Here is a 72,089-nt window from a genome sequence, read left to right as displayed (position 1 = left end):
ATAAGGATACCCATACCCGGCATGCCAGACAGTATCATCTCAGGAGAATTACGTGAACCACCGCCCTTCCTAAAAGAAGGCATCACCGCTCAAAGCTATCCTATCGGTGCTCAGTATAAAAGTTCCATTACATTCAACTCATACATCATGGAATCTGGCTTCTAGTATGATGACATCATAACTCAATACATCATTTCACATCTCATCATTAGTATTAAGTATACATCACTCTCAATACTTTCATTAGAGTGTACATAGAGACTGGTCTCTTCATTATCTTTACACTCTCATAGGTGAGTACCTTTTGGTAACTTGTACTTAGGTTCATTTTAGATTGCTCTCATATTTCACATTAGCCTCTTATCATGTTGTCACCACATTCATCAACGTTAACATATTTGCTTTTCATAATTGCTCACCCCTTTACGTGAATATTCATTTCTTCTTTATCTTCTAGTATTGACTCAAACATAATGGAGGCTTGCTTCTAGGTTGAGATTTACTTAGTCTATTGATGACTCGTCATCCTTACTTTACATTGATGAAATGTGAATTTTCCTTACATATCATCCTTTGTTGTTAATGAGACTGGCTCACACCTTCTAACACCTTCATATGTAAGTATTCTTTTAACATAGTAGCTTCGGTGTAAGTGAGACTTGTCTCTCTTCCTTTAACACCCCATTCTGGTTACTTACTTACTTAAGAACCCTTTAATTACGTTATAACTCACGTTACTTGCTTTACTGTAGTAGATTCATATCATCATTTATGGACGATGAGCACTTCATTCAATGAGTTTCATGAGTTCACATGTCATTCTTTTAGAGCATGTTGGGAGTTGTCCCCATGAGTGGCATGACCTTTATTATGGGTTCATTGAATTTGTTTATAAGTTCTTATATTGTGATTTGATACTCCAACTACACAAGATTGGCATATGATTAGTATTGGCCTCAACCTTTGAATATTAAACTACACAACCATTTTTGTTGGCATGTGACAATTCTACATATGTTCATATTTAAATTTAATATGTATGAATCATTAGCAAATTTTTTTATTATTTAACATAATATTATAGCCATTTACATACATCACTTTTAGACAATGTATTGTTAGCCATGTTATTGGCATATGATTAGTTTTGGCATAAACAATTGGGCATAGATTTCATAACCATATTTGTTGGCATAAGCCAATTTTCATGTGCAACATGCTTAAGTTTTTATACATTATACATCATCCAATCTTTTACTTATTTAGATATAACATTATAGTCAATTCCCATATAAATTTTGAACAATGTTTCTGTTTGTTATTTTATTGACAAAAGGCAAATATTGACTCAAATTATGATTTTACAGAGATCCTTTTTAGCTAACCTTATAACATAACTTTAGGCATAACGTTTTTTTAAACATCTTGGACAGCATCATATTAGAATTTGATGAATATATCATTTTTGTAACGTCATATTAACAGCAAGTGTGCGCAACAGACAGTAACATCTTCATACATAACATTTTCGGACATATCCTTAACATAGTATAATTCTTTTAATTCACATAATAACACTTAGCAGCAAACGAGTCCATTTAATAGATTCATTCAATCATTACTCAATCAAATACACATTAATATCAGCAATCACCACATACCAACAACATGGTTTCTAACCTATTGAACATTGAAATCGTAACAAGGATACAAGGGAAAGAAGTTTGACAAGAATGACGGGAAGCATCCCTAGTTTTGAAGATCTTTGAATCATTCAAAAGAAAGTTCTCTTGGAGAAAGAATACATGAGAGAAAACTCATACCTTATGTAGAAATTAATCTACAAAGACCACTTTGAATGAAACTTGAAGAAACCTTGAAAAATCGTCTAAAAAACTTTCTGTTTTTTTCTTGAGTTTTGTTCACTGTTTTTCTCACCCTTGTTTTCTGGTTTTAGTCGTATATTTGTTTGAGTTTGAAAGTGGTTTTTAGGTTTAGAAACTGACTTTGACTTATTCAACTTAGGTTTTAATAGGTTAATTAAATAAATTAATTAACTAATTACTAAAAAAACCTACTTAGTTGACTAAACATAGGAGAATGTTAACTTGACCTAAAATCTGAAATTTTGGTGTTGACTAGGTTTAGGTCAACATTTTGACTTTATATTAATTAATTAAATCCTTAATTTAATTAATTTATGGACATAGGGTAAGTACTAAAGTACCACTAAGTCATTGGAACCATAATCAACCCTTTAGGACCATCCTAGGTTAAGTACTAGGATGTTTCTTGCATTATACTAGGTTAGCATAAGAATTTCGGTTTGACCCCTTTAATTGAATTAATTAAATGTATAATTTAATTATTTAAGTAACCTAGGGTATTTACTAAAGTAACCTTAAGTCATGATAACCATAACTAATCCTTTGGACCATCCTAGGTTAAATACTAGGTTGTCTTTTTCTTGTCTAGACAAAAACATGAAACTTCTTTGTGATTTCGGTTTTGACCCTTTAAATTAATTTATTAATCTGCTAAATTAATTACATAAGTAGCCTAGGGTTCTTACTAAAGTATCCCTAAGTTGATATGACCTTAACATACTCTTTGGACCATCATAGATTAGGTACTAGGTTGTCCCTTTCTTGTCTTAACAAAAATCTGAAAATTTACTTTGTAGTTTTGGTTTTAGCCCTTTTAAATTAATTAATTAATTTGCTAAATAAATCAATTATTTTGCCTAGGGGAATCACTAAAGTACCCCTTAGTTGATAGGACCATAACTAACATTTTTGACAATCCTAGGTTAGGTACTATGTTGTCTCTTTAACTAGTACTAGGTTATTGTCAACCCAGTTTTTTGTCCTAGGTTGTCGGGTGAACTAGTGGGTCCATTTATGTTAGTCCTATGTTAGTTAGCTATTTCGGATATTAGGTTAGAGTATAAATTGGTTAGGATGTTAGGCCCCTCATGGAGTGGTTCCTTTCATTTGGTGCTTTTTCACATGTCTTGGACATGTGCTTGCAAATGGGTTGGTTGTACTTTACTAACTAACTATTATTTATGATTCTTTGGAAATTTTTACTTATTATCTCAAGGATCCTTACTATGTCCTTGGACACTGTTTACTCTACACGATCATTTTAATTGATCATGTGACATGGTATCTAGGCTTCACACTTGGATGCCTCATACCTTTTTCTGAATTAAAGGAAAAAGCATTTTAGTTTAGGGTATTCAATGAAGGTACATTTATTGAACAACAATCTATGATTGGGGTATGAAAATCCAAATTATATATATCTTATTCATATATAGAAAACTGGCTAATATCCCTTAGCCAATTTTTCTATACTATGGCCAATATTTCTCAATAATGGGCGTTGGGGTTCCTATGTAACCCTAATAGGATATCCTAAGGGCATACTGGCTCTTCATTAGCCATATGTTTTTCCGGATTGATACATTATCCCCCCTTAGGAACATTCATCCCCGAATGACACTTATATAATTTAAACAAAGAGGGTAACTTCCGAAAACACGTTAACATGTTTGAAACTTTACTCTTTGTGAATATCTGAATCACACTTATCTGGATGATTCCTAACATTCAAGCTTATCTGAAACTTAATATTTCAGATCGAGGAACTTCCTTCTCAATCACACTTAACATAATGCACATCACAAATCATGCAATACAGAAAACATGCCTATGCTACAATAAAACAACAACATAAAATGCAACATAACTTTTTTTTAACTCACATGGTTCTATTAAAAGACACACGATTAGGGACTTACCGCAAAAAATCTACTAAAGCACTTAAAACTTAGAGTTTCTTACAGATAAACCAGAATTAGGAAGCGAATATCTAACCTCTTAAATAACATCTGGTTGTCCTTAAGGTTTGAACCTTATGACACCCAACTTAATTTCAGAGGGACTTGCCACTATGCCATAAACTTCTAAACATACCCCTTCGGCCATAACACTATATCCGATGGGAGTACTTACTAGAAACAGTTCATGTAAGATCTCACGAAGTAAGTCAAATTGATTAGCCCAGAAAGGAGTAAACATATACAAGGTATATCATGGATCTAATAATGCATAAACATGAAATGATAAGACAAGCAAGTTACCATTATCCACATCCGCAGAATTCTCTTGTTCCTATCTTCCTTTCAACGCATAGAATTGGTCTTTTGGTGGGTTCGGCTACAGAATTTTGCCGAGGTTGAGCATCTGCCTTGACCTGTTGGATTTGAACCACGCCCTTCTCATTTTAAATCAACTTATTTGGAAACTGAAGCCTTACTACCCTATTTCAATAGTCTATTATAGCATAACACTTAAGAAGCAAATCCATATCTAAGCCATGTTCTTGAGTTGGTATGCAACCAAATCCATGTCTAAGGCATGTTCTTGAGTTGGTATGCAGCCAACATATCCTTATCCTCCTCATTAATACTAATAGCAGTCTTTTAGACATTACCATGCATTCACCACGATGCGAACATCCACACTCACCACACGTCTTTCGTCCACGTTGGGCATTTCCATTATTTACCTTTCTTGGGAAGGCTAGATCATGATTCTGGCGTCTTAGAACACTCGGACATCCTAATTCTTGTGTGTATCCCTATACGTGCTCACAAAAGAAGGAAGTTAGATAATTAAAAAGACATAAAGTGTCAAAGCTCTAGATAGCACGATAAAGAGTAGAAGAAGGGATAATTTCCTATCATTGTGTAGTCAGTAATTCATGATTGTGGCGTGCTTCACACCGATAAGCTACAAACTACGTAAAGTGGTTTTGTTGAGCTTTAGTTCGTAGGTAATTTAAACTCATGGTCTGATAACAAGTTTGTCTCGACTCGGATTCTGGAATACGGATCGTAACCGGCGTCGTTGACCTCTCAAAGGTCGCAGACAAGCCTCATCTTGAATTCAACACATTCATCTAGTAAAATTTTGCGGAAAACTTAAAACTTTTAATATTTACGATGTATACATATACTTCATATAATTATTAATGTTATGCATTCTATACTAAGATCAACATAAGAGAACAACCATCTAACATAAAGAATCAATTCGAAATTGAAGATGAATATATCATAAATAGTTTGCAAAACACGACCTTATTACAAAGATTCGAAATGAAGGTGTGAAAGAAACTCTAGGGACAATATCCACTAGTTATGTCTAAAAATAAGGCTATACTAAATCTGTAGCATCCTAGAACTCATGAGGACCTACCAAATGGTTTGGAGAAATGTTGAAGTCCAAACCAGTGCAAGTGTCGTAAACCTGTCCTTTGACCTACACCTATGAAAATATTAAATAGTAGGGGGTTAGTACACCACTTGTACTAAGTATGTGTGTATGCACAAATACAAATCAAGCTATGCATGATCAATGAAAGATATTCCTAAGAAACATGCCATATCTGGAAAGTCTAGTCATTAAACTTTACTAATTCGTTAGTTGTGAATTTTTGTATGAATATGATGTATTTAATGTATTCAAAGCACACAACTCATTTTCTATTGTATTAAAAAACATTAGTATCATCAATATAATTTTAGAACAACTCGGGAGAAGATTTGAGATTTCTGATCCTCTTAGGCCGAGAGCTACTCGTTGTACACTTAGATTATTTTTCAGTCTTCTTCTTGTTGTTGTTGTGTAGTTCAATAATTCTTTTGGTCCTATTTTTACTTATGAGTGCAATGATTAATTGTAGTCCCATACCCACAATGTATCGATTTAAGTAATCCAAGGACTAAGGAATGATTTCCCTACCTTATAGTGAGTTATTCTTTACACTATATATTCATTACCTTTCATAAGCAATTCTCTATTGATCATGCCATTGATTTCATTACTTTCATATTCTATATATAATACATTCCATATACACGAGACTTTGGAATCGGTAATGTAGCAGAAGACATCTAAAGTGAGGGACTAACATATGGGACCTCAACCCAAGTGCCTTCTTTAGCAAACACAGATTCTGCTTAATTTGTTTATTCATACTTCACATTATTCATAACATTCCTTCGTAGGCTGATGTAAACACCAGCTATACCTAGGATGAAGTTGAAGACTCTCATCGGAATCATGACACTAAGAATGACCTAATGTCATTACTTGAATCTGATTTCACCTCTTGATTGTCTTGCACAAAAACCTTCGATATCGTTCATTTCATTATCTTTCATACCATGAGGAAATCCAACCTTAACCGACGTAGATTATGTGATCATCATGAAATCCAATGTCTACTCCACACTTAAATGAGGTGGAATCACCGGCCAAAGTGACCCAAAACATGCTAGCGTACATGGGAATAGAAACCCGCCAGACCCCTATATTGGTAGTATAGGTTCGAAGACTAGAAGATATAAGGATACCAATACCCGGCATGCCGGACAGTATCATCTAATGAGAATTACATGAACCTTCGCACTTCCTGAAAGAAGGCATCACCGCTCAAAGATATCCCATCAGTGCTCAGTATAAAGTTCCATTTCATTCAACTCATACATCATGGAAGCTGGCTTCGAGTATGAGGATATCATAACTCAATAGATCATTTCACATCTCATCATTAGTATTATGTATACATCACTCTCAATACTTTCATTAGAGTGTACATACAGACAGGTCTCTTCATTATCATTACACTCTCATAGGTGAGTACATTTTGGTAACATTTACTTAGGTTCATTTGAGATTGCTCTCATCTTTCACATTAGCCTCTTATCATGTTGTCACCACATTCATTAACGTTAGCATATTTGCTTTTCATAATTACTCACCCCTTTACGTGAATGTTCATTTCTTCTTTATATTCTAGTATTGACTCAAACATAATAGAGGCTTGCTTCTAGGTTGAGATTTACTTAGTCTATTGATGACTCATCATCCTTACTTTACATTGATGAAATGTGAATTTTCCTTACATATCATTGTTGTTAATGAGACTGGCTCACACCTTCTAACACCTTCATATGTGAGTATTCTTTTAACATAGTAGCTTCGGTGTAAGTGAGACTTGTCTCACTTCCTTTAACACCCCATTCTGGTCACTTACTAACTTTAGACCCCTTTAATTATGTTATAACTCACGTTACTTACTTACTTTACTGTAGTAGATTCATATAAACGTTTATGGACGATGAGCACTTCATTCAATGAGTTTCATGAGTACATATGTCATTCTTTTAGAGCATGTTGGGAGTTGTCCCAGTGAGTGGAATGACCTTGATTATGGTTTCATTGAATTAGTTTAGAAGTTCTTATATTGTCATTTAATACTCTAACTACACAAGATTGGCATATGATTAGTATTGGCCTTAACCTTTGAATATTAAACTACACAACCATTTTTGTTTGCATGTGACAATTCTACATTTGTTCATATTTAAATTTTACATGTATGAAACATTAGCAATTTTTTATATTATTTAACATAATATTATATCCGTTTACATACATCACTTTTAGACAATTTATTGTTAGCCATTTTATTGGCATACGATTAGTATTGGCATAAACAATTGGGCATAGATTTCATAACCATATTTGTTGGCATAAGCCAATTTTCATGTGCAACATGCTTAAGTTTTTATACATATAAAATCAGCAAATCTTTTACTTATTTAGATATAACATTATAGCCAATTCCCATTTGAATTTTTAACAATGCTTCTGTTTGTTATTTTATTGACCCAAAGCAAATATTCACTCAAATTATGATTTTTCGGAGATCCTTTTTAGCTAACCTTATAACATAACTTTAGGCATAACGTTTTTTTAAACATCTTGTACAGAATCATATTATATTTTTATGAATATATCATCTTTATAATGTCATATTAACAGCAAGTGTGCGCAACAGACAGTAACATCTTCATCCATAACATTTTCGGACATATGTTTAACATAGTATAATTCTTTTAATTAACATTATAACACTTAGCATCAAACGAGTCCAATTGATAGATTCATTCAATCATTATTCAATCAAATACACATTTATATCAGCAATCACCACATACCAACAACATGATTTCTAACCTATTCAACATTGAAATCGTAACAAGGATACAAGGGGAAAGGAGTTTGACAAGAATGACGGGAAGCATCCCTAGTTTTGAAGATCTTTGAATTATTCGAAAGAAAGTTCTCTTGGAGAAAGAATTCCATGAGATAAAAATCATACCTTAAGTATAACTCAATCTACAAATACCACCTTGAACGAAACTTTAACGAAACCATTAAAAGTCGTCTAAGAAATTTTCTGTTTTTTTCTTGCGTTTTGTTCACTGTTTTTCTCACCCTTGTTTTCTGGTGTTAGTCGTGTATTTGTTTGAGTTTGAAATTGGTTTTTAGGTTTAGGAACTGACTTTTACTTATTCAACTTAGGTTTTAATAGGTTAATTAAATAAATTAATTAACTAATTACTAAAAAACCCTCCTAAGTTGACTAAACATAGGAGAATGTTGACTTGACCTAAAATCTGAAATTTTGGTGTTGACTTTGGTTTAGGTCAACATTTTGACTTTATATTAAATAATTAAATCCTTAATTTAATTAATTTATTGACCTAGGATAAGTACTAAAGTACCCCTAAGTCATTGGAACCATAATCAACCCTTTAGGAGCATCCTAGGTTAAGTACTAGAATGTTTCTTGCATTATACTAGGTTAGCATAAGATTTATGGTTTTACCCCTTTAATTTAATTAATTAAATGTATAATTTAATTAATTGAGTAACCTAGGGTATTTACTAAAGTACCCTTAAGTCGTTATAACAATAACTAATCCTTTGGACCATCCTAGGTTAAATACTAGGTTTTCTTTTTCATGTCTAGACAAAAACATGAAACTTCTTTGTGATTTCGGTTTTGACCCTTTAAATTAATTTATCAACTGCTAAATTAATTAATTAAGTAACCTAGGGTGCTTGCTATAGTATCCCTGAGTTGATAAGACCTTAACTAACTCTTTGGACCATCATAGATTAGGTACTAGGTTGTCCCTTTCTTGTCTTAACCAAAATCTGAAAATTTCCTTTGTAGTTTTGGTTTTAGACCTTTTAAATTAATTAATTAATTTGCTAAATAAATTAGTTAGGGGAATTACTAAAGTACCCCTTAGTTGATAGGACCATAACTAACATTTTTGACCATCCTAGGTTAGGTACTATGTTGTCTCTTTAACTAGTACTAGGTTAGTGTCAACCCGGTTTTGGTCCTAGGTTATCGGGTGTAGTAGTTGGTCCATTTATGTTAGTCCTAGGTTAGTAAGCTATTTCGGGAATTAGGTTAGAGTATGAATTGGTTAGGATGTTAGGCCCCTCATGGAGTGGTCCCTTATGCACGATTTTTCCCTTTAACTACCCTAACGAAATTATGTTAGGGTGATCCCCTCCTTTGGTTCTTCTTCACATGTCTTGCACATCTGCTTACACATGGGTTGGTTGTACTTTCCTAACTAACTATTATTTATGGTTCCTTTGGGAATGTTTACTTATCGTCCCAAGGATCCTCACTATGTCCTTGGGGACTGCTTACTCTTTATGATCATTTTAATTGATCATGTGACATTGTATCTAGGCTTGACACTTAGATGCCTCATACCTTTTTGTGAGTTAAAGGAAAAAAGCATTTTAGTTTAGGGTCTTCATTGCATGTAGATTTATTGAACAAGAATCTTGGATTAGGGTATGACAACCCAAAAAGTATATTTCTCATTCGTTTATAGAAATTTGGCTAATATCCCTTAGCCAATTTTTCTATACTATGCCCAATATTTCTCAATATTGGGCATTGGGGTGCCTACGTACCCCTAATAGGCTATTCTAAGGTCATACTGACTCTTCATTAACCATATGAATTTCCGGAATGTCATATTACCCAAGTCCTTGGATTCGTCAGGAGAAGATACCTAAGATTCAAAGCGCCGAGAAAGAGTCACAAGAACTTTCTACACAATTTATTTTTCTGTAAATTCTTCACAGAGAAGTCTAATGTTATTAAAAATTAAGGAGATCCGGGAAGCATACTTATTGTTTCATCCTCCTGCAAATTCAAAGAGTCAAACTCTCTTTTCAGGTACAACACCTGCATTTCACATATTCTATCGGTGCCTTGATATTCTTCTTTCAACTTTTCCCAAGCCTCTTTTGGTATTTTGCAAGTCATGATTTTTTAAAACACAATTTTTACCACAGCATTCTGCATAAGCAACTTAGCTTTAAGTTTCTTTGCCTTCTCTTCGTTGTTGGATTTGATTTTACTCAAGGTAGGATTTGCTGGTAGAGAAGCAAGCGGTTTATCTTTTGGAACAATTTCCAATAGTTCATTGGCTTCCAGAAAATCTTGTATCTTCACAAGCAAAATTTGGTAATTTTCACCTAAGAAAGTGAATGGTGGATTTAAAGGTCGGTTGTTGGATGTCATTTGTGTTGTAAGTTAAAACTTTTTGTTCATATAATATCAACTAGAGACTCTAATTCCACTATTAGAAAGTAAACACTCAAGAACTGATTTGAAGAATAAAAATAGAATGAACATATGAAATTCATTTTGTATATTCTTCTGAATTTATACAAGGAAAATCCTAACTATTTCATATCTAGTAGCCACTTACAAAGTGGATGTTAAAACTAAATAAGAACATGTGCAACTAAAAACCATAAAAGGGGACCATAAACACCTTTGAGGGGAAATTAACTAAGTCTAGCTATAAAATAGGAAGAACTAAACTAAAATAAATAAAAAATGTTGTAAAAATAATAAGCTGGAAAAAATGTCAATTATCTAACAAAGTAGAGCTGTTGCAACACCATTTTCTTAAGTACTAGCTACAAATTGTTGGAACTTATGAAGACTGTTACAATGCGCAAAAATTACACTTAAAGTAGCCTTTTTGATCAATATCAAAAACTCGTTCCAGAATAATATAACGTTTGCAATTGAGATATCAAATATGTTGTAATCTATACTAAAAATTTATTGCAAAGCCATAATAACCACTGGAATTGAACAAACATGTTTGTTACTATTGGAACGGAACGACTCAGCCCTGTTAGCTATTGTTACTTCAATTTAGTTAAGATACTACAACAGTCATTGTTTATTTATATTACGTTATTAGTGTTTGTGTAGGAGTTTTCTTATTCTCTCTGTAATTCTATTTTATACTCTTTTAAGTTCATTAACAAAGTATCTTCTTTAGACACTTACTCAGTGTTTATATGATATTAGGGTTCTTTAAGCTCTATAAGAACGATAAAAAAAATTTCTTCTTCCGTGCGTCTCTTAGGCAGATCAGAATGATTAGCGTCTCTCACGCAGATCAGAATGATTAGCAATAATGACCAATAAAACGATACGAACAATCCCAGAGTTTTTTATGCTGACAACACCACGGGTACCAACAACATTATTCAATTCAATCCCTCATTCCAATTACCTATAAAACTCAGTGGTGGCCACAACTTCGCTACATTAAAAGCGAAATTCTCCATGCTTATGTATGGCAACAATGTCTTTAGTCATCTCTATGGGACCACTCCGGCTCTCACTCGCAAGATCGCCATTGGCACTAACAAATCATCCAATCCTGCCTTCTCAACTTTGTTCTGTCAGGACCAGCTCATCTGAAATGCGCTCATAGCTTCGGTCGAACCCACTATTACCTCCATTGTATCTGTCGCCAACTCGTCTAAATTACCTTTGGATGCTCTGCATACCACTTACGCAAATAGATCCCGAACTTATGTCATTAGTTTGCGTGATCAACTTGCCTGTGTCACCAAATACTCTCAATCCTTATCGAATATCTTCATACTATTTGGCCTTTTACGGATGAGTTAGCCTCTGTTGGTTCTCCTTTATCAAACCTCGAACTAATTGTCAAAATCCTTAGTGGTCTAGGCCCTGATTTTCGAGAAATCTCAGCTGCCATACGTGCACGTGGTACGGCTATTTCCTATACGGAATTGTTTGAAAAGTTGTTGGACCATGAACTCTTTCTTAGCCATGAGGATATTAAGAAACTATCCACCCTCATAACTGCCGTTGTCGCTAAATCTGACGCAAATAATCGCAACACTTGCAGGCAGAGAAATAATTTTAAAGAATGACGCCAGAATTAAAGTCCGAACGCCCTACCAAAGTGGCAGTCCAACTAAACTACAAACTCTGCTATTTAATGTAAACTATATAATAGAGTTGGCCACACCGCTAATGTCAGCTGCTCAAAGTCTCTCAATAACTTTGAAGCCAAATCCAACTATGCTGCTGGCTTTACTGCCGCCACCAACCCTTGGATAGTCAATTCAGGCGCCACCCATCACATCACAACGTAGCCAGACAACCTACAACAATATCATGTTAATGAGGATGTCTCTATTGGTGATGGTAAGAAAATTCCCATCTCTCACACTGGTTCTACTCAAATAAATGCATCAAATAATGTTGTAAGCTAACACATACTATGTGTGCCCATCCATTAAATGCAAAATTCTCTCTATTTCTAAATTTTTTCAATATAATTTGAAGTCCATTGAAGTTTTTTCCTTTTGACATTGTTGTTAAGGATCTGAAAACACAAAAATCGCTGGTACACGGTCTAACGAACAGTGGAATGTTTGAGTGGCCTGTCTCATATCCCCAAGCTTACATGACTTCCACATCTACTCCTCTCACTACTTGTCATCAACATCTTGGTCATCCTTACTCTAGGCTTATTAGGTATATTTTAAATAAATTCTCGCTACTATTTCCTGAGTGACACAAACTCTTTTATAGTAATTCTTGCTTACATAATAAATTCCATCGGCATCCTTTTACCCAATTATCTATGTGAAGCTCTAAACCGCTTCAAATTATTTTTAGTGAATTATGGTGGGCCATCACTTGTATTATCTTTTATAAAAATAGTTGTACTGTTGTATTTTGGTTGATCAATATACAAAATATACTTGACTTTACACATTAAAAAAAGTGAAGTCAAACAGATCTTCCAAAAATTTCATTATCTGGTGGAAAAACATTTTGACACAAAAGTTTTATCATTCTACACTATTGTCAGAAAAGAGTATAAAGTCTTGAACCTTATTTCTCACTTCACGATATTAAAACCTCAAAGCCCAACCTTATAAACCTCAATGAGTTACACTTTCAAGACGACGACATCGACATATTGTCGAAACTGCAAAAACACTCTTACAATGATGCATCCCTCCACCCAAATTTTGGACTTTCAGGTGTCATCATATTGTCTAGCATATCAACCGTCTACCCACCTCTCACCTAGATAATCATTCTCTATTCCAACTATTACTTGGAAAATCACCTGATTACAGCTCCTTACGGATTTTTTGTTGTTTATGCTATACATGGCTCAAACCATACTCCAAAAATAAACTTGATACGAAATCCACCCCGTGTGTCTGTCGTGGATTTTTCCTTTCTCTTCACTGTCAACAGTGCTATGGTGTTACGATCAGAGAGCACTCCCTAGTCGTAACCGGCGTATTCGACCATGAAGATATCTTAAAGCCTCTTAGCATTCATTCATCACATAAGTATGAAAGATAGTGTGGAACTAAAATTTTTCACATGAGGTAGATAAGGAAACTCTTTTATAAAATGTAAGAAGAACTAAGTCTCATCAAAAGACATCTTAGACACATGTCATTCTCATAAGGTCAAAACCTTTACACCGACTGAAAGATACTAGTCTTTATGCAAAGTCATTAATGAAAGAAAACTAGACATACCAATAGTCTTGAGAGAACAATATAATTACCTAGGCTTCAACTCTAAGATCCTCACTTTTCAACACCTATACTTGTAGAGATAGAGTAGAATATGGAGTTAGTACAACAAAGCACTAAGTAAGACAATCATGAAAAAATGCTTTAAAGAGGACATTTTAGTTGAAATATGTTTTCGTGCTATTTTTATAAAACTTCAAGAACCAAGTTTAAATGACATCATGCGAGTCAATCATCAATATGTAAGGTAATATTCCCTTAATTCTCAAAACATGAATATATTCATTAAGTAACCCATTAACAATTTTGACTCTTTATCCAAAGTTATCCTATGACCCGCCTAGGTAATACATGAAGATACTGCCTATACAAACTCTTTATTACACACCGAAGTGTTCCTTAGGACTACAAAAATAAAGGACATTGTCTTTCCATCAAAACTCAACAAATCGAAATTCATTACGAGAGATACATTCATGCATTTAAGGACTTCACATAAAGATCATTCCATATGATAACTCTAAATTACACTAGTGATGTGAAAGTAGCATTCCAATCTACTACTCCCACTTAGTGCTCCTTTAGAACAACCCTAGACTAGGCACGTCACATTCAACAAGTCATATAACCTTCATTAACATTAGACATAAGACAAACATAGTTCATTAAACTTAAACATATGACCATAATGCTTGATTAATATCATATAAAAACCCATTCATTCATTAAGAATACGAGGACACGCCAAGACTCCCTCCAAATTCGTAGTTGTGCAATACATAGATGGTGTCCCATTCCACCACCTACCCTAAGTAGTACACCCTTAGGAAGACCTAGTTGTACATTCATTTGTGGGGTTAATCTTTAAACGACATAGACCATGAGAACATAACATGGAATAGGGTCATTCTTTTAGCCTTTATGTGGAAAAACCACTAGCTAGTTTTTTGTGGGGCGCATAGTTATGGGATATAAAGATCGCTTCTACGTACTACACCTCAACTCATGGAGAATACTATCTCAAATGGGTGGTTTTGAAATCTATACCTCTACTCAAAGATAGTATCCACCCATTTCATATCCTCTTAATGCTTAACATTAATCCCCATGAATTATTAGACTTGCATTACATTCATTAACTATAGGTTAAGGATTGCTACTAAGTACTCTACCTCTCTTCACGGAAAAAAACTCATCCCAACCTATCATTTGTTCATTTGGAAGCTCATAATATTATTGAGGTTGTTACCAGACGCTACACCTCTACTGATAGAGAGTGTCCACCTCAAAGTCCCCATTCATTCATTAGAGTTATATTGGGGAAACCTTTCAATAGACCAACATTCATTACATTGTCATTAGCTTCATTAATTCTTTCATGTGTGTGTATATGTGAGAAAGCCTTTCACATAAACACCATCATTCATGACATTGTCTTCTAACATGACCATACTACATTCGTCATAATCCATACACAACCATACTTCAAATTCGCATTATACAAGATTGCACATATATATATATACATACATATATATATATATACATATATATATATATACATATATATATATATATATATATATATATATATAATGTATATCATATTGTCCGTTACTTTATATATTCATTTAAGCCATGACACCTTAATACAAGTCACCTTACTAAACATTATATCTTCATATATACCACTACATGATACTACTATAGTTGACATAATAATTCTGACAAAGCTATGATCAAAACATATACAACAAATAAGTTTACCACCATAAGTGGATCATACCACACAGGAACAATGTCAAATCTACATTAGTAAAGGAATTAGGTAAGCTTACCCTATTCCATATCCATAATAACCATTCCTTAACCTCCTCCATGAATTCACAATACAATAACATAAAAAATCATAAAATCAACAATACGATATAAACTAAATCCAATTCTATCAATATTATATCATAAGCCACAAACCCAATTTATAACCCAAATTTTCGAATTTTGTGAAGATCAAGGGTTCATGGAAATTGTCATTGTAAACATTAATGTAACATCAATAATGTTCTATGTAATCATTTAGAATCGTTTTAATGCCTGAACCATAGCATTAGAGTAGAAATAAAGTTTTTATTAACTTTGAAATATTCGAAAAGCATTTAAAAATTGGCTCTAGAGTTAAATTTAACTCTAGATAAAGAATTACCATACCTTAGTACTAAGAAGCCTACAAAATTTGGATTGAAAACTTGGGGAATTGACCTTCTTACTTAGAGCTTGATAGTTCATTAATGTAGGATTTGAGTAGAGAGATACTTCAGAGAGCTTCTATTTTTTTATTCTAATTGAGGGTTGTGGTTTTTGATCGGGAAAATTTGTGAAAAATTACTTAAAATCAATATTGAATACACCCCCAAACTATCCAAAACACCTCTAAATTAATTTGATCATTTTAATTATGTCTAACTTTACTTTTAAACGATGGGATCAAATCTGGACAGCCATTGCGCGACGCGCAGGCACCTCCTTATCTTGTTTTTGAAAATTAATTTGAGGCAGAAAGGTGCATGAAAAGCCCGCGATGCGAAGGAAATTTTTTGCCATTCAATGTTGGGAGCGCGACTTGGCTTGGCCTCCAAATATGCGGTTGCTTGCACGCTGCCTTTTCATCCTCTTGTCCAAAGCATGGGTCCTCCTCAAGGACCCTTAGGTTGGTTCTACGGGAATCATACCCGGGCTTTTTGACCCTAAAATCGATTATTAAGACACTAGGGTCACCCCAACTGATTTTTTACTCCAAAAGACAGGCTGAAACTAGAAATATACACTAGCACACAAAAGACTAGTTTCCGAAGGTCTTGGTCGTGCTTAGATTTTTTACTTCCAAACTATTTACGACTAACTTCAAAGGCTATATTTCATTATTTTAAAAAGTTATTAATTCATAAAACCCACGTTAAGCTCTAATTTATCCTATTTCATTTTAAGCGTGTAACAATACTCCCCCATTTGAAAAACATTCGTCCTCGAATGTCACTAAAACACTTTAAACATTTTCAAGGTTTAGAGACTGAAGACTAGCATCTCACAACTACATCTTCAAAAATATAACTTCATATTCAATGCACCAAATTTATAAGGAACATCAACTTCACATCACTATGCACTGAAGGCAACACAAGCAAGTAGGAACTGTCTCCACAATTCATAGTGTACATACACTTCATCATTTTCATTGCATTATGGACGACTACCTTTTCCAACTTTTAGACATGCTCATCATTTCATTATAAGGCCCAACATGCAATAAATTTCAAATCACACATCGGTACAATAGACTTGACAACTTTTGAGGCAATTAAGTGAATCTCACTAGATGCACATTGACATGAGAAATATTGATTAACTACTAATCTTCACATGTAATTATAATATCATCAAGAGCATGCATAACTTAATGTCATCAAGGACATGTATAATATATAAAGAACATGAAGCTCATACTCATATGCAAGACTCCAAAACATAACAAAACTACTAAGAAATTTTGGTCTCAAGCTTGAATAAGAGTAGAAGGAAAATATAAAGATATAAATCACCTTATGACTCAATTCATTCTCCCCCACTTAGGGTAAACCCATATAAGAACAATTCAAGACAATCTTTAGGAATTATGACTCATTGTACCTTTATTTATGATTAGCTCCTTTGTTAGATTGTAGCATATAAAAATTGTTTCTCGTTTTGAGCATTAGGATGTGGACCATCATGAGGAGCTTGGTTGGTATCCTTCCCTTTTGCCACAAGGGTTAGGCAATCTCTCATTTAATGATCCTTCTTTATACACCCAATAAACCCATCCGTACCGGCAAGACACTTACCCATATGTTGTTTTCCACATGTAATACATCTAGAGCTCTCAAAGGGAGAGCAACCTCCACTCCCTCCTTGAGAATTTGGGTTGGACACCCTACACTTGCTCACCACGGGGGAATCTTGATTGGAAAACCTCTTCTTAGAATTAGGTTGACTTTATTCATCCGGCCTATCCCTCTTCCTATCTCTATTCATCTTCCTAAACTTGGTCATTTCAATTTGTTGGGCATACACCATGAGTCTAGAGATATCTATATCATGATGGATTATTATCGTAGGATACTCTTCTTCAACAAAACTGGACATCCCCATCACAAACTCATTCATCCTAGTCCTAGAGTTGGCTACCAAGGTTGGGGAATATTTATAATATTGAGTAAACTTGAGGGAGTATTCCTTTACACCCATTCCCCCATGACGGAGGTTCATGAATTCCACTAACGTGTTCTCCCTCAACTCTAAGGGGAAAAAATTATCAATAAAGGCCGTCTAAAACACTCCCCAATCTACTGGTCCGCCCTTACGGGTCTCTCATCCCTCCATTTCTCAAATCACACTTGTGCCACATCCTTTAGTTGGTAGGCGGCTCATTCCGCTTTTTCCTTTAAAGTTACTCCCATAGAGGCATCTACCACCTCAAACTCCTCATCAATGAATCCTTCTGGATCATCATGCACCTTAGTTCCATGAAAACTAGGAGTATTCATCCTCATGAAATATCAGACTCTAGAAGCGGGAGTACTTACATTGGGGTTTATTGGGTGTCCAACTCCCCGGTTAGATTGGGCCATCATGGATTGAGCTTGAGTAGTGACGACATGATCTTGATTCATTATGATTTGGGTCAATGTTTTGAAGGCATCCCTCATCTCCACATTAGACATGACCCCTTCCTTATTGGGAGCTTGTGGACCTTGGGGCACTTGTGGGGGAACCTCCTCATTAACATTCTCTTCTTGACCCTTCTTGCATTAGCCCCTCTCGTACTCATGTCCCTAAAATCACAACAATTGGATTAGGAACTCATAGACATTCATTCTAAGGATCGATTTAAATAATATCAAGGAAATGTAACTTCTATTGTCCTATAGTCTCTCGTTCATAGATGTGCGATGACTCATACCGATGAACAAGACTCTACTAGATGTGGCTTGTGGGACTTCGGACCCTAAGACTATCTCGATAACCTTATACTCTAATATCAAGTTTGTACAACTCAAGAACACCCCCTATCGTAACCGGTGTAATTGACCTCGAAGAGGTCTTATACATACCTCTTAGCATTCATTCATCACATAGGTATGAAAAGTAGTTCAGAATCAAAACTTTTAACAATAAAGTTTATAAGGGAACTCTTTTATAAAATGTAAGAAGAAATAAGTCTCATCATAAGCCATCGTAGGCACATCTCATTCTCATAGAGTCAAAACCCTTACATTGAAAGAAAAATACTAGTCTTTATACAAAGTCTTTAATGAAAGAAAATTACAAATAACATCCACATCCTCGAACAATGAAGACATACGAAGAGTCTTGAGCGAATAATCTAATTCCCAACCTTAAACTCAAAGATCCTCCCTTCTCACAATCTACACATGTACAAATAGAGAAGAATATGGAGTTAGTACAATAAAGCACAATGTATGGAAATCATAAAAATACATACTTTAAAGTGGACATTTTAGTTGAAATATGTTTTTCATCCTATTTTTATAAAAATTCATGAACCAAGTATAAAATACATAAATACGAGTCAATCATCAACATGCAAGGTAATAGTCTCTTAATTTTCAACACATTAGCATATTCACCACGTAACCCATTAACCATTCAGACTCTTTATTCAAAGTTATCCTAAGATCCACCTAGGTAAGACATGAAGAGACCGCTCATACAGCCTATTCATTACACACGTAAGTGTTCCTTAAGATTGCTAAAGATAAGGACATTGCTTTTTCATCACAACTCAACAAGTCAACATTCGTTACTAGAGATACTTGAAGAAACATTCATGCATTTAAGAATTTCACATAACTACCACCCCCTAGGATAACTCTAAATTACACTAGTGCAATGTGAAAGCAGCATCCCATTCTACTACTCCTACTTAGTGATCCTTTAGAAACACCCTAGACTAGGCACATCACATTTGACAAGTCACATAATCTTCATTAACATTACACATAAGACAAACATACTTAATTAAACTTAAACATAAGACCAACATGCTTCATTAAAATCATATAGAAACCCATTCATTCATTAACATTACATGAACACACCAAGACTCCCTCCAAATTCCTACTTGTGCAATGCATAGATGGTACCCCATTCCACCACCTACCCGAAGTAGTACACCCTTAAGAAGACCTAGTTAACCACAAGAATTTGTGGGGGTAATCTTTAACCGACATAGAATCCCGGTATTACCTCCAACCGGATAAGGGATCCCCATTTGCATAAGGTAAGGTCTTTTTTTTTATCCTTTACAAGGAAAACCACTAGTTAGTACTATGCGGGCACATAGTTAAGGAATATGGAGATTACTTCTAATTACTACACCTCAACTTACGGAGAGTTCCCATCTCAAAGGGTTGCTTTTGGATACTACACATGTTCTCACATAGAGTATCCACCCCATTTCATATCTTCTCTGTGCTAAACATTTATTCCCATAGAGTATTAGACTTGCAATACATTCATTAACTATAGGTTAAGGGATTGCTACTAAGTACTCTACCTCTACTCATAGAAGAATACTCATCCCAACCTATCTATCACTCATTGGAAAGCTCATATAAATATTGAGGTTGTTACTAGAAACTACACCTCTATTGCCGGAGAGTGTCCACCTCAAAGTCCCCCATACATTCATTAGAGTTCTATCGAGAAAACCTTTCGATAGACCCACATTCATTACATTGTCATTAGCGTCATTCATTCTTTCATGTGTGTGTATATGTGAGAAAGCCTTTAATATAACCACCACCATTCATGACACTGTATTCTAAACATGATCATACTATATTCATCATAATTCACACACAACCTAAGTTCACATTTACAGTATACAAGATCACATATATGTATATCACATTGTCATTCCCTTTATACATTCATTTAAGCCATGACACCTTAATACAAGTCACCTTACTTCACATTATACCTTAATATATACCATAACATGATACTAATGCAAGTCACATGATAATGCCGACTTAGTCATGATCATAACATATACAACAAATAAGCACCGCCACCATAAGTGGACCATACCACAAGAGCAATTCAATTATCAATTCTACATTAGTAAAGAATTAGGTCAACTTGCACTCTTTCCGTAGACATAATCACCATTCATTCATTCTCAATGAATTCACAATACTATAGCATAAATAATCGTAAAACTCAACAATACGATATAAACTAAATCCAATTCTATCAACATTATATCATAAACCACAACCCCAATTGATGACCCAAATTTAGAAAATTTCTGAAGATTAAGGTTTCATTGAGATTTTCATTGTAAAACATCAATGTAACATCAATAATTTCATATCTAATGATTTGAAATCGTTTAATGCAAGAACCCTTGAATTAGAGTACAAATTAAATTTTTTAATAAACTTTGAAATCTTTGAAAAGCCTTTGGAATTGGTTCTAGAGTGAAATCTACTCTAGATAAAGAATTACCATACCTTAGTACTAAGAGGCCCATGAAATTTTGATTGAAAACTTGGGGAATTGACCTTCTTCCTTGGAGCCTGAAAGTTCTTCAATGAAGGATTTGAGTAGATAGAAAATTTAGAGAGAAGGGAGAGCTTTTTTTCTTATTCTATTTGAGGATTGGGGTTTTTGATTGGGTAAATAGTTGTAAAATGACTTAAAATCAATATATAATACACCCCATAAATACCCAAAACACCCCTACATTAGTTGGACCTTTTTAATTATGTCTAACTTGACTTTTAAACGATGCGATCAAATCTGGGCAGCCACTGTGCGACGCGCAGGCACCTCCCAATCTATGTTCTAACATTAATTTAAGGCAGAAAGGTGTGTGACAATACCGCAACGCGCAGGCAAATTTTTTACCTTGAGTGTTGGGCGCGCGACACGACTTGGCCTGCAAATATGGAACTGCCTTCATGCTGCCTTTGCAGCCTCTTGGCCAAAGCTTGGGTCCTCCTGAAGGACTCTTAGGTTGGTGTTTGGGGAGTCTTACCCAGGTATTTTGACTCTAAAATCTATTATGAATAAACTAGGATCATCCACACTGATGTTAGACTCCAAACGACAAGCCGAAACTAGGAAAATTCACTATAACACAAAAGACTAGTTTTCGTACGTCTTGATCATCCTTTGACATTTGACTTACAAACTCTTTACAACTGACTTCAAAGGCTATATTTAAATAGTTTAGCAAGTTATAAACTCATAAAACCCACCTGAAACTCTAATTTATCCTATTTCATTTTTAGGGTGTAACATTTGACCTAATTGTTGGGAAGGTCTATTTGTCCGGGGGTGTGCGATTCATTGAGAATGTTTTTCCATTTATAACTCTATTCTCCAATATTTCCGTTAAACCATCTCATTAAAAATGGGAAAATACCATAATCTTAAATCGTTTAGACCCCACACCCACACTTCCCATAGTTATTGCTCTGCCTCGTCTCTTATATAGACCCGTACACACCGGTAGACTACCGACCAATGCCTTCTTCTTCCCCAATAGAGTTACAGGCCAACTCAAGATCTCAATCCTACTCTGAAAGTGAATCAGCGGCGGAAGCAACTTCACCTCCTGCAATGTCATCGTCTCCTGGTAAATGTTTATCTCACGCAACTTCTAAAATTCCCACTCTCTAGGAATTGTCTTCTCATTGTACTACCCAATGCACTACAAGTTCACCAACCCACATACCTCTGAACACACATAGCATCCCGCGTCCCCTCCTAGTTTTATTGCCAATAGTTATAACATGCAACAAACAATAGTTACAAAAATATAATAATCATTGTAATTGAGATATTAAATCTGTTACAATAAAGAAAAGGAAATTGCTGTGAAACATCATATGGAATGGTTCTCGCTGGGCCAATTATCATATAGAAGTGTCGTTACTGAGGGATGAATAACTGTTGAAGTATGAGTACCTTAATGAGGTTGTAATTGTTACAAGAACCATTGCCATAAAGCTATAGAAATACTAATACTAGTTGCTGCGAAGGGCTTAACCCTTGTTTCTATAGTGATGGTGCAACGTTCTTGAAGACTAAAATAATGATTTTCCTACCATTGTTGTAGGAACATTTTCTAATTGTGAATGTAAATGTTGAGAAGTAAAGATTACATCTTTCCCTTTAAAAATAGGAGCAATGGCACTTCGATTAGTACTCTTCTCTCTACTTCATCATCTTATTGCATCATGTTCCATTAAACTTAAGCTAAATAATAATCAAATCTAGAAGACATAAATTATGAAGCTTATTCAGGTTTAAGACTAACATATTTCATCAAGGAGGCCACACCTACATCACATCTTCAAAAACTACTGCAAAGGCGGCTGAAACTAGCACAGGAAGGATGTTGAAGATAGCAACAATGAAGATGACTGGGAGGAGAAAGATGTGTTACTCAGAAGTTGGATCTCAGGCACATTGTTTGAGGAGAGCACGTACTTGATAGTAGGATGCTCAACTGCTAAGGAGTTGTGAATGTTTGCATGAACCACACCTTCAAGACAAAAGGACTGAGTTCCAACTTAAAAAAATTGGAATATCTTAAGTTTGGAATTAATAAAATTGATGAATACATTAATGAGTTAAAAAGTATATGTGATGACTTGTAGCCATACACAAGGATAGTAAAGTTATCAACTTTGCAGAGGCTTGGTTCCCAAACATAAGAAATTTAGGAAAGTCATGCTAGCTAAGACATCCTATCTTACTCTAAATTAATTTGTCGATACTCTCACGAGATATGACATGAGATAGGATGAATAAGAAGTTCCAGAACAACAACAAAACTTTAGTATAACATTCTCTACTCAAAGAGGCAGGGGAAAAAGAAATTATTCCCACAAAGATCGAGCTAACAATAACTTCCACTAAGAGGAAAGAGGTTTAAGACCTGCTGTGAAAGGAAACAATAATTAGAGTAATCAAAATTGTCAAAGTGAGAATTAGAACAAAGGAATTACACCTCTGATGTCATGTCATATTTGTCGTAGGCATAACCACATTGCTGTAAAATGTTTTTACAAATGGTATTATTCATATCAGGCTTCAAATGAATTACAAAATTTCTAGCTTCTGTGAATATGCAGAACACATCAGTAGAAGATGACATGTATGTTGACATAGGATCCAACAATCCCATGACAAACAACTCAGCTAATCTAACTGATCTCATAAACTATGATGGATCTAATATAAGTTGTGTTGGAAATGGTTCAAACTTCAAACTTAGATCCTATATTGGAAATACAAATAAAGCAGGATTGAAATCTAAGGAAGTGATTCTTGTAGCCAAGATCACTAAGAATCTTCTTTCAGTCCATAAGATTGCGAATGATAAGTCATACACTCTTGAATTTGATGAATCTAACTTTGTTGTAAAGGAAAAGAAGACAAGGACACTACTGGACAAAGGAACTAGGAAAGATCGACACTATGTCTTGGAGGATACTAACCTTTATGTTTTAACTGCATCACAAGACTAATAGAACTGATACAACATATAGGATGTTGATGAGGACATTCTAGCTTGAAGTCATTAAAACTATTGAGTAGAAATAATTGCATTGATGTTAGAAGTTGAAATAAAGTGTTCTACTTGTCAATTGGTAAAATAATGTAAATTACCATTTGGCTTGATAAATAAAATTGAAAGAGAACCTTCGTTGAAAATACAAGATGATCCAAGCCCCTCTTGATTCTTCTCGACAGAGGAGGTATTACCAATTGTTTGTAGATGATAACACATTTTTTTCATGGATTTATCTATTAACAAAACAATCAGAATTCGTAAAGTACTTTTTAAATTTAAAATATGCTGGAAAACAGTTCTAAATATTTATCAAAATATTTCAGTGCGATTAAGGTGGTGATTCATTAGCACAAACTTCAAATAGGACCTGTAGTATTGTTGAATTAGCAGGTATGTTTCATGTTTAAACACACCAGAACATAATGACATTACTGAAAGAAAGCATAGACATATAATTGATGTTGGTTTGACTCTATTGTTTCATGTCCTATGGGTAGAATCCTTGTTGACTTTTGCATGTGTTTCTCATAAACAGGCTCCCCTCGTTAGTATTTATAACAAAAACTCCTTTTGTAAAACTATATGGTGCATACCTTACTACAAAAGTTACAAAGTATTTGGTTGCAGGTGTTTCCCTTACGTGAAAGTTCGCACAAAGTTCAGCCAAAAAACATATCCATGTGTGTTCATAGGATATAATAATCTGCACATGGGCTATATATAGATGCTACCTACCTCACAAAAGAAGATTATATGTGTCTAGTTATGTGGTGTTTGATGAAAGTTCACTGCCTTATGTATACTCAAATCAGTCTCAGGCAAAATCTGATGTATCTACTCACGTAGCTACTTTTGTTGATTTTTTCTCTAAGTTGTTGGCACCAAACATTACTAGCTATGCTTCAGGGGAGTAATGTGGAGTCTTCGTGTTGACACCAATGAAAATAGTTGTAATATAACTTATGATGCAATAGTATGTGTGCCTTTCCATCTAGATAATAAAAAAAAAACAAATGATGAAAAAAATGAAAAAGTTTTGTATGGTCAGCTTCCTGATTCAGCAGCCACATAAGGCTTTCAGTTGAATGTCAATCTCTCAGAGGATTAACACAGAAATTTAGCTCATAGAACCAGCAACAAACACTGAAGGTGAAGCTAGCCACGATGTTACTGATCAGGCAATAACAGTAACAAGCACTGTAGGTGAACCTCGTCACAGTGTTACAGACAGACAGAGGCGAATAAAGATTTAAAGAGTTTGGGTGCAGCAATAGTATCTTAATTTAAGCATTAGTGAATTTTTCAATGATGATTAATGGATAATAACATTTGTAGGAAAAATGACAGAAATCTCTGCTTTAAGTTCTCTTATTACCGTTATCCTCTATTAGTTTTACAAATTCCCAGACACCCTCATTTTCATATATCATATTAATGTATCATCACATCAAATTAATGTATCTACCGCATCAAATTAATGTATCTCGCACATCAAATTAGTGTATCATGTACAAAATGTACACCAAATTAGTGTATCATGTATGTAATGTAATATTTCTTACTTCATGTTTAATATATCTCGCGCATCGTATTAATGTATCAGCGCCTATATTATTGTACCAATTTAGGATATTTTTGTAACTATAAACTTATAAGGGATAAATAGTAATTTTCCAAAGATTTTTATGTGATTTCTGTCCTTTGCCCATTGTAATGATGATTAATGGTTAATAGCAGATTTTTTGACGATTAAAGGAAATGTCGTATTTGATTAGTCATTAATGGTCACGAGTTCAAATCCCCCTATTTAAAATTTTTGCTGTCATAAATAAACCTACTCCCCTATTTCGCAATTTTGATGTTATAAATACACACCTAAAAAGGTAAAAAGGAAAAGATATGATGTTAACCAGAATTAAACCTTGGTTGCGAGTGTGGATTGCCTTGGTTCTACCAGCAGACAAAAACAATTTTATGTTCTTTAGGATGCACTCTTTTGTATATAACCTATTTCTATCAGTTTCTTGAGATATATAGATTTCCGAAGTTAACAGTTGCACGTGCACCCCATCTTTACATGTGATTCCACCCCCTGTTACAGATCAGGGCAGTTCCTGAGTTACAAGTGTTGACACCCAATTTCTCCTTTCCCCAATATGAATTAATTGACGAGCTTCTTAATTCTAAGCGATTCTGAATAATTAGTTTTTATAAAATTCAAATTAATTTTCAAAGTTTTATTTAAATAGTTTTGTCACTTTTTATAAATTTTAGATAAATGTATATATTTTGCAGGATTATGTATATAATTAATTTAGTTTCTTATTATTCAAAATCATCTCAAAAGTTTTAGCTTAGTAAAATATTTAAACAACTAGTGTGGTTTAAATAATAATTTATACTTTTAGGTTAATTTGTTTATAATTGAAATAATTATTGTAGTTTGTTAAGGTTAAAAAGCTTGTTGATTAATTAATATTGATTCGTTTTGTTTATGTTTTAACCAAATTCATTTAATAACTCGATTAGGGCTACAATTTAATTTATTTGGGCTGTTTATTTAACTACCACTAGAATCAACATGCCGTTTGGTATCAAATTTTTTAAAAGGACCAAGATTTGGGCCTATCCAGCCCAACAAATCCTGCATCCAGCCCAATGTTTTTAATCTTATTTTCAGAAATTTAGCCCACCCCAATTCCGTTCTCTTTTCTTAATTTAACCCTAGCCCACCAATTTTAGTTCCCAGTCTCTCCAATCTCAGGCCCATCCTTCCCAATTCTCTTCTCGCCGGCTTAAAATTAATCCCAGCCCATTTTGTCGACAAGCCTGCTATTTGACCCAGATAAAATCGGCCCAATTTCCCAACGTTAGACCCAACCCATTTTGTTTTTTTACTTTTCTTTTCTTTTTGCACAATTTGGTCCAACAAACGCGTAGTAGTACACGCCTTATCTTCTTCTACCTCAACGCCCCAAACCCAGAATTTTCATGTGACTTCTAATGGGGTGAGGTTCAATCGCGCGAGTTGGTCTCTCTCCCTTCGACAATTGCGCGTTGCTCTCTTCTTTCTCTTTTTCTGATTCGTACAATCTTCAGAGAAAGGCAGCATGTACACTGTGCAGACCAAATGGAACGATCTCCGCAATTTGGGCGTCCTTGGCTTAAGATCGGATGGCCTTCCTTCGAGTTCCGTTGAGATAGGTACAATTTCGTACTAAATCAAGCTTGTTCATCCTTATCTTCTGGGGAGAATTTGAAATTTTTGTGAAATAGGGATCTTCCCTTTCTACCCTTTTCCCGCTAGGGCTCTCCCAGAATGCCTCCCTATATAAGTTCTCTTCCTATTTATTTTAGGGGGGAGAAAAAAGAAAAAAAAAAAGAAAAAAGGTATTACGGAGGAGTATCAGCGAGCATTTAAAACAAAGCATACAACATAAATTTCCAGAGATCGATATATACAATTATTTAGGGTTTTTTTTTTAAAAAAAAACATAGAGGTGGTGTCTTTGTTCTTGTTTACTTCTATTTTTGTTTGTCGAAGTTATCAGAGTTACATCCGGGCGTCGGAATCTCTCAAGCTCGTCACTGTCCCACCGCTTCCCACAAGAAGGTAAAATTCCCTTCTTAGCCTTATGTTTAGTTCATAATGCTTCTTACTAATTTTGTCTAGTTGCTCTTAAGTATGCCTAATATTTGTTCTTGTAACTTGTTTATAGATAGAAGTTTTTCCCATTCTAGCCAGTGTGAGTCTCTTTTTCGTAAGCTGTTGTTGCCTTAAGTTTAGTCTTGTTAAATGTTTAATATTTGAAGTCCTGAGTTCATACACTTGCGTGGCTTCGGTTTTTTGGCATATCTTCTGCCTAATGAATCTCGAATCGATCTTATTAGCGACTTTATCTATTGGTTACTTCTCTACTGATTTAAACAATCTCGTTAAAGTTATAACCCGAATCTTCTTTTGAATAGTAATTTGAATCGATGTCTTAGTTCAAATTAAAATGATGTTGTTGACTCTCCGTCATGTCGTTTTTTTTCTTTCGAATCAGTTTTTTTGTTGTTAAAAGCGTATTAGTTTGTTGGAGTATCGTGACTTACCGCTTGGTGACAATTTCTTTGTTTTGATATGATCATGAGCAATTCAATGGCTTATAATATGATTTTGTGCATTTATGTTAATGCTTTATATTGTAATCCATTCAAGCTCGCGTCGTGTTTGTTTGCTTAACCTTTATATATTGCATCTTCCCTCCTTCTTGTAAAGTTTAAAAACTCTTCGATTAACTAATTAAGTATATCATTGCACTATTAGCTGGCCTAAACATCGAGCGCTATTTCTCATTATTAAAGCTTTTGTTCACACCCCCATTTATGTATTTTTCATGTTTCCAGTGGCATGTCATAAGTTCTAGCCACTGCTTAGCTCGATTCCGCTCTAAGTATCATTATCTCTTTCATGACTTTTTTTTGTGATCTTATTATCGAATACGGTTAGGGGTCCGTCTCTTTAGTTCATTTTAAGTCTCATCAATGTAGTAGTCCGATTTCTTTCCAAAAAGTCGTTTACATGGATATATCTTGTCGCTTAGTTCGGTTAACTATTTTCATTCAGGCGTCTGTTAAGTGTATGGTGTCCCTATGCTTTTTTAGCTTAAATTTTGGAATTATGTGTTAGTTTAATAGCTTGGTTTCAATTTTAAATCGTGTTAATCTACTGGAATTTGCTGCCTGTTCTGTTTTTTTTATGTATATAAATTCCTCTCGGCCATCTATTAGAACTTCACCGGCCCAGTTAAACGAGAGGAGAGTGTGATTGTCATTGGCATGTGGTTTGAAGGTTTTTCAAATAAATTTATGTGTCAGTGTTCTTCTATTATCATTTAGCTTGTTAGAGTTTCTTTATGAGTGTTATCTTCATGTTCAAAGTTTTTTTTCTTTCCTTTGTTCATTAGGAAATCACATACTTACTGTAACTAGTTTCCTTAGCATAATTAATTGCTCTTTTGTCTAATGAAGACATAGCTTAAATGTAGCTTCAGTTGAGCATTTGTGATTAAGATCAAGTTTTCCTATTTTTGTTTCTTTTTATGTCATCACTGCTTCTGTCCTTCCCAATTTTATTCAATAATTAATTATTGTCCCCACAAGTAAATATATCTAATGTTTATCAAATTAATTGTGAGCAGTGTTCAAGTTTGGGGGGGTTTACTTTTTATGTATGAAATTGAACTTTTGTCTTGCTCTTAGCTTGTTCATCGATTTTTATTATCTTTTGCCTTAACAAGTTAAAATAATCAGATTAATCCATTACATGTCGTTATTGTAGAGTTTAAGCTCTGTTTTTCACCTTTCATTTGATGAGTCTGGTTAGGCAGCATGTTCCTCACGAGTCATGTGCCCGTATTTTCTTCGATCTTCTTTATATTGATGACCTAGTTTAGATATTATTTACCTCATGTAACTAATTAGGTAAGTTTGTCTCGAGATTATTTGGTCTATGTCAGTTTAATTGAATCATGTTGTATTTGTTTCTTTCCCTTTTGCCTAAAAATGCTAATCCTTATATTCTTTCGTTGCATGTGAAATTCGTCGGATTTGGTCGTGAATTTTACCCCTTTACTCGCATTTTTAAAAGAGTCAAAAAGTCCCCTATTTTCATCGAGTCTCCCAACCGTAAAACCAAAGGAAAGATCTTGAAATTCAAAGAATTGAAGAAAGTCGAAGAAGCCATATTGGAAGACTCCAATTTTTTTTTCGAATTTATATTTAATTTGTAATGGGCATAACCCCTTGTCGTCTTTTACCTTTATTTATTTATTCTGTATATTATATGCTTAGTCTAGGACAGTTACAGGTGAAGTGGGTCAAAAACCCAAACAAAATGGGTTAAAAACCTAAAAGACAGGTGGGTCCAAATTCTGGTCAAGGCGAACAGAACCCGGATTTGGACCCGAATCTCTCTTTCCGTTCTCTCTTATTTCTTGGTTATTTATTTACTTTGTGTTTTAGTTAGTTCTAAAGTTAAGAAACTCCAAACTTCCCGTAAAAGCCTCAAATGTTTTATCAACATAAAACCAATAAAGATGTTGCAAACAAATCGCTTAGATAATAAGTTAATAATTTAACTCTCTGCTAATCCAAATAATTTTCCAAGACAAGTCTTAGCCAAATATAAATTAGTTGTTGTTAAACGTTTTAAGCGGAATATTTTAGGTGCCTAACACCTTCTTAAGACATTAATTTGAATCCCCGAATTCCCCAAAAGATTTTCAATCGATTTTTCTCTATTTAATCTTTTGAAAAATAAAGTTTTCTTAATTTTTCTCAAAAATAAGTGGCGACTCTTTAAAAAATCAAAAACCCTTCAAAATTAAATATTTTTTGATTTCTGATAAAACAGAAATGGCTACTCCGCTGGGGAGTCTTAAGAGGATTCTAACCTTAAAACTAACATTATTTGGCTGTGTATGTTTGTTTATCTGTTTATTGCTTACTGTTTCATTCATGGAATGACATTTTCCGTCAAACGACAATTGTTTTCATTCCCACTAAAGAACGACTATGCGGGTTCGCAATTGTTCATTAACTAAAAGTTTTCTCGGGACACCCTGACAAGTGTAGTTGGCTACTTGATAGTCAGCGATCGTTAGCTGTCCCAGCCCAAGTTGTTCGCTTGGGTTAAACTAAAATACAACGAAACCCAATCTTCAATAGCGCATTGGCCTAAGACGACCCAACACCCAAGCAGTGTTGGCACCATTAGAAAGATCGCCTTGAGTGTAAATAGCCCACGGCTTGATAGGACGATCATATTTTTGTGATCAATCTGAAGGATGTATTGCGTGTTTAAATGTCTGTTGTGTCGTGGGGAATGGCAATTAACTTGTTGTATGTTTTGTAGATGTCGAGTCAGTTCCTTAATTTCAACATGGTCACCAAGATGCCGGACATTCTCCGCGTATGGTGGAACAACCTCAAAGATTGTCAAAAGAGGGTAATCTCGGTTCACCTGGGTCAAATCTGGCCCACGTTTATCGATGTTATCACTCGATTTTGGGATAATGAAAAGATGGTTTTTCGATTTGGAGATGTTAAAATAACGCTCACGCTAGAGGAAAGTACGGATTGTCTGGACTCTATTGGGACATGTGGCAAAAGGAAAATTTGTCCAAATCATCACATCCTTCTTCCCGATAGGTCAACTATTGAGGAATTGAAGAATATATTGTTGCTAGTAAAAGCAAACTGGTTGGGGACCCATGATATTCCACTAATGAGATTTTTCGAGAGATGGGGGCATGACTGCTATTTCAGACTATTTACGAATGAATTCCATGATCAATGTACCTGGAGGCAAACTCAGACTATCACTTTCTCTGCATGCCTTTTAGGAACTATTGTATTCCCTAAATATGAAGGAAAGGAAATTGACACCCGGATCGTGATGGTAGTGGACGCCATGTTCAGAGGAATTGGTAGAAAACAAGAAGAAAAGAAGTATTGTAGATTTGCCCCGATTATTTTGGCCGACATTTTGTCAGTCTTTAAGCCTGTGTAAAAAAGGTTCTCGTTTTTCCAAGGTTGCAACATTCTACTTCAATGGTGGTTGATTGAGCATCTCTGTAAAAGGGACGACGCCCAACCACAGGAGTTGGCCAAACCGAGCCAGACGAGTCCTCTTTATAATTATGAGTTCTATCTAAGTGTCCACAAATTTCCATTTTATACCACTTGGGACGCGTGGGCAAGGGTATTTTATGATCTGAAAGAAGGAGACATACAGTTGATGTTACCAAACTTCAAGTCCGAGAGGATAGCAGCACAAGGGGCCAAACTTTCATTCTTAGTCCTTCCTAGCATCAGAGGATTGCGGCCCTACAACCCGACAACAGTGATGCGACAATTCGGTAGAACACAAATCATACCCGTCCAAGGGGTTGCTAGTTCTTTTGTTGTAGATTACAAAGAGATACCTTTCGCTAAGATCATCCTCCAGGAAAGGGCAGGACGTGTCAATATGAAATAGGATATGACCAAGAACAGAAATGAAGTTTGATATGTCGACGAATACAAAACATGGTTGCAGAATCATCTGCATGGTATAGTGAGTCTGGTACCACGCATAGGTCGAGAAATTGAAGACGTACAGACAAGGCTTCAGATCCATGCCTAGCATTTTAAGTAGGAGTGAGATCGAAGGGAGCAAGAATTTCAGCAAAAGGAGCAAGAATTTCAGAAGATAAAGCACGAATTTCAACAAAGGGAGCGAGAGTACCGATTCCGAGAGTTAGAACCTCAGAGCGTTTTAGCTGTGACGTCACAATAGCTAGCCGATACAAGGGCTTGTCTGATGCGTTTTGACACAACCCTGGACGAGCAGATGAACACTTTACGAGTCATACCAACATCTTCGAAAGCTGTGTTCGCATAGCCATACGTGTTCACCGAGCAATCAACCTTTTGACTTCGCTGCGTGGGATTGTTTTATCCGTATTTTGCATCACACCCCCTCCCTAATTGTACCCCGTTTGATTTTAAATTATGTAATGAACGCTATGATATTTAGTGAAGTTTATTTTGTGGGATACAACTATTTGTTTAAATGACGCAATACATCATTCAGATCGCTAGGCCTACCCTTGGCATAAAAAGGGTCACATGCATGATTAGGACGCGATATATGTGTGTTTAACTGCTTATGTGTTATGTTGCTATGAATGAGGATATCGTAAATCCACTCCTATCCAGAAATTTCAAAAAAATATACAGAAGCCACTATTACAAAATGTCCGACCGAAATTTCCAAGTTTTAAGTTTCTCACTCAAAAGACCTCCTCCTATACAACCAATCCTAAAACATCATGCTACCGTCTCAGGAAAGGCAAAATCACTTCTATGGACAACGGTAAGAACATCCAGATGGAACTCACTAAAGAAGAACTATGAAGAAAGATCGAACGGATCACTCGGGAAATTCAAGAAGTCAAGGAAGAAGGGCTCAGAGTCAACATGGCCACCGCAATTTACAAAGCTGCAGCTGTGACGTTGGATGAGGATCTGACATCACAGATGAAGAGAAAGAAAGATGTTGAGACGGAGACAGACGGCTTGAGAGAGAAGTTGGACATGCTTCGATTGAAAGTGCAAGAAAGAGAAGCGAGAGAGGCGAGAGTAGATTCGGAGACCATCATTCTATTAGCTAAAAGAATGTTACTTGATGAGGAACTGACTGTCCATAGCAACCTGATAGGCGATAATACCCCGCCTATGAGCAAGGAGCAGCAAATAGTGGTCCCGACAACGCTCACCCTGAAGTGACTGAGGAGGACGACGGCGAGGAAATCGTCTACAAGCCTCCATTCCTAGGTCGTCTTAAAGGAAGAAACTAATGCTGCAACAAAAAGAGAAATGACTAACGTGTCATGTCATTTCATCTTTTAAAATCTCTGTCGTTGCCTTCCAATTTCCTTGTAATCGTAATGAACAAATGAATGAAATGTTTGATCTTGTACTCGAACTACGTTGGGCCTGAATTCTCCCTGTGAGATACGTAGGCAGCCTTCCTAGGCCCGGCCTCTATCTTTAAAAATTTTCATTCTCCCCTCCACGTTACGAGAAGATACAAAGACCAGATCAACAGACGTCAAAGAGCAGCAGCAAAAAGACCGTAGCTCACCATGATTTAGCCTTTCCTTAGACAAGCGTCAAAACTCAAACAAGCAAGTTCCTTTTGTTAGAAATTGTGTTTCCTTCCTCACTCGTCGGTTAAAAATGTCCTCCAACAAAGCAACTTGTGTGTTTATCTGCTCTCTGTGTGATGTTATGCATTTTGTACTCTGAATCTGCACTGACAAATCTGCCTTTGAGTTGTTTTCCTTCTCAAGTACTTTGAAACTGATCTGTGTCGATCGACAGCTAACAGATCATCCTTATTTCACCAGATCAAAAGGTCCCGCAGATTCCTTCTCTAGACAATGCTCAGACAGAGGAAAGTCAATTATGGGAGATAACAATGAAGAAGTGAGTCTTACGGATGTGTTGGTGGCTCAGCCCACCGTAGCGGAACATAATGAATTTATTATGCAGCTGATGCAACAGATTGCAGAGATGAGAGTGGAAATGCAACGGAGACAGGATCTGCCTCCACCTGGATTTTCTTCTAACGCTGCTGATGGGAGGCCTCCAATCTACTTCCCTTCCTCAAATGTGGATCCAGCTCAGAACCAGCCTTCTACACCTGCTCATAATTCGTCGGTTATAGAATTAACTACCCAACATCCCCAATATGCTTCTGCATCCTACCAAACTCCATCACCTCTTCAAAACAACCATCCTCAAATGCCACCCCATCGTCAAAATACTCACTATCAAACCGCTCCACCGCCACAAAATCAAAACCAAAACCAGAACCAAAATGCTTTCAATCCCTACACACCTCATCACCATTTAAATCAGAACACCAATCCTCAGGCCTACGTACAGAATTACCAAAACGCCCAAAATGCTCAAAATCCCTCCGTAGCTCCACCCCTGCAAAAGATAGTCTCTTTCAAAGTTCTCGTCCCTGCCGAGCACGATGTGCATAGTTCTGAGTTGGACCACTATGACGAACAAGAAAAGGAATGGAGGGCAAAGGAGGATCCAAGGGTCGATATAAAAGAGTAAATCAAAAAGGCCATGAAAGAGCTACAATGCATCCCCGACATCGTTGGACTCAGTTACAAGGACTTGTGTATCCACCCTGATTTGGACCTTCCATAAAGGTTCAAGATTCTGAAGTTTATCACCTTCGGAGGAGTGGGCAACCCTATGGTCATTTGAGAGCTTATTATGACCAGCTCGTGGGAGTTGGAAGGGATGAAGCTTTGTTGATGCGGCTTTTCAGCTGAAGCTTGTGTGGGGAGGCCCTGGAATGGTTTACCTTGCATGATACCAGGAAATGTCCCAGTTGGAATGCGTTTGCCAAAGATTTCATCGATCGATTTGCCTACAACGTCGAAATAGTTCCCGATTGGTACTCTCTGGAGAAAATGATTCAACTGATAGCTATAGGGACTTCGCCTATATGTGGAGGAAAGAAGCGGAAAGGGTAACGCCGCCCATGACCGAGAAAGAAATCGTTGAAGTGTGTGTGCGGGTGCAAGATCCGGAATACTATGATAGAATCATGTTGCTCGTTCGATCAAAGTTTGCCGAGATAGTCAAGATCGGTGAGACTATCAAAGACGGTTTGACATCAGGGAAGATAGTCCGTGTAGCCGCATTACCTGGATCTTCAGGATTGCTGAAAAAGAAAAGAGAAGAAGTTGCTGCTGTTTCGTATGGGGGAAGGAAAACCCCCAGAAGCTCGTCGTATTCCCAAGGTCGTTCCAGGTCTTCACCAAAGTCCTACCAAGCTTGCTACACTCAATCCACTCATCCCAATAACCATAATACTACCCCTACTTAACCAAACGCCGAAGCTCCACTGTACCAAAGTCCACCCCTCAATTACCAAAGTCCATCTCCCATTTACGCAAATTACCCTCCACCTTATGAAATCCCATCTCCCTATCAGGGTATTGCTCTCAACTGTGCTAATGTACAGTTGAGCTACCGAGAATCCCCTCCTATTTATCAAGTCCAAGCTCCACTATACCAAAATACCCTTCCGAATTACCAAGCTCCATCGCCAAATTATCAAACAAATCCATATCCTAGAAGCCAAGCTCCCTGTCTAAATATCAGAAATTATCAACAGGTGCCTCCCCCAAAACAAGGCAGTTATGACCCTCCCCGACCCATATTTGAGAAGTGTCCTTCAAGGAACTTTGCTGCACTCGCTGAAAGCCGGACTAAACTATATGAGAGACTGGCAGCGGCTAGATACATCCACCCTATGGGGCCCAAACCCGTGGATGTCAATTCAAAGTTCTACAAACCCGAACAGAGATGTTCTAATCATTCTAATAGTGTTGGGCATGATACGGAAGATTGTATCAACCTCAAGCACAAAATTCAGGATATGATTGATCAGGAGGTAGTCTCTCTCCAACCGGCGGCGCCAAATGTCAACACAAACCCGTTGCTAAATCATTGAGGCGACAATGTCAATATGATCGAGACAGATGAAGACTGGTGTGGAACGAAGATGATTACTCCCATCGTTCACGATTATTTGGAAAAGGCTGTCGCTTCTTTAAGCGTCAAAGAAAAGAGAGAGTTTATTATTTTGACACCTACAAAGGTTGTTGCCTTGGTGCCGTCAGAAACTCTCATCAAGCCTATGTTTCTCATTGAAATTGTTGCTGCTCAAGGCATGACCAGGTCTGGAAGGTGTTACACTCCTGACGAGCTTGCTCTTGGAGGACAGAGGAAGGACCAGGCTAAGAGGTCGATAAGCGAAGGAGAAGCGGAAGAATTCTGGAGAAGAATGCAACCAAAGGATTATTCCATCGTCAAACATTTGGAAAAGACTCCAGCTCAGATCTCCGTATGGGCCCTGCTGATGAGCTTTCGATCCCACAGGCAGGATCTAATGAAAGCTCTTGATGATACATACATACCCGCAGGTACAAGTAGTGATAATGTGACTGCCATGATTCATCAGGTTATTTGAGGGCACCAAATAAGCTTTTGTGACAATGAGCTGCCTGTTGAAAGAAGATCACATAACAACGCGCTGCACATCACTGTGATATGCCGTGAAAAGGTTGTCAACCGCGTCTTAGTAGATGACGGATCTGGTATGAATATCTTCCCGTTGTCGACGTTGAGGAAGCTAAGGTTTGACTTTTGGAAACTGGAGCAAAACCAGGTCAACGTGAGAGCTTTTGATGGGGTTCAAAGAGACACGTTGGGAGCAGTAAATTTGACCCTTCAAATGGGACCCGCAGAGTTCAGCGCGCAATTTCAAGTATTGGATATAGATACCAGTTACAACCTTCTTTTGGGAAGGCCGTTCATCCATATGGCTGGAGCCGTCCCCTCTACTCTCCATCAAATGATGAAGCTTGTGCGGAAGAATGAAGAGTTTGTTATTCATGTCGAGGGGAGTCACCCTTGCAGGCAGGTGTCAATAATTGATGAGATTTCGCGAGGTATAGACTTTTATACGGTGGAGAAGGGAATGCCACCGCAGACGACTTGGCCCCACAGACCCCCATGCCTGCCGTATTCAAGATGATAGCCATTGTGATGCTGCAGAACGGTTTTGAGCCAGGGTTTGGATTGGGAAGAGATTCCCAAGGAATTATTGAGCCTGTTACGGTCCTCGTTAAGGGATCCAGAAATTGTTTGGGGTACATCCAAATAGATGATGACATGAAGGTGAAGAAGAAAAATGATCAAGCTTTGACTATGCCAATCCCGCAACTGTATCAATCATTTACGATCTGAGAGTATGCCGAACGTGAAGACTTTAGGGAAGGAATCTGTGACCTTTTTGAGAAGATCGATGATGTTGTCGAGGAGGAGGTCGAGATAGTTTGTATTTGCGATGCTGAACTAGGGGAGGTGCTACGGAACTGGACATCCACACTGATCCTGATACCCCGAACTCTTCGGTAGAAAGGCGTCATTTCATGCACATTAAAACCGGTTGTAGTCCGGAAGAGGCCCGAGACCCACCATTTTGCATTTTCTTAACTGTTCAAATTTTTGATTTTTCATTGTGATGTTCAGAAAGGCAAATGGCCCCATGCCATGGCCAAAGTTTGCATTGTTTTTAAATGAAAGCCTCTTTATTTTTAACTTTATTTATTTAGTGGTTTGTTATGCCTTACTTTCCTAAATTTGTCTGTTTATGATTTCAGTAACATAAGTTACAAACCTGCCAATGTCATGTCATGTCACTAGCTAAATGAACAAAATGAGGCAGGTGACGACATGGTTGACAATTATGAAGAAGAAAGTAGGGAACCATATTATGTCGCCGAGGAATTTCGACAGTTCGAGAATCAGCATAAACCAAATCTAGAGGAAACGAAAATGGTTAATTTGGGAGATCCAAAGTGTGTTTTAAAGAGGTTAAGATCAGCACCTGCCAAAATGAAGCTCAGAAAGAGGGCCTAGTTCATTTGCTTGCTGAATATAGCGATGTGTTCGTTTGGGACGTCGGTGAAATGCAAGGGTTAAGTACCGACGTCGTATCTCATAAGCTGCCGATTAATCCGAGGTTCGATCCGGTGAAGTAAAAAACTCGAAAATCCAAGCCTGAACTGAGTTTGAAGATTAAAAAAGAGATCACCAAGCAAATAGAGTCTCGATTGGTGGAATTGAATCAATATCCAACTTGGCTTGCCAATATTGTTCCGGTCACCAAGAAAGACGGGAAAATCAGGATTTGTGTTGACTGTAGAGATCTCAACAAAGCTAGTCCGAAGGATAATTTTCCGTTGCCAAATATTCATATTTTGATTGATAACTGCGCAAGGCATGAAATGCAGTCATTTGTGGACTGTTACGCGGGCTATCACCAAATTCTGATGGATGAGGAGGATGCGGAAAAGACGGCTTTCATCACACCTTGGGGCATAGATCACTACAGGGTGATGCCGTTCGGCCTCAAGAATGCGGGTGCCACCTACATGAGGGCTATGGCGACCATATTCCACAACATGATTCACAAGGAGATTGAAGTATATGTGGATGACGTCATAATTAAATCCCGCGAGAATTCGGACCACTTGACACATCTAAGGAAATTCATTGATCGTTTGCGTCGTTATAACATGAATTTAAATCACGCCAAATGCGCTTTTGGAGTTCCATGCGAGAAGCTGTTGGAATTTATAGTCAGCAGAAGGGGTATTGAGCTCGATCCCTCTAAGATTAAAGCAATTCAAGAGTTACCTCCGCCAAAGACGAGAAAAGAAGTGATGAGTTTCTTAGGGAGGTTAAATTACATCAGCCAATTTAAAGCTCAATCAACCGTGGTGTGTGAGCCTATTTTCAAGCTGCTGAAGAAAGATGCTCTGACAAAGTGGACTGAAGAGTGTCAGACTGCTTTTGATGCTATTAAGAACTATTTGTCCAACCCACCGATATTGGTTCCTCAGCGAGAAGGCAGTCCTTTGTTGCTGTACTTGTTTGTCTCAAATAGCGCATTAGGATGCGTACTTGGTCAGCACGATGAGACCGGAAAGAAGGAAAGGGCTATTTTTTATATAAGCAAGAAGTTTACTCCATACGTGTCTCGTTAAACTTTACTAGAGAGAACGTGTTGTGCTTTGACGTTGTTATCCCTGAAGCTGAGACATTATTTGTCTTCCTATACGACATACCTCATATCTAGAATGGATCCACTAAAGTATATTTTCCAGAATGTGATGCCGACCGGAAAGTTAGCTAATTTGCAAATGTTGTTGAGTGAATTTGACATTGTGTGTGTGACTCAGAAAGCGATAAAGGCACAGGCTTTGGCTGATCATCTCGCAGAGAATCCCGTGGATGAAGAGTATGAACCACTTAAGAATCACTTTCACGATGAAGATGTATCGTTTGTGGGTGAGGATATTTCTGAAGCATATCCAGGTTGGAGATTATTCTTTGACGGAGCGGCAAATCATCAAGGTAAAGCTATTGGAGCATTCTTGGTGTCAGAATCTGGTTAGCACTATCCCATGGCAGCTAAGCTCCGATTTAATTGCACAAACAACATGGCCGAATACAAAGCTTGTATTGTTGGTTTGAAAATGGCCGTCGACATGAATGTTTACGAGTTGTTGGTTATTGGAGATTCAGACCTTCTGATTCATCAAGTTCAAGGAAAATGGGCCGTGAAGAACCCGAAGATTATACCTTACGTACAGTATGTACAGAAGTTATACAGAAGGTTTCGTAAGATCGAGTTCAGACATACTCCCAGAATACAGAATGAATTGGCCGATGCTATTGCCACCATCTCTTTGATGATTAAACATCCGGATACAGAATATATAGATCCTCTGGATATAGAGTTGAAAGAAGATCCAGTCCATTGTTTCCATGTCGAAGCAGAACCAGACGGCTTGCATTGATATTTTTACATAAAGAAGTATTTGGAGTTTGGAACTTATCCATAAGATGCTATGTCCAACCAAAAGAAGTCGATACGCCGTAAGGCTCTCAATTTCTTTCTAAGTGGAGAAGTCCTTGAAAGGAGGACTACAGATTTGGGTCTTTTAAGCTGTGTCAATGTAGTTGAAGCTGCAAAGCTTATTGAAAACATACATGCTGGAGTTTGTGGTACGCATATGAATGGGATCACCTTGGAAACAAAGATCCTTCGAGCCGGGTATTTTTGGATGACTATGGAGGATGGTTGTTGCAAGTTTGTGAAAAAATGCCATAAATGTCAAGTGCACGGTGATTTGATCCGACCGCCACGTCACGAACTTAATGCTATGAGTTCACCTTTGCCATTTGTAGCTTGGGGTATGGATGTCATCGGTACGATAGAGCCAGCCACTTCTAATGGACACAGATTCATCTTGGTTGCCATTCACTAAGTGGGTGGAAGCAGCTTCTTACAAGTCGGTAACCAAGAAAGTGGTGGCTGATTTTGTTCGCAACAATCTGATATGTACATTTGGAGTGCCAGAATCCATCATTACTGATAATGGTGCAAATCTCAACAGTCACTTGATGAGAGAGATATGTGAGCAATTAAAGATTACTCATCGAAATTCAACTGCTTATCGTCCCCAAATGAACGGAGCTATAGAGGCTGCCAATAAGAATATCAAAAAAAAATTGAGGAAAATGATTGATAAGAATCGAGGTTGGCATGAGATGTTACCATATGCTTTACTGGGTTATCAAACGACTGTCAGAACATCGACTGGTGCTACTCCATACTTACTAGTATATGGTGCAGAGGCAGTCATACCTGCAAAAGTTGAGATACCATGGTTGAGAATCATCCAAGAAGCTGAGTTGAGTAATGCTGAATGGATCAACAAGCGGATTGATCAACTAACTTTGATTGATGAGAAGAGGATGGTTGCCATCTGTCATGGTCAGTTATATAGACAAAGAATGATTCGTGCTTTTCACAAGAGAGTAAGAGCCAGATTGTTCGAAGTTTGTCAATTGGTTCTTAAACGTATCTTTCCTCATCTAGACGGGTACAAAGGAAAATTCGCACCAAACTTGCAAGGTCCTTACATGGTTCGTAAAGTATTATCTGGAGGTGCTTTGGTCCTGTCGGAGATGGATGGCACCGTATGGCCGAAACCGATCAACTCAGATGCCGTCAAGAGATACTACATGTGAAGCTTCAGTTTGCATTTTTATTATTTACTTGTAATCGTTCTATTTTCTTGTATTTGTCTTGCTTAAAATTTTACCCCTCTTGTAATGAACTACGTCTGACCTAAATTCTCAAGAATGAGATACGTAGGCGGCCTATGTCGGCTTTGGTCACCCCGTTTATCCCCTTTAATTATTTCATTGTATCTGAACTACGTTCGACCTGATTCTCAAGAATGAGATACGTAGGCGGCCTATGTCAGCCTCGGTCAATTTTCCTTGTAAATGCTTTTTATTTTGTAAACCTTAAAGGAGGGACTATGTTTGACCTGATTCCTTCCTCAACGGGATGCGTAGGCGCCACAAGGGTTTGGTCATATCTCCCGTAAGATTTCTATTCCTCTTTACAATAGAAACTGGATAAAATTTTTGAAAGGGACTTAAAAATTCTTAAAAAGAGATTCTTCCTCAGCAAGTCAAGAAAGAAGATATTTCAAGACTTGCAACTGGGACAAAATTTTTGAGAAGATCTCAGAAATTCCGCGACCTGCTCAGTTACAGTGGAAAGATAAGCAAGACAGTTAACTGGGACAGAAATTTTGGGGATGGCCTCAAAATTTCAGCTTGGGTTTATCTTCAAGGCCGGGGTGACTCAGAAAACTCCCCACTGAATAATCGGATAGACCTCCAAGCATCAGACTCAAAGAAGTTTGTTAGGCCTGATATGACATGACTTGGAAGTGACCTTTTTAAGATACTATTTCTCGAAAATTTACTTCACTTAAATTCCCTTTTTGTGTTTTACTTGTTTTGGTATAAAATACTTTGTCTTAATAGTTAAGAGTCGGGAGGTCAGGAACTCAACCTGAAGATAGCAGGACCAGGAGCATACAATTGAAGAAATCTACACAAATCAGTTAGTTTTTAAAAATAACAATTTTTCTGTGGACATAGGTTTATAACTTTGCTTTGAAATCAGCAAGTTCTTTCGATGAACGAATACAGAGAAGTCAAAGGAGGAGAAAACCATCACAGAATCAATAGTTTGTCTTGAAGCAGGAATCATTTTATGTCACTTATGTCGAAGACTTGGGAATATCAATTGTTTATTTCAATCAATTCCAACAACATGAAATTCATAAAGAACGTCTAGCTAAATTCAATGGTGAATCAAGCGAAAGTCTCAAGGGAAAGTTTACAGTTTCCGTAAAGGACGCTATCTGCATCACATTATCAAACAAGATAGTGTCGTTACCCAGAGGGGCCATTTACTTTATTATCCATCAAGATGATGCAATACCCAGAGGGAACAATTATTTTATTGTCGATCACGGCAGTGTATTATCTGGTTGTCGTTTCACCTTTATCATCGTTGGAGACGATACGAATATTCATGCATCCCGAGTTAATACTCATGTATCGCGGAAGATCATGCATTGCGAGTCAGTCAATACTCATGCATTGCGGAGGACCATGCATCGCGAGTCAATACTATGCATCAGGAGAAGATTTCATACCTCATAGAAATTATGCATCGCTGAAAGATTTCATACCTAACAGAAAATTATGCATCGTTAGAAGATTTCATACCTCACAGAAATTATGCGTCGCGGGAAGATTTCATACCTCCCAGCAAATTATGCATCGTGAGAAGATTTCATACCTCGCAAGAAATTATGCATCGTGAGAAGATTTCATACCTCCCAGAAATTATGCATCATGAGAAGATTTCATACCTCACAGAAATTATGCATCACGAGAAGATTTCATACCACGCACAAATTTATGCATCACGGGAAGATATCCTAAGAGAATTATTTATTCGTTGGCGTCAACCACATTCTGATTAAAGTAAACAACATGAAGAGTACATCGACATCAAGAGAAGCGTCAGCACTGCATCATCTTTCATTTATGTTGACATCAGCATGAAGAGTACATTGACCTCAAAGAAATATCAGCATCGCATCAGCATCTATTTATTTCAACATCAAGTTAAGAGTAAATTGAAGATTACATTGCAACACAAGGCATAAGCTTTATTTGTTTTACGTCAGACTGATCGAGTTGACGTCGAATATCGAGGAAAACAATGGAGTGTCGACATGGTAAAAGAGACTGTCTCCCATCCTAATTGCATTTTTAACTGATGAGTTTTAATCTCAGTCTTTGTCGAGAGCATCCAAAAGGATGAATTCTCCAAAAACCATAGGGGCGGACGACGTCAAAAGGGACGCAGCACAACGTGGAACTTTTTCTTACCAGCAAACTGGGACACAGTGCAAAGAGGAGTGTCAATCTCTAAGGACGCGAGCAGAGGAGCGACTTCCACCACAATCAAACCACACCCCTATCATAAGGCATGTGGGTTTTTTTAAGTATTGTTAGTTTCGGTCACGAATCCGGAAATTTTTATCTGCCGGAAGCACGTTTTCAATCTAAATGACACTGCACCACATTCATGGCTATGAGGTTACAAGCCTCCTTTTCATACTCGTTTAGTTTGTCACTTATCCAAAACCAAAGGTTATCTAGCATAACAGATTTCCTTTTCAACCGATCGAGTCGAACTACAAACAGCCTGATTCCTGAAATTTAAGGATATGTAGGCGGGCTAAATGTTAACCTCGACTGTCTTCCAATATCTTCTCCTAAATCCTATTCCCTATCTTTTCGATCCTTTCATAATTCAGTATCAGTATGACTTTTGAATTCCTTCATAATCGTCCGCTAAATCGAGCGTATCGAGCTACAAGTGGCCTGAACAATCATATAGCCTAAGATATCTAGGAAACTCATTTTTGGGGTTCGACCATAATTCCTAAGTCTGTACAAGTTTTGTCAAAAAGATGAGGTTGAGGTCAGTCAAAATTGGTTGGGTCAATTTCATTTTCCTTAAATTTCTTGCATCAATCCGAGTAAAACGAGGGACAGTTGTTGACACCCAATTTCGCCCCTCCCCGATATGAATTAATTGACGAGCTTCGTAATTCTAACCGATTCAGAATAATTAGTTTTTATAAAATTCAAATTATTTTTCAAAGTTTTATTTAAATAGTTGTCACTTTTTATAATTTTTAGATAATGTATATATTTTGCAGGATTATGTATATAATTAGTTAATTTTCTGATTATTTAAAATCATCTCAAAAGTTTTAGTTTAGTAAAATATTTAAACAACTAGTGTGGTTTAAATAATAATTTATACTTTTAGGTTAATTTGTTTATAATTGAAATAATTATTTTAGTTTGTTAAGGTTAAAAAGCTTGTTAATTAATTAATATTGATTCGTTTTGTTTAAGTTTTAACCAAATTCATCGAATAACTCGATTACGGCTACAATTTCATTTATTTGGGCTGTTTATTTAACTACAACAAGAATCAATATGCCATTTGGTTTCATATTTTTTAAAAGGACCAAGATTTGGGCCTATCCAGCCAAACAAATCCTGCACCCAGCCCAATGTTTTTAATCATATTTTCAGAAATTTAGCCAACTCCAATTCCATTCTCTTTTCTTAATTTAACCCCAGCCCACCAATTTTAATTCCCAGTCTCTCCAATCTCAGGCCCATCCTTCCCAATTCTCTTCTCGTCTGCTTAAAATTAAGGATAAATTACTTAAATACACAACTTTATTTTTTTATAATTTTCATTATTCCCTACTATTTTAAAATATCTCCAAAATCCCTTCTTTTCCTATTAAATTACATTGTTCTAGATACATTAAGTTTCACATTCAAGCACACGTTTCTATTCCTAATTTCACTCCCTTAATCCCTCCCTATTTCACTCCCTTTAACCTCTTCCTATTTTCACTCCCTCAATTTTTACTTCCTTCATTTTTTAATTTTCAGATTTATTCTCTCTCCATAAGATTTTTCAAGAACCAAGTAAGTTTTCGCTTCACAATTTTTTCCGAAGAACTACCAGATCTCCTCCCTTTCCACATTTACAAAATATATAAGGAAAAAGTGAAAGAGATGATGTATCCTCATTGCTCCTTGCAACATCATCGTTTCCAGGGATCCTCTTTTGCTGATGAAATCATTTTCCATTGTTGACAGTGAGACAAAGATACAGAAGTTGGTATAGAGCAAAGATAAAAGTGTAGGGGGATTTCTTGGTCATTTGTTTCTTTTTGCTTTCAACATATCAGTTGTTGATTTTTTTTTTCTATTTTTGTAGTTCATCCTTTATAATACATATAATTTCATATTTAATGTATCTAGTTGATTTTGTTTCTTAAACTAATGTATATTACCTTCGTTGATTTTCAATGTCACTAGATGTGTATCATATAATACATATGCTTTGACACATGAACTACATGTGTATCATATGATTTCCTATGTATCAATGATTTTTTAATTTTTTTATCATGTATCAGTGATTAACTTCAATAAATGCGCCATCAAGTGTGCTTGCTGATACATTTTGAATCAGTGTGTATAGTGTTTTAGATGATGCATTGATACATGAATTTGTTGTGTATCATAATATTTTCTATGTATCATGAGGTTTTGAAAATTGTTATAATGGATTATTAACTAAGTTTAATAACTGCCTCATCAACTGTGCTTGATGATACATATAGAATCATTGTGAACAGTGTTTAGTCGATGCACTGTTACATGTATTAAATATGTATCACATGTTATAATGTTTAGTCAATGCACTGATACATCAATATCCAACTCGGCTGCAATTGCTGCTTTGAGATTAGAAAACGAAATTGAATCTCCAACAACGATTCCGTCGATTTTGTAACTTTCATACTGCAATTCGTTCACCCAAATTCTGGAATGTCTCATCAAAATTGATGTATTCATCTTGAAAAATCCACAGTAACAACAATAAAATTACTGCAGTTCGAAATTTAACAGATTGTTCATAAAAAATGTTTTCAAAATAGATGATATAATCTTTGATTTTCAAAATTTGAAATTAATATCCAATTACGTGCTGATTTAATGCTGATTAATGATCTGTTACCGTAAATTAAGCTGTTTTATTTAACAAGATTAAATGTACCGTTTTTTCCCAATTTTTTTCTTAACAATTTAAACTTACCATGTATCATTTACCATGTATCACTAGAGTCTAAAGTATCACGGCACAACAATTTTAAGGGATTTTTAGTAAATACTAAATTTGTCCGGACAGAGTGTAATTATTGAATTACACTATGGGATTCCTTAAATTTTTACTAAAATTAATCCCAACCCATTTTGTATACAGCCCCACTATTTGACCCAGATAAATCGGACCAATTGCCCAACGTTAGACCCAACCCATTTTGTGTTTTTACTCTTCTTTTCTTTTTGCAAAATTTGGTCCAAGAAACGCGTAGTAGTACACGCGTTTTCTTCTTCTCCCTCAACGCCCCAAACAAGAATTTTCATGTGAATTCTAATGGGGTGAGGTTCAATCGCGCGAGTTCGTCTCTCTGCCTTCTGCAATTGCGCCTTGCTCTCTTCTTTCTCTTTTTCCGATTCGTACAATCTTCAGGGAAAGGCAACCTGTACAATGTGCAGACCAAATGGAACGATCTCCGCAATTTGGGCGTCCTTGGCTCAAGATCGGACGACATTCCTTCAAGTTCCATTGAGCTAGGTACAATTTCGTACGAATTCCAGCTTGCTCATCCTTATATTCTGGGGAGAATTTGAAATTTTTGTGAAAGAGGGATCTTCCCTTTCTACCCTTTTCCCGCTAGGGCTCTCCCAGAATGCCTCCCTATATAAGTTCTCTTTCTATTCGTTTTAGGGGGGGGGGGGAGAAAAAAGAAAAAAGGGTATTACAGAGGAGTATCGGCGAGCATTTAAAACAAAGCATACATCATAAATTTCCAGAGATCGATATATAGAATTATTTAGTGTAGTTTTTTAAGTCTTTGTTCTTGTTTACTTCTGTTTTTGTTTGTCGAAGTTCTCGGAGTTACATCCCGGTGTTGGAATCTCCTTCAAGCTCGTCATTGTACAACCGCTGCCCACAAGAAGGTAAAATTCCCTTCTTAGCCTTCTGTTTTGTTCACAGTTCTTCTTACTAATTTTGTGTAGTTGCTCTTAAGTATGCCTGATATTTGTTGTTGTAACTTGTTTATAGATAGAAGTTTTTTCCCATTCTAGCTAGTGTGAGTCTCTTTATCGTAAACTGTTGTTGTCTTAAGTTTATTCTTGTTAAATGTTTAATATTTGAAGGCCTGAGTTCATACACTTGCGTGGCTTCGGTTTTTTGGCATATTTTCTGCCTAATGAATCTCGAATCGATCTTAATAGCGACTTTATCTATTGGTTGCTTCTCTATTGATTTAAACAATCTCGTTAAAGTTATATCCCGAATCTTTTTTTGAATATTTATTTGAATCGATGTCTTAGTTCAAATTAAAATGATGTTGTTGACTCGCCGTCATGTTTTTTTTCTTCCGAATCAGTTTTTTTGTTGTTAAAAGCGTATTAGTTTGGTAGAGTATCGTTACTTACCGCTTGGTGACACTGGCTTTGTTTTGATCTGATCATGAGCAATTCAATGGCTTATCAATTGATTTTGTTCATTTATGTTCATGCTTTATATTGTAATCCATTCAAGCTCGCGTCGTGTTTGTTTGCTTTGCCTTTACATATTGCCCTTGCCCTAAGTATCATTATCTCTTTCATGACTTTTTTTGTTATCTTATTGTCGAATACGGTTAGGGGTCCGTCTCTTTAGTTAATTTTAAGTCTCATCAATGTAGTAGTTCGATTTCTTTCCAAAAAGTCATTTACATGGATATATCTTGTCCCTTAGTTCGGTTAACTATTTTCATTTGGTCGTATGTTAAGTGTATGGTGTCTCTATGCTATTTTTTATCTTAAATTTTGGAATTATTTGTTAGGTTAATAGCTTGGTTTCAATTTTAGCTCGTGTTAATCTACTGGAATTTGCTGCCTGTTCTGTTTTTATTTATTTATATAAATTCCTCTCGGTCCTCTATTTGAACTTCACCAGCCCAGTTAACGAGGGGAGAGTGTGATTGTCATAGGCATGTTCAAAGTTTTTTTTCTTTCCTTTGTTCATTAGGAAATCACATACTTACTGTAACTAGTTTCATTAGCATAATTAATTGATCTTTTGTCTAGTGAAGACATAGCTTAAATGTAGATTCAGTTGAGCATTTGTGATTAAGATTAGGTTTTCCTATTTTTGTTTCTTTTTATGTCATCACTGCTTCTGTCCTTTACAATTTCCTTCAATAATTAATTATTGTCCCCACAAGTAAATATATCTAATGTTTATCAAATTAATTGTGAGCAACGTTCAAGTTTAGGCGGATTTACTTTTTATGTATGAAATTGAACTTTTGTCTTGCTCTTAGCTTGTTCATCGATTTTTATTATGTTTTGCCTTAGCAAGTTTAAATAATCTGATTAATCCATTACGTGTCGTTATTTTAGAGCTTAAGCTCGGTTTTTCACCTTTCATTTAATGAGTCTGGTTAGGCAGCATGTTCCTCACGAGTCATGTGCCCGTATTTTCTTCGATCTTCTTTATATTGATGGCCTAGTTTAGATTTTATTTACTTCATGTAACGAATTAGGTAAGTTTGTCTCGAGATTATTTGGTCTATTTCAGTTTAATTGAATCATGTTCTATTTGTTTCGTTCCCTTTTGCCTCAAAATGCTAATCCTTATATTCTTTCGTTGCATGTGAAATTCGCCGGATTTCGTCGTGAGTTTTGTCCCTTTACTCGCATTTTGGAAAGAGTCACAAAGGCCCCTATTTTAATTGAGTCTCCCAACCGTAAAACCAAAGGAAAGATCCTGAAATTCGAAGTATGGAAGAAAGTCGAAGAAGCCATATTGGAAGACTCCAATTTTTTTTTTCCGAATTTATATTTTATTTGTAATGGGCATAAGCCCTTGTCGTCTTTTACCTCTCTGTATTTATTTTGTATATTATATGCTTAGTCTAGGACAGGTACATGTGAAGTGGGTCGAAAACCCAAACAAAATGGGTTAAAAACCTAAAAGACAGGTAGGTCCAAATCCGGTCAAGGCGAACAGAACGCGGAAATGGACCCGAATCACTCTTTCCCTTCTCTGTTATTTCTTGCTTATTTATTACTTTGTGTTTTAGTTAGTTCTAAGTTAAGAAACTCCAAACTCCCCGTAAACGCCTCAAACGTTTTATCAACATAAAACCAACAAGGATGTTGGCAAAAACTCGCTTAGATAATAAGTTAATAATTTAACTCTCTGCTATCCCAAACAATTTTCCCAGACAAGTCTTAGCCAAATATAAATTAGTTGTTGGATAACCGTTTTAAGCGGAATGTTTTAGGTGCCTAACACCTTCCTAAGACATTAATTTGAATTCCCGAACCCCTCAAAAGGTTTTCAATCGATTTTCTCTGTTTAATCTTTTGAAAAATCAAGTTTTCTTAATCTTCCTCAAAATTAAGTGGAGAATCTTTAAGAAATCAAAAACCCTTCAAAATTAAATATTTTCCGATTTTGGATAAAACAACAAGGACATCATATGGTGACAAGACACAAAGAAAAAATTGGATCACACTTCTCAAGGAGGTACTAAAGCCTCTACTACGGCTTGCATCTAAAGATGTATTGATAACAAATTTTTAGTCGTTGTTGATCCATTTATCTTTTTCCCATCATTTAGGTTCCATCAATTACATAAGCCTATAGTAGAATACATATATATCCAATAATTATAACTAGAGAAATTCTCACAATACGTTGTATTATTACTGCTAATGTTTCTCTTTCTATGACCTATTTAGGTAAACTAATCCTGGATACGTGTGTTGTACGTGTGTCTCATGCTAAACTGTGTGGAGTTGGTATAACGATATGTGTGTGTATATATACTTAAACATGTATGTTTCCCATGTATCTCATATTTAATTAGTATAAGAACTTTGAAAATAATTATAGTAGTGTGTGATAAGTTGTACCAAAATTGAAGAGAAATATATCAGCTCAAACCAATAACTTCAGCTACGCAATTTCGATAACATATCAAATATTCAATTTGATAAAAAAAATTGTTTAATATGTCATAACTCATAATTTAAATGTCAAATATGATTTCAATTTGATAAAAAATTGTTTAATATGCCATAACTCATAATTTAAATGTCAAATATGATTTCAAAATTTTTGTTGTATTAAGTTTTTGTTTTTTTTTTTTTATGAAATTGTAGTCTCCATCTTTGCACATTTGTGTACGTATTTAAAAGTTGTTGTCTAATGAGAGTAGTGTTTGAAAAAATTATATAAAAATTTGATCAATTTATGTCTTCCTTAAGATGACTAGAAGATGATCATTGTATGACAACTTGCACAGTAATTGAAGAGAAAATATACAAGCTCAAATCAATGAATGGTGAGCCTATTCAATCAAGATTATTATCAATATATAGAAGGTACATCATGGTGAAATATTGTTATCAAATGAATTTCGAAAGTAGTATTCGAACAATTTTAAGTATGTATTTTTTTTTTTGATATATCATGTATTTAACTTGATAAGAAAATTCAATGTCACAACATATAATTTTAAGTGTCGCGTATTGGTTCAAAATATTTCATGCTCTAATATTTTTGCTTTCTTTCTAAGAAAGTGTAGCTTCCACCTTATTACAATCACATACTGGTCAAGAAAATGTTATCGAATATGAATTGAGTTTTATAAAACTACACATAAATTCGATCAACACATACCTTTCTTATGATAACTAGTGGATTACGATTAAATTTTGGGTATACACCTAAAAAAATTAGTTAGTATTAGTCATAAAAATAATAATTGCTCAAATATTTAATCGATGTATATAAATCATAATTATTATAGGTACGTGTACCCCTTTCATAATTCGAATTATTAGTTCTATCATCATTGAATTTAACAAAAAATAATAGTTAAATTATTTAAATGAATTCCTAAACAAAATTTACACAGACAAGAATATACAGTTTCATGATACTCCAAGAAGTTACAATTAAAAAGAAAATAATTTTACCTTATTTAATATTTTCATGAAAAAATTATTTATTGCAAGAGGTGAAATAACTCTATGTCTTTTAATTAATCTAGGTCGTTCACTTGTGATATTATTATTTATTTATATTCATTACAAGATAGACTTATTTTTCAGAAAGAAAAAAAAACATAAATAGGAAGTTAAATAAATGGCAAAACATTAATGAGTATTTTTGTGCATATATATTCAATAACCTAATGCATTGAACTAAGTATATATATATATCTTGTAGGAATATTATTTGATTGAAGGATATTGATGTCATTCAATATTTTATCGACATTTTGATAATTCAAATTTTAAAATTATTTTATTCATTTATATACATACTTACTATATTTACTAATTTAGTAGAAGATTTACATCTCTTTTTTTATGTGAAGGAAACTGGCATATTAATTAATTAGTGATTATTATTTAACATTGAATTATTAAAAAAAATTATAAATTTTATTTTTAGTATAGGAGTAAAATGGTAATACAACTTTAGATTTTTGTATTTTCTACTTTTGATAAATTTTTATTATTATTACTTATCATTTATTGTTTATTTATTATCATAAGATGATAAGTTAGGAAAATAAAGAGGTGTAGTTATGAAGTTTATTTTAAATGGAATAATTTTTTTTAAAAAAAAAATTTAAGAAAACAAATTAATAGGCGCGCACGCACACAGACCCAAACATATGCACGCACGCGTGCGCGCACACATATATAATTAAAGATGAATTTTAATAGATATTTTAATTATAGGAATTCATTTAAGGAAGTGTAAAAAGTTATTAACATAAATTATTATTATATTGGATTTTTTTGATTCTGAATTAATTAAAAAGAACTGAAAAAGTCCTTAACAGTTTTATTAAAATGATACAATTTAATCATATATTTATATAAAAGAAAACCTTCAGCCCGGTGAAGTGGCGCATTAAAAAGCAAGGAATTCTTTTTTATTTAGTTATTGACAAAACTAACCTTCCCCTGCCCCCATAAACCCCGTACTCAGATATTACATACCGTCAAACCTTCAACACCTACACGACTCTTTGATAACGATGTTCCTATTCCCAACGGAGCCACCCAAATAAACCACCCTTCCTACATTCTTCTTCTCCAACCAAAAAACCTTCCATATCCTTCCTGCATTCTTCTTCGAAAACACTCTTCAACCAAATTTCACCGTTCTCCATGGCTTACTTCGATACGTTGTTCAACATTGTCCCGAAATATAGCACACATCATCGTTCTGCTATTCCTTTATTCTCTTCCTCTATCTCGTATTGTTCATTCATACTTGGTACCATCTTTTCCCTCCCCTGCAATTCGCTTGGTTTATAACCCTCCCCATTAAAGTAAATCAGTTGAACATACTTTCACTTTTCTTTATCATCTATAAACAAATTAATATGAAAACTATCCTTTGGGTTGAACAAAATACCAGAATGAACACATGTATGGAACTTTTCAATTTTAAAACTCTTTCTGTATGTACAACCGTATTTAGTTTATTATTTTATTAGTAATTGTCGTCTTACATGTGCTTATGTATTGTGTTTTGTTAAATATGATGGATGTCTAGGAAGGTCTGTCGATCAATCGTCAGACCGTAGACCACATCCATCATTCCAGAGTGAAGCAAATATGGGGAGTCACTATCAACGGACCCCATCGATGGTCTGTGGACTGACCGACGGTCCGTAGACTTGGTCTGACAGATCTTTTATAAGCCATGGTTGGTACCCCAAAGAACAATGTTCAAGAAGACTAAGATACATTAAGTACATCTAGCACTTAACAAACCATTTCGTCATTCCGAGGGCAGGAATTATCGCAATTTCAAACCTAGATTCTAAAGGACCTTCAAACCCTAAGTCGGAAACAACAACACTCAAATTACAATATATTTCGACAATAAACCCCCAACCCATTATTCTAATTGAATAGGAACTCAGTTTCAATAATTCAAGCATGCAATTTTGTCCCAAAGTCAAGACCCACATACATATTACATCAATTTAGCATGTAAATGAATGAAAATTCATTGAGTAGAGCATAATGACAAACTGTTTATTGTAGTGGAGTTAATGCAGAGATGAATTTGTATATGAAACCACACCGAGCCAAACTTTAAACACCGACTGGAAGGAATAAATAAGCAGATGGGAATTTGGGAGAGAAAATCTTTTGGGATTGGTGAGGATTCGGGGAAGAGGAAAATCAGAGTGTTTAAGGGGGAGTAAATGGGCGAGTGAGTGGAGGAGTTGAAGTAAAATGGGGAGGGCAACAGTTAGTAAGGGAATTTGAAAGGGTGGGGTAAATAAAAGGTTTAAAAATTCAATATATAGTCGGTCGGGTCGGGTCGGGTAATTGGGTTTGGGGAACTAATGGTTCCCCATCGATAGACCATTCCGTCGACTGTTCCCTAACTGAGGAAAAATTAGAAATCTTACCTGGGATCTACGGAGGCCATCGAGGATCAGTCGATGGGACGATGGTCCTTTGGTTTGTCCGTCGATCAGTGCACCAGACCAATTTCTGCAGATTTCTAGTGATTTGGTCCCTACACTTTGAACACCAAATAACATAATCTTTTTTTTCTAGACACTTTTTAGACACGATCCCTAGTCTACTCTCTACTTAGCACCTCTAAAAGAAAGTTAATGAAAACACATACATGATATTAAGTAAACGATGAAAAAATGCACTACTGCTAGAAAATCAAGAAAAACCTATTTTTGGCAAGAGGATACATATTGGGTTGCCTCCCAATCAACACTTGATTTAGTATTGCAACACGACGCAGGACTCTCGATTACTCAGACTTCATCATGATTGTATGCCTCAACCACTACATTCGCATTTTCCGCATGTCCTAGGTAGATTTTGATTCTTTGTCCGTTCACCTTGAACCTTACACCCTCCTTGTTCTCCAACTCAACTGCACCATGAGGGAAGATTTGAGTGATCAAGAATGGACCAGTCCATTTGGACTTGAGTTTGCCTGGAAACATGCTCAACCTAGAGTTGATAAAAGAACCAAATCCCCAACCACAAAGTCGCGCTTCTCAATATTTTGGTCATGGTACTTCTTCATCTTTTCATTGTAGAGGGCTGAACTTTCATATGCCTTCAAGCGAAACTCATCAAGCTCATTTAACCCAGTCATGCTGCTTCTTTCCAATCGATCTTCAGTTTCTTCATTTCCCACATGGACTTATACTCTAACTGAACAGGCAAGTGACAAACCTTCCCATATACAAGTTGGAAAGGAGACATACCAATGGGAGTCTTCTATTTTATCCGATAGGTCCAAAGAGCATCATCAAACCTCGTTGACCAATCTGTTCAACTTGCGTTCACCGTTTCACCTGAACCTGCTTGATTTCTCTTTTTGACACCTCAACTTGCCCACTAGTTTGAGGATGGTAAGCAGTGGTCACATAGTGGCGAACACCATATTTCTCCAATAACCCTTTAAACAACTTGTTACAAAAGTGGGATCCCCCATCACTAATAATGGCCCTTGGGGTACCAAATCTGGAAAATCTGTTCTTTTTCAAGAACGCGGTGACAGTCTTTCCTTCATTATTTGCTGGTGCTATGGCTTCCACCTATTGGGCACATAATCAACCACCACAAGAATGTACTTCATTCCATGAGAACTTACAAAAGGTCCCATAAAGTTAATGCCCCACACACCAAAAAACTCAATTACAAAAATGGGTTTTAAAGAGAGTTCTTGACTTCTAGAAATACCTCCATGTCTTTGATACCTATCACATGCCTTGGCAAACTCATGAGCATCTTGGTGGATGATTGGACAATAGTAGCCACATTGCAAGATTTTATGTGCAATCCGGATACGACTATGATGCCCACCTACAGGATAGGAGTGACATGCCTTCAAAACACTCAACATCTCAACTTCCGGCACACACCGGCGAATAAAACCATCAGCATAACTCCTATATAAATGTTGGTCATCCTTTAAGAAATTTTTCACATCATGCATGAAATTTTTCCTTTGATTAAAGGACAAGTCCGATGGAAGATATCACTAGCCAAGTAACTCGCAAAATCGACGAACCATGGAATCAAGTCTTGAGACGCGGAAATTACATGCTCATCAGGGAGAGTATCATCAATTTCAGCCTTATCACCTAATTCTCGCATAGCTTCATCCTCTAATGTGGAAAAGTGATCGACTACTTGATTTTCGGTCCCTTTTGTGTCTATCAATTAAAAGTCGAACTCTTGCAATAGTAATACCCATCTAATAAACCTCAGTTTCGCATATTTCTTTACCATCAAATATCTCAAAGAAGAATGATCTGTTTGCACTATGACACTCTTGCAAAGCAAATAGGAGCGAAATTTCTCGAACGCAAAAACCACCACAAGGAGCTCTTGTTAAGTCACAATATAATTCTTTTGAGCTTCATTAAGGGCCTTACAGGCATAATAAATGGGGTGAAGGATTTTATCCTTCTTCTCCCAATACTACACCAGGAGAAACCCCACTAGCATCACACAAAACCTCAAATGTGTTGCCCCAATTCGAAGAACTAATAATGGCGCAGATACCAACTTCTCCTTCAACTCTCCAAATGCATTCAAACACGATTTATCAAAATAAAATTTACACTCTTTTTCAAGTAACTTGCACAGAAGATATGCAATTTTTGAAAATGCTTGATGAAGCTCCGGTAGAAACGCGCATGCCCAAGGAAACTCCTCACACCTTTTACAGAGATGAGTGGAAGAATTTTCTCTATCAGTTTGACTCTAGCTCGATCAACCTCTATACCCTTATCTAAGATGCGATGTCCCAATACAATACCCTCTTTCACTATAAAGTTATATTTTTTCCCGATTTTGCACAAGGTTGTAATCTTCACATCTTTTGAGAACTTCGAAAAACTAATTCAAACAATGATCAAACGAGTCACCAACAACAGGATAATCATCCATAAATACCTCAATGGTGTACTAAACCATATCAGAGAATATGGACATCATACATCTTTAAAAAGTAGTCGGTGTATTACACAACCCGAAGGGCATCCTCTTGAACGCGTAAGTTCCATAAGGACAAGTAAAAAAGTGGTTTTATCTTGATCTTCCGGTGCAATAGAGATTTGGTTGTCACCCAAATAACCATGAAGAAAAAAATACCACCCCTTTCCTGTAAGCTTTTCCAATATCTAATCCTTGAAGGGCATAGGAAAATGGTCCTTCTCAGTCCATGCATTCAATTTATAGTAATTCATACTCACTCCATCGGGTCACCGGCCTCATTGGAAAAATCTCATTTTTATCATTAGGGACCATAATCATTACCCCTTTATTGGGCACACACTGAACATGGCATACCCAACTACTATCAGCGATCGGATATATGACTCCGACATTAACCACTTAATTATTTCCTTCTTCACTACCTCTTGCGTAGGTGGATTTAAACGTCTTTTGTGCTCAATACTGGGCTTATGATCGGGCATGAGTAGGATTTTATGTGAACAAATACCGGGAGGGATCCCAATAATATCCGCTATAGTCAACTCAATAGCTCTCTTAAACCTCTTCAACAATTCGACCAAACATTCTACTTGTTGCATATTCAATTGTGATGCAATAATTACCGGTAAAGTGTCACCTTACTCCAAGATTACATACCTCAGATGAGGTGCTAGAGCTTTAAGCTTCAATTTTGGGGCCTCCTCAATAGCTGGTTTCGCGGGTGGAGATTCACAATGTTTCATATTTAAATCCAATTTCTTTGGTTTGAACCAAACATCACCTCGATCAAGTGCCACAACCAATGACTCATACTCTTCGATACAATCACTCTCAAAATTGATAGGATATCACACCAAGACGCTCTTCTATTTGCACCTCGGCCGAATTCTCAACCTTATAGGATATCACAGATACCGATTGGATCTCAACACTCTGCCTCATAGACCTACGAATGTTGAAAGTCGCTTCTTTATTGCTCAACCAAAACTTCATCTGCCCTTTCTCAATATCAACTAAAACACGACCGGTAGCAAGGAACGACCTCCCAAGAATAAAAGGCACCTCAAAGTCCACCTCACAATTTAGAATCACCAAATCGTCTGGAAAATAAATGACTCCACTTTCAACAGCACATCATAGAGTATCATAATAGGCCTCTTCAGCGTTCGATGGGCCATCAGTAGTCGTATTATAGTGGGCTTTGGTTCACCTAAACCCAACTTCTTGTAAAAAAAAGAGGCATGAGATTTATGCTTGCCCCAAGATCACATATTGCTTTAGCAAAGCGTCACAACCCGATTGTACTTTGAATAGTCAAAGCACCCGGATATTCTTTCTTTTGCTCAAGAGACCTTGTAGCAATATACTACAGCGTTGCATCCGATCATCATCCTCAAAACAATTAAATTTCTTCTTACTGACAATATCTTTCATGAACTTGGCATAATCGGGCATTTTTTCATGAGAATCTATCAAAGGAAAAATGGTGGAAAGTTGTTTCAACATAGTAATAAAACACCGATATTTACCAACCTCGGTCTTTTTCACCAATCTTTGTGGAAATGTTGGCAGTGGTCTAGGAATGGGAGTCACTTTTGGGGTGTATCAACTTCGTTCCCGGGTTTATCTACCAACTCACTACTAACTTCCTCTACCTCATCATCTCCTTTCTTATCATCTTTCACGCCAGACGACATAGGTGGATCCATGGTTTGCTTACCACCTCAATTAGTGACTACCATACAATGTCCATCATTTTTCATGTTCTGGACAGTATAGCTAGGATGAGTACCCGGTTGGCGTGGGTTCACCGTAGAAGACAATTGGGTCATTTGCAACTTAAGATGCTTTAATGAGATTGCATGTGCATCCACTTTTTGCCCAAAAGTTTCTAAATCACCTCTCAACTCTTTGGATTTCTCATCACTAGCACAAATATCCTCATCATCTTCTGCAACATATCCTCAACTTGCGCCATACTACGTCAACCATCCCTAGGAGCAACTTTCCAATTTTGAGGTGGAACATAGGGCCCTCTCCGATCATTTTTGTTACGATAGTTACCCCAATTGAAGTTGTTGTCGCGATTGTAATTTCCATCTCAAACATAGTGACCCTCTCAGTTGTAGTTGCCATTATTCCGACCTTGACTTCCTTGACCTTAGCTCTAATTTTGCTTATTGGAGACTTGGGCATTTGGCCAGAACCCCCGTCTGTTCATTCACTTCATAAGAATCTTGTTCATAGTAGTACTCATCAACCAGTGGTGGTGGTTTATCCAAATAGTTCACTGAATTTACCTTTTCTACACCCCCGGTGACATGTTTTACCACAAACCCAAGCTCAGTTAACATTTGACCCATCTCTTCACGAATCACATATGTTGCTGGGTTGTGTGAGGCTTGCACTGCAAAAGTGTTTCTCCTAGTATCCGACTTCCTAGTGCTCCAAGCTTTCTTGTTTCGGGAGATTTTCTATAACTTCTCGGAGATCTCTACAAAGTACACTCCCCATAAAAACCACCCGCAATCGTATCAAGCACTGCTTTGTTATTATAATCTTACCCCTGATAGAAGTACTCTTTCAGTAACTCATCTTCAATGCGATGGTTTGGGACGCTTTTCAAGAATGAGGTGAACCTATCCCGAGGACTGCTTACTGACTCCTGTGGTAATGCCACAAAGTTGTTCACCCTATCTTTGTGGTTTAGCTTATTACACACAGCAAAGTAACATGGTAAGAATACAGCCCTCAATTGGTTCCAAGTATAAATTGAGTTATGGGGAAGCTCAAAAAACAATATAGAAGCCTCTCTCGTTAGTGAGAGAGAGGGAACACTCTTTACCCAATGACGTCCATTTCAAAGTCAGGTCTCCCTACACAACTCTTTCACACTGACCTCAGTTTGGCAATGTGAGCATGTGGATCCTCAGATGGTATCCCCAAAAACAATCCTCTAGCGATGAGCATCTTCATCAAGCTACTAGCTACCATGAAAGTATGACAATGTGGTAGCGGAGGTAGGACAAGTGGCCCATCATAGTCAGTGATGTTAACATTTCCCCTATAGTACTCTTGAGGGCGTGGGGCAGGAGGTAGTCTCCTCGAATTACCTTCACCAGGGTTATCAACAATCACTTGATTATGAGAATCAACTGGCGGGGGAAGTTGACGGTTGATCTCATCATCAATATAAGCAAGATTGTTTTGAATATTCATTCTGAAAAGTGTACGGTGTAGTTGTGGATCACGTGAAAGTATTAATTCTCCTCAACTCCGTGTAGTTGACACACACTAAACTTAGACCTGTAAGAGACAAAAACAAAAAGAAAAAATAAAATCGGGAAATTGTTGACTAAAATTCGGTAATGCGCTTAAAGTTAATGTAAAAGCCACTTTCCCCAGTAGCGGCACCAAAATTCGATACTCTCAAATTATAATTCCATACAGAATTATAAGCGGTCGTATTAAGTAAAGAACTCAATTGTTAGGTTTGGATCGATCCCACAAGGAAAATGGTTTACACTTACCTACAATCTACAATTACGTTCATTTAGTGAAGTCCTTTCCAAAACCAATTAATTAAAGGGGGAGGGGTTTTTGTGTATCAAAAATGCTTAATTATTTCTAAGTCAGACAGATAGCAATTTTATAGCTTTAGTGTTTATCAAGTGATAGGAGAAACTAGGGTGTAAGTGTTCCCATAGGTTCATAACGCGGTAATCCTAGCTATAACAGTCCTTACATAGTATCTTGCATGCAAAGTGGTAAGTTATGTATCCCTAATTCCTGGTCTTGAAACTTGAGAATTTCACTCCGTACCTTGGTCTGGCTACGTGTGTCTACTTTACTAAACCTTACCTTTACCTCATATTAAGCAATCATATTCAATGTATGGCTAAGTTACTATTTTGCACCATTGAAACTAGCCTATTAGATAGTGTATACTAAATATATGTTGATAATTCTTTTCCTATAATCTACCTCCTTGGTTCACTAAGTACAAATAGGGCAAGTTATAATGCATGAACTCGTTAAATGGACTTCTAAGCGAAACAATTATTAATGCATGCAAGACTCTATTCTAGAATTGTTATTTATCTAGTTTTTTCTTGATAATTACCCATGGTTCCCACAACCCTAAATGTTGATTATTTACCCATGCTAAGAATTACACAATTCATAATTGTTAAACAAGAAATCATGCGCTTACTTTAACGAGTTTGAAGAAAACACAGAAATATCACTTGAATTCACTTTAATATTGAAACAAATGATTTCGGAAAATTAAAATGTTTCCCAAAAACAAAAAATTAACTTCCAATAACACAAATCTAAAAAATAGTAAAGAGTCTAACCTCAAAAAAGAGTTTTTTAGTCATATTTATAATATGAAGTCCTACAATAAAAAGGAATTCTTGTTAAGGAAAATTTTTTTTTCCAAAATACATTTGCTGTCGACGACTCTACTAAAAGTCCGTCAATGGAAGGACGGATCGTCGACAGCCTCCGTCGGTCCATACTTCAAATCTTTTTTCAGCTTTAACTTTTCAAAACACTCTGTTACCATCGAGGGACCAACAACACAGTCCATCAGTTGACCTATGGTCCATCGATGGCCTTCTTTCCTCAATGCTTAGTGGTTTCTTCAAGCCGAGTACAGGACTACTTTCTTATACCAGCGACGGTCAGCCATGATGGTCTGTAAGTGGATTGATGGACCGTCGCTCCTTCCATAGCCCCACACTTGGTTAGATTCCCCTGATTTGATTTCAGCTGCTTGGACCTTCAGTCGACGATCATCACCTACGGACCATCACAAGGTCGACAGACCGTCGGTGGCTCGGTATGTAACAACCTTAAAAATGTATAAGATTAACTAATGCTTAATGTGTCAAGAATGCCTACGAGTAGACCGGATTCACACGGATTGATGCGCGTAGAAACAGACCTCTGAACCCTTGCTACGGCCAAGACAACTAACTTAGGGAGTTTGTTGAGCTAGAAAAGTTGGGTTTAGCCATGTAGGGCTCTTGAGTAAGAAGATTTACTTGAATGAGTCTTTACCGTACTTAAAAAGGGAAAATCTTAGGTTTGGAGGATCTAGGGGTAAAGGGTCTTTTTCCAGGCCAACGTATTGCTTCACCCAAGTACGAACCTAGGAGGAAGCAATGAATTAAATTTGTTTTTATTTCGAGTTGGTAAATTAACAAAATTAATTTGTATATATTATTTATTAGCTGTTTTAATATAAAAGGAAATCATATTTTTTTTATAATTAAATAAAACCTTATTTGACTATGTCCTAAACTAGACTCCTAAGCCTAAGAAAAGGCTTCTCTCCTACGCTCATCTCTCCCTCTCACGTCTCTATCACTCTCATTCGCGATCTCTCTCTGCTAAAGTAACTTTTTAGAACAGAAAAACTAAACCAAGTTCTTCACACATCAAGAACTCACACGAAATCACAAGAAAACAAACGTTAATCACACGTTAGGCAAAGGGAGGTTGTCCATCGAGTGGTGTTGACATTGAGGGGACTTGGACGTGATCTTAGGTGATGTTTTTGGGTAGCAAGTCGAGGGTTTAACGTGAAAAAGGTATGGGTTCTCTTCTCTCTTGTTGCCTTTCCCAAGAGACCCCTAAGTTTCAGACGAATCCATTTCGAAAACTAGGGTTCTTCCCCGTTGCATATCCATGTCACTAGCTACCATTCAATCATAGGTTGGTTATGTTCGCTGGTAGAAAACTAGGGATGACACGTGTTTTCGTGATGATTATGTGTTTATATGTATGTTTGGAATTATTTGACTTATGTTGATGCTTTTTCGAAATTATGTTTACGTGTGTGTGCAATGTGAACCATATATATGTGCATCGGGTTAAGGCTTAAAAATGTGATGTTGTGGTTGTATTTCATGTACAAATGATTATGTAATTCCTGACGTTCATATGAGTTGAAATTTGGCTTATTTGAGTTATAATCTCTTGGCTAAACGAATCCATGAAATATGCACCTAAGAACGTATTAAATGATCTACTAATTACCATAGAAATTCACATGTAATGTTTAAGGAAGTGAGCTGACATATGTGACAAAATTTCACGCAAATTATAACTTAGTTTCTGCTAAACATAGACGAACAAATCTGGAATTTTAAATGAGTATAAATTAGGTGAGGTCATTAGGAATCGAACCCGCGACCTCACCCGTGAAAAGCACTAAAAAGGTGAATAAAGAAATGGGGCAGAGGGAGGTTCGAGATTGGGTACTTTTGGCTTGAAATTAATTAATGATATTAAGAATTGAGAGGAGTAGGATTCGAACCCACAACCTCTCAATCAGAACATAAGGAAAAATGAAAGGAAAATAAATGTGAGGCGTGGGATTTGAACCCATGACCTCAAGGCATTAGAGGAGAGTAAGAGAAAATGAAAAGAAAAAAATGTGAGACATGGGAATTGAACCCACGACCCTAAGGGAGTAAAGGATAGTTAAGAGAAAATGAAAAATAAAAGAAATGTGAGGCATGGAAATTGAAACCATGACCTCTAGACAGTAGAGGCAAATTAAAATAAAAATAAAAAGAGGTTGTGGGGGTTTGATCCCACAACCTCATGGTCAACTCGAGATAGTCAAGTAAAATAAATTTAAAAAACCACAGCCCCTCGGCCAAGAAAGAGAATTTTCAAAGGATAGAAATAAAAAGGAAATGTTGATGTTGGGGCTCGATCTAGGGTCCCAATGTAATGTGGACTGAAAGTAAATAAAAAGAAAAATATATAAAGCGTTGTCCATTGGATTTGAAACCGTGTTCCCTTGCCCAAATTCCTTATTGATACATATGTCATACGTGAATTAAATATTAAAGAATAATGCTGCCTACTTAGCTCGAAATTGAGATCTTGGCATACATACAAGATGCATAAGTTTTTTACCACATAATCTTAGGGAGATATGAATCATTTAACCGAACGTTGAATGAAGCCTCATGGCTTGTATGTATAGACCCATAAGTCTAGCATACGTTTAAAATAAGTGAACCTAAGATGTATATAATGAAATGATAAAACCCTAGACGGGTTAAGTAAGAGTATAAAACACACTAAAAGACCAAGTGCATTGGCACATAATGAAATGAACAATGCAATGATGAAATGGAAAAAAACAAATGATGAAATGAACAATGAAATGATGAAACCACAGAAGGGTTAAGTAAGAGTGTTAAACACACTAAATGGCCAAGTGCATTGGCACATAATGAAATGAACAATGCAATGATGAAATGGAAAAAAACAAATGATGAAATGAACAATGAAATGATGAAACCACAGAAGGGTTAAGTAAGAGTGTTAAACACACTAAATGGCCAAGTGCATTGGCATATGATGAAATGAACATTGACGTTAAATGGGGTGAGCAATTATGAATAGCAAAGGTGCTAATATCATTAAATGTTTTGACAATATGATATGAGGCTAATGTAAAAGATGAGAGCAATCTCAAATGAGCCTAAGTAAATGTTACCAAAACGTACTCACCTATGAGAGTGTAAAGTTAATGAAGAGACCAGTCTCTATGAACACTCTAATGAAAGTATTGAGATTAACACACTTTATAATTATGATGAAATGAGAATCATCTATTGAGATATGATGTCCTCATAGTAGAAGCCATCTTTCATGACGTATGAGTTAAATGTAATTGACCTTTATACTGATCACTGATAGACTAGCTTGAACGGTGATTCATTCTTTCGAAAAGGGCGGAGGATCAAGTAACGCTCATGAGATGAGACTGTACGATATGCCGGGTATGGGTGTCCTTATATCTCATAGTCTTTGAACTTATACTTCCAATATAGTGATCTAGCTGGGTTCAATTCCCCGGTACACTAGCATGTTTTGGTCACTTTTGCCGGTGATTCCACCTCTTTTCGATGTGGGAGAGACACCGGATTACAGGATGCTCACATGATCTATGTCGGTTAAAGTTAAAGTTCCCAATGAATGAATGAGTCCACCCTCAAATGATGCACATAATGAAATGAATGATACCAAAGGTGTTAGGATAGGATGATCAAGAGGTCAGATAGACTTAATTAATGACACTAGGTCATTCTTGATCATTGCACAGCGAACCCGATGAAAGTCTTAAACTACATCCTAGGTATAGTTGGTGTTTACAGTAGCCTATGAAAGAAATCAAATAAAGTACGTGTGAATGAATGAAGCAGAATCTCTGTTTGCTAAAGAAGGTTCCCTAGTAGAGGTCCCATATGTTAGCCCACATTTTGGGAGGTCTTGATGTCAAGTCCATGATTCGAAGGTGTCATGGCATATGAACGAATGATGTGAAAAATGTTATGTGCTATATACAATATGTTATATGCTATGTGTAAGATGTTATTTGCTGTGTCCAATATGATAAGTACGATGATGCATTTTACTCTCATGGCATGACTTTCCTAATCCAATTTTGGAAAGCTCACTCACTTTCCTAATCAAAATTTGGAAAGTTCACTCACTTTACTAATCTAAATTTTGAAAGCTCACTAACTGTTTTAATCCCTATTTGGCAAGTCTACTGAGTTGACTTTCCATAATCATGTTGTTAGGAAAGAGTTGTTCTTAATAATGCATGTCCTTGGTGTGTTCTTGTATATACCCTAGTTAGTATAAGTGTGTACTAATCCCATACAATTCTACAATTCTAGGTGCATGCACAGGTGGATGCTAGACCTTACAGGTTGATATTGCAGCTATCTAGACGTGGAGCTTTCATCCGGACATGGTAGGCCCTCATGCTTTCGAGGATGTCTATCGTTATTATCTATCTTAGATGTAGGCTATAGCTAGTGGATCATGTTTCACTAGTGTTTATTTCCATTTTTGTTCAGACTTTGTATTGGTGCCGTTTTGGCAAAAATATGATAATGCAATTATGAACTATTTCTTTCGTTTGATTATCACTATATTAGATGGTTGATTTGTAAACGCCTATGATGTTAAGTTTTTAATGTTTATCATGAAATAAGAAACCAAAAAGTTCAAATTTTCCGCTAAAATTAACCTAGATAAAGTAAGAATGACGTATGTAGGATTGTCTGCGACCTCTAAGAGGTCAACAACGCTAGTATCGTCTGGGGTCTAGATTCCGGTCGTGACACTGTAGGTCATCACTTTTGCATATTTCAGCACAGTCTTCGGCGTTTTCAGTCTGGGTAGTTTTCCTGCAACACAAAACATATTAAAACTACTACAAAAAGGCCTTTAACACACACTAAACTTAAGAAAAAAGCATTGGAAGTACCGCAATACCACGGTACATCACTCATTACGAACCTTGCGATTCACCATGTCAGAAAAATTTTTGAGCCCCATTCCCAATCAATAACAAGCTAGATTAAATATTATTACTATCCTAAATCCTTGTAAATAAATAAGACTATTTGTGTGATGTATGTTTCACAAGTACGATGATGTATTATATCATTAATATTTATGAATGAATAAAACTATTTTGTGTTATATGTATTTCATGAATTGAGTATGATAGTGTGCTCATTGTAAGTAGTATATATTTAATATTTATTAAAGAAAGTGTAATTCCAGTATCATTATGCATAATGCTTTGAAGTAGTCATAATTAATCTTACAAAATAACAACACACCTAAAATTTAATATGCAATAAACTATGAAACTATAAAAATATCTTGACCATATCTACTGATTGTCACTATATTTCAAATTAGTTAAACAATATCTAACTTGGCTCACCTTTAGTAGAAGAAGCATCTAGCATGTCTCATAATGATATAGAGGTCAAGAATTATTTGATTAAATAACCTCTTAAATAAATCATGGTTAATATCATAAAACCTTTCTGGCTTATAATCGATTTCTCAAGATAAAAATTGAAACCGAGAATTAGAGGTGTACATGCCTAGGTTTGTTTTGGTTTTTAAAATATCAAACCTAACTATTTTTGTTAAACTATAAATTTATAAACCAAAGGAAACTAATAAAACTCAAGTTTCCTTCGATTTTTTCAAAATACCAAGTGAATCCATTATGTTAGATTTTTAAATTTTTTAATAAAATAAAACTATTAATCTGTGATTTTTTCAAGTTTTTGGTGTTTTCCGGTAAAGTGTACATGCAAATATATAATTAACTTGAAATAAAAATATTTTTTTAGTCCAATCAAAATTCAACTATCGAATGTGTTTCTCAATAAATAACACAAAATACGAGATGAGTGATGACACTAAAACATTAAATAAAAATAATAATGAAATCATTATACAAAACGAATATTGCGAAGTCATAATGAAAATGATCATAATTTTAAAGTACTAAATCCTGTTAAAATAAGTCTAATAATAATTAGTTACATGATTAAAGATTTTAAAAAAATACATAAATTAGATTATGTATTTTAAATGTCTTAACCAATGTAAAACAAAAGAACAAAGATTCTACATTATTGTATTTCTTAGTGTTGAATTAATTTATTTTTTAGCATAATATGAATTGATTTCGAGTTAAACTTTATTAGAGTTACTAATATCTATGGACTATAAATTTTATTGGACCATTCAAAATTCTAAGTTTAAAAAAACTTGAAAAAATATGTTAAAAGATAAAAATTGTGAAAACATATAAGTAATACTTAGAAGTTACATCAAAGTAATTAATTTTACGTGTAAAATAAATTTTAAAAATTATATATATAATATCGAGTTGATTTGTTATCAGATTGACTATTTTTGGTTAAATCCAAACCAACCTAAGTATAGACGAGCGTTTATTTTCCAATAACCAACTAAAGCTCAAAATTTGTCTTTTTTTTTTACTCGACTTGCCATTTGATTTGATTTTCAATTTGGTTTTGTATTTTTAAATAATTCCTCTACCTGGAAGAACTGGTTGAGTGAGTGAGAATTTTCTTTTGTTGGCAAAGTGATTTTCTTACTATGGATGATATGTATTCAAGACATAAATGGAACAAGACTCAATGCGTTTGCAACTTTTAATGTGAGCCAATATCAAGCTAAGAAACTAAAATTTATCATTTTTGGAAAGAATAGAAAAATATGGAAAATTCTTATGTTTAAAAAATGATTTTTGATCATTTTGCAAATGATCATAACTTCTAATTCAGGATTAGTTAGAGTCGATTCTTTATATGGTTGGAAAGGCCTTGGAAAGTCTTTCCAACGGATCCAAGTTTTCACGATTTAGATATCATATGATGTAAATATGCCTTTCTAAAGTTGGGTTGTTGAAGTGAGAAAAGCCCTATTCAAGATTTTAGGAAGGCAAACTTGTCTTTTCACCCATCTATTTCCAAATTCTTTTTTAGGCTTTATTTTAGGATATAATAGGTTGGAATTCAGAATAGAAAGGTTATTTACACTTAGGGCTTGGAGAAGAGAAAAAAAAAGATGATAAAGGGAGAAAAGATCAAGAAGTCATCTAGAACACCAAGATTTCAAGTGGAATTCTTCTGGAGTGATCCTATTAAGGAAAGTGAGATCTTTACGTTTTGGGCGAGTTCACCCTCACACAGACTTGTTTAATTCTTTGAATTTTGAGTAGCTAGAAAGATGAAAAGTGATGTTCTTAATGAACTTTGTTGAAATCTTATTGGTTGAGTTGTTACATGCCTTTAGTTGATTTGGTTGGTGTTTCCGGATTGTTCCTCGAGTCCAATCTATTAGGTATTGAGGTAATTAGTGATCCTATGTGTTTGGGGAATATCCATGAATGTTTAGAAGGTTTAGAGATGAAAATAGAGAAGAAAAATCCATACTACATCTGACAGGCACTAGGGTGCCGCGCCTGCCTGAGCCCCAAAGGACAGGCTTTATTCTTTAGGCTCTTGTGCTCCATGCCTCTCAAACTGCCAAGGTCCCCTGGCGACCCAATTCATTCCCATCTTGTTGCACTAGTTGGTAAGTGATGTACCCACATTTCAAACTCGATTCCAACACACTAAGGTACATCTCAACGTCATGAAATTATCCATAAACATGAGATCATGAACCTTGAAGCCATAATACAATTCAAGGAAAGTTAAGATCAAAGTCAAAGAAATTAAGATTAAAGTCTAAAGGTTAAGAATCAAGTCAAAGTAAGTCCTCAAGGTTTTAAAGAGTCTTAAACATGATATTTAACTTTGTTTTAAGGCTCAAGCTACAACTTGAGCAAAAAGTAATGAGTTGAGTTAAAATTCTCCAAAGTTATAAGAAAACTAAGTATTCCCTCAGAGTTAAGTTACAAGTTGAGTAAAGAGTAAAGAGTTGAGTTCATTTTTCAATAGATATAATGGAATTAAGTATCCCCAAGAGTTACAAGTGTAAGGAAGCTAGACTTCCAACAGAGTCTTCTGCTAGTTTTAGTTAAGAGGAAACCATCACTTCGAAGAGAGCTCTTAAAAGCTAAGATTGAGCAAATTATCTCAAACTAAAAAAGATTTTTTTGAAACATACGAGCTGAGTATATTTTATTAGTATTTAGCAGGACATGGGGACGAGAGATTATATTAATTTAAGAACCCATAAATCATGTATCTAACATTGATAGATGAAGGGTCATACTTTTTAGATGATTCCGTTGTATTTCTTAGCATAGACTACTGATCCACTTGGTAGTTCAGGTTCTATACCAACGGTAAGGTATAGGATGGTACTCTTGTAACGTGAGGTAAGACATTATAATATCGCCTAGGCTCATAGTGATGGTTGTTTGTAAGAGAATCTCCCACAAAAACTATGTAACTTTCATATATAAGTAGAGTTGAGTTTGTTATTGCATTTTCTTTAACAAACTATGTTGTTTCACTTTCCTCCAAAGGTTTATATATATTACATATGTTTTAATTTCGTTATATGCATTTAGTTGAGTATTAATGAGTTGAGCACAACCAAGGTCAATGTCTTATTATTCCTTTCATGCTTTAAGTTATTGTTTAGCATTCCCACTCGCATACTCGTACATTCAATTTACTGATAAGACTGACCTACATCATCTTATGATGCAAATGCAGGTAACGAAATCTTCATTCAGTGCCTCGTTGATCCAGCTTGAGCACTGAGAGTTAGTGGTGAGCCTCCTTGAATCTTCGAGGACTCTTTTAATTGCTTTCCATGTTTTTACTTATAGAATATTGTGGGTTTTATCTTAGCATTCATCTTAGTACTATAGAGGCTTCATAGACAGATAATGACTCATATTATTCAGTTTGAGTCTCTTCTTATGTTGTAGTTCAAATATTCAAATTTTGAGGCTTATTTTCCATTTTATCCAAGACATTTCTTTAAGCCATTTATATGAGAATGTTTCTCGATTTATGATCAAGATAAGTCTTACACTGATTTAACCAAGCCAGGCCAAGAGTTAGTTGAAGACCATTAATGGTCATTAGGTACCGTCTACGTGAAGGATGTAGGCTCTGGGCGTGACAAACCTGATATCACAGCATAAAGTTCAAGAGTCTTAGGGAGTCTATGAAGATGTGTATGTCCTATTTATCGGTGTATCGGTGTGAAGAACACCATATTTATAATTAGGAGGCTGCAACATTTAGGAATTTCTTCACTTTCTTTATACTCACTTCGCGTTATCTCAAAAAGTCTCTCTCTAGTTCGTGCTTACGCATGTTTTAGATTACTATGCCTTCATAAAGAGCAGTACCAAAACACCCACCTAAAGGAAATGTTGAACCTCAACAACAAATGTTACCCAGTGCTCCTAAAGTGCAACCTCAAGAGGAGGTTAGCCACGCTGAGTTCTGTGAAGCGATTAGGATGCTATGTAAGGTTGTAACTAACAAGATGGGTCAACAGAGATGAGCTCGATTACAAGAGGCGGACACCTTGAGAATTCATGAGTTCCTGAGAATGAATCCTCCCAGTTTCACCAGTTCGAGCACTGCTGAGGATCGGGAAAACTTTGTGGAAGAGTTGAAGAAGGTTTTTTATGTAATGCATGTAATTGATGTTAAGAGAGTCAAGCTAGCTTCATACTAACAGAAGAATGTGGCTAGGACTTGGTTCGACTAGTGGAAGGAGGGTAGAGATGCGAATGTACCATATCCGAGGTGCACTTGTTTCGAAGAGGCTTTCTTAGGGCATTTCATTCCTTATGAACTGCAAGAGGCTAGGGTACGAGAACTCCTCACACTTAAGAAAGATTCTCTTAGTGTTCGTGAATATGGTTTGAAGTTCACCCTAATATGCATTATACTTCGGAGATGGTAAAGCCATGAGAAGGAGAATGAGTTTTTTTTGTTGCTGGTAAGGTCATCTATCAAGCAAAGAGGGTCGAGAAAAGAGGGTCGGGCAGTAATGCTTATTGGGTACATGGACATTTCGAGATTGATTGTCTATGTGCAACAAGTTATAGAAGAGAAGATTATAGGGAGAGAGGAGTATAGGAACAAGAAAGCTAAGACTGGGAGTGAGTGTGGAATGTACAAAGGTGGTGCGAATCGCCCAAATTTTCAAAATCAAAAGGGGCCTGTACCATCTTCTGCTAGTGCACCTGTGCCTAGAAATAGAGGTTTGTATAATGGCCGAAATCCACAGAACTTCAAGACTAGACTAGCCCAGTCCCAAAGAAGTGTGGCACAAGGAGGTAATTGTGTTTCCTCGTGTGGTAGGTGTGGTAAAAACCACACCGGTAAGTGTTGTTATGGCCAGTCAGGTTGCTTCAAGTGCGGTAAAGAGGGTCACTTTATGAAAGAGTATCCTAATTTAAGCAGGGTGGTGGAAATATAGGCAATAGAGCCCAATCTTCATCAGTTGCAACACCATAAATGGATGCACCTAGATAAGCTACTTCCGCTACTGGTGGAAGAGAAAATCACCTCAATGTAATCACTAGATGCCAAGAGCAAGAGAACTAGCCAGATGTTTTCATGGGTATGATGAAAGTCTTTACTTTTGATTTTTATGCTTTTTTAGATCGAGGAGAAAAGTTATATTTTGTAACTCCTTATGTTGCAAATAAGTTTGAGATTTTTCTTGAGATACTATGTGAACTTTTTTATGTTTTCTACCTTAGTTGGAGAGTCTATTATAGCGGAGAGAGTCTATTGTGATTGTCCTATTTCTATCAATCACAGGAGTACCATGGCTAACCTAGTGGAGTTAGACATGGTAGATTTTGTTGCCATTATAGGTATGGACTTGCTTTATGTCTGTTATTCATCAATAGACTGCAGAACTCGAGTTGTCAAGTTTCATATTACTAATGAGCCAGTCATAGAGTGAAGTAATAGTTCACCAGTGCCTAAGGGTCATTTTATTTCTTACCTGAAGGCGAGAAAGTTAGTTTCTAA

At 36.0% G+C, this 72,089-nt stretch overlaps 2 protein-coding genes and 2 long non-coding RNA genes across 4 annotated transcripts; all 4 read left to right on the top strand.

Moving 5' to 3' along the window:
- The first annotated feature begins 27,419 nt into the window (after positions 1-27,419).
- On the top strand, positions 27,420-30,431 carry LOC114074485. The gene is made up of 2 exons (XR_003574897.1): positions 27,420-27,666; positions 28,007-30,431. It is a non-coding gene; the product is annotated as an uncharacterized LOC114074485 (long non-coding RNA).
- Positions 30,432-40,064: 9,633 nt separating this feature from the next.
- On the top strand, positions 40,065-40,460 carry LOC107001359 (uncharacterized protein Mb2253c-like). The gene has a single exon (XM_015199437.1). It carries the CDS (start codon positions 40,065-40,067, stop codon positions 40,458-40,460), a length of 396 nt encoding a protein of 131 aa, XP_015054923.1.
- A 51-nt stretch (positions 40,461-40,511) lies between these two features.
- On the top strand, positions 40,512-41,697 carry LOC107001358. The gene is made up of 2 exons (XM_015199436.1): positions 40,512-40,717; positions 41,061-41,697. Exons 1-2 carry the CDS (start codon positions 40,512-40,514, stop codon positions 41,695-41,697), a joined length of 843 nt encoding a protein of 280 aa, XP_015054922.1.
- Positions 41,698-46,892: 5,195 nt separating this feature from the next.
- On the top strand, positions 46,893-49,796 carry LOC107001802. Its single transcript, XR_001454455.2, has 2 exons — positions 46,893-47,290; positions 47,606-49,796. It is a non-coding gene; the product is annotated as an uncharacterized LOC107001802 (long non-coding RNA).
- Positions 49,797-72,089: the final 22,293 nt, after the last annotated feature.

The sequence above is a fragment of the Solanum pennellii genome, chromosome 10 (assembly GCF_001406875.1).
Source record: "Solanum pennellii chromosome 10, SPENNV200".
Taxonomy (NCBI): domain Eukaryota; kingdom Viridiplantae; phylum Streptophyta; class Magnoliopsida; order Solanales; family Solanaceae; genus Solanum; species Solanum pennellii.
The sequence above is the reverse complement of the archived record's forward strand: the minus strand, read 5'-3'. Positions and strand labels throughout refer to the sequence as shown.

Coding starts and splice junctions, on each gene's coding strand:
- LOC107001359 (XM_015199437.1), top strand. CDS start 40,065: ATGGCAGCTAAGCTCCGATTTAATTGCACAAACAACATGGCCGAATAC.
- LOC107001358 (XM_015199436.1), top strand. CDS start 40,512: ATGTCCAACCAAAAGAAGTCGATACGCCGTAAGGCTCTCAATTTCTTT. Junction 40,718..41,060: donor ACAAAGATCCTTCGAGCCGG/GTATTTTTGGAT, acceptor AAATCTCAACAG/TCACTTGATGAGAGAGATAT.